Source organism: Vulpes vulpes, chromosome 3 (assembly GCF_048418805.1).
Source record: "Vulpes vulpes isolate BD-2025 chromosome 3, VulVul3, whole genome shotgun sequence".
Classification (NCBI taxonomy): domain Eukaryota; kingdom Metazoa; phylum Chordata; class Mammalia; order Carnivora; family Canidae; genus Vulpes; species Vulpes vulpes.
In genome coordinates, this window is record NC_132782.1 from 102,712,419 (window position 1) to 102,764,536 (window position 52,118).

Consider the following 52,118-nt stretch of genomic DNA (forward strand, 5'->3'; position numbering starts at 1 on the left):
CATTTACCGTGTGCTGGACACTGCACTAAACTATTCATTAGTGATCTGAACATCTTCCCTCCACGATACAGACAGACAGCGTTCATGCCGCTTGTTGCAGGGTTGGCGGGTTCTACTGGGATGCCACTGCACTCTCTGGGGCTCAAGGATCCCCTCCCTTGGTGCCACTCAGAGCGTCCCCTCTGATCCTCCTCCGATCACCTCTTCTCACCCCTCTCGCCCCACCCCTGATCACCTCTTCTCACCCCTCTCGCCCCACCCCGTCACTGGGCAGGACCTTGCCCTGGGCTTGGCTATCCCAGAGCTCAAATCTCAGACAAGCCTGCCAGTCTCCGCCCCTTCCAGGACCTGGAGTGTGGCCGAGGAGGTTGCCCGGGGACCAAGGGACAGACCTCGGGGAGGACAGACAGACGGGCACTGGGGGTGCGCGATGGCAGCGCCTGCAGAGCCCTGCCTGGGACCGGCGGTGAGTGTCCCCCTCCTGCCCCACTCTCCTTTTCCGGGCTCGTTAGATCTCCCCAAAAGCTCTCCTCTGTCGGTGATACCGGGGAGGGGAGAGACCACCAAATTCCCAGCCAGACGAAAAGCAGGGGAGAGAGACCCCTTTATCAGATCCTGCCCCCCAGAGACCCTAGCCCTGCTAATGAGGCTTCCAGACCTCCCAGCTGCTGGTGAGCTTTGACCTCTATTTGCACAAAGCTTCAGGACCCCCACCTCTCGGGCTGACTTCCTCTTTCAGCCTGGCTCTTTGCAAAGGACTCTGGGGAGTGACGTTCATGGGGTGGGAGTGAACGTTGCCAGCTCCCAGGATTTCAGGGGCCACCAAGTAAGGCAGTAATAATAACTGATGTTAATAGAGGGCTTACTTTGTACCCAACATCCTACTATGTGTTTTACTGGCAGTAACCCATTTAACTCAACCCTTTGAGGTATAATCTCTGAACACCGCCCCTCCCCGTTTTAGGGAAGGAAACTGAGGCACAGGGAGGATGAAGTTCACAGAGTTGGCCAGCAGTGAAGTGGGGAACAGTAAAGAAAAATAAGCAGGACACCACCCCTTTCCAGCTGGATGACAGTCACCCAAGTTATTTAGTCTCTGGGCCTCAGCTTCCTTATACGAAAAATCAGCATGATGCTTGCCTCGACTTCATAGAGTTGATGTTAGTGTTAAAGGAGTCAAGAATTATAAGGTACTCCAAGGAGTGCCGGGCCCATTCTCACGGCAATGTTAGGAGTCCAAAGGGTTGCCTTGCTCCCTGATGGGGTGAGCTTGGGACCCCTGCACGGTACCATCACAAGGGTGGCCCTGGTGTCCCCTCAGGTCTGGAACTGGACAGAGCCCGAGCCCACTGCTGCACATCTGCTGAATGTGTGCTTCCTGAAAACAGCAGGAGTCTGGATGCCCCCGATGTACCTCTGGGTCCTTGGCCCCATCTACCTCCTCTACATCCACCGCCGTGGCAAGGGCTACCTCCGGATGTCCCCCCTCTTCAAGGCCAAAATGGTAACTGCTGCCTCTGGGAGCCTGTAACCAGACAATGGTTGAGAGGTGGGAGGAGCAAGCTGGAACCCGGCTGAGACCCGACCCTGAAGTGGACACACAGTGTGGGAAACAAGAAGGGGATCTGTTAGTCAAACAGAGTGATCCTGCAAGGCTACAGAGGAAAGCTCTGTAGAATAAGGTCTGCCCCAAATGGATTCCATGATAATAAAATCCATGCATCTGCAGACACACACATCCAGGCACATGCATGTTCCAGCCAGTTTATGAACACCATAACCTGGAACTCCCCAAAGTGTGCAATGGATACTCCTGGGATCCATGAAGTGATTTTAGGATCACACCGGGATGAACTTTTTAAGTTCTTTAACAGTCATGCATTGACTTGTATGCTTCTCCACTGGCATTTCTTTTTTAAAAAGAATATTTATTTACTTGAAAGAGTGTGTGAGAGAGAGAGAGTGCATGAACAGGAGGGAAGGGTAGAGAGAGGGGAAGGAGCAGACTCCCCACTGAGTAGGGAGCTCTTGCAAGACTCTGGGATCATGACCTGAGCTGAAGGCAGATGCTTAACCACTTAATGACTGAGCCACCCAAGTACCTCTCCACTGACATTTCTAAAAACCAATTATTTTTTTTAATAATAAATTTATTTTTTATTGGTGTTCAATCTGCCAACATACAGAATAACACCCAGTACTCATCCCGTCAAGTGCCCCCCTCAGTGCCCATCACCCATTCACCCCCACCCCCCGCCCTCCTCCCCTTCCACCACCCCTAGCTCGTTTCCCAGAGTTAGGAGTCTTCATGTTCTGTCTCCCTTTCTGATATTTACACCCATTTCTTCTCCCTTCCCTTCTATTCTTAACATGGTTATGTATTTGCTTTTGTGTGTTACAAAAACACAGGCATTCCATGTGTGAGCCTTCCTGCTCATCTGGCCCCTTCTCCAAACTTCTGCAAGAACATCCTTCAAGGTTCATTTATCCTCATAACACCTTGTTAATTTTTGTCCTATTGCTGACCACCTATCAAGTGGTTGCATGCTCTTCCTTAAAGGGCCAGATAGTAAATATTTGAGGCTTTGAGGGTCATATAGTCTCCATCCCAACTACTATGCCTCTGTGGCAGGAAAGTGGCCATGGACAACAGTAAATAATCATCACTGGGTTTCAGTAACATTTTATGGATAGTCACTGATATTTGAATTTCATGTAAATTTCACATGTCCTGATATGTTATACTTCCTTGATTTTTGTTTAACACCTGAAAAATGTCAAAACCAGGGGTGCCTGGGTAGCCCAGTTGGTGAAACATCTGACTCTTGATTTCAGCTCAGGTCTTGATCTCAAGGTTGTGAGTTCAAGCCCCATGCTGGGCATGGAGGCTTCTTAAAAAAAATAAATAAATAAATAAAATAAAATAAAATAAAATAAAATAAAATAAAATAAAATAAAATAAAATAAAGAGGGACGCCTGGGTGGTTCAGTTGGTTAAGCATCTGCCTTTAGCTCAGGTCATGATCCCAGGATTGACTCCCATATCGGGCTTCCTCCTCAGTGGGGAGTCAGCTTCTCCATCTCCCTAGGTTCTCCCTGTTTCTCTCTCACACACACACAAATAAATAAATAATTTTAAAAAAAGAGAGAGAGAAATGTCAAAACCATTTTTAGCTCAGAAGTGATAAAAAAACAGGCAGTGGAGATCTCTGGGTGGCGCAGCAGTTTGGCGCCTGCCTTTGGCCCAGGGCGCGATCCTGGAGACCCGGGATCGAATCCCACTTCAGGCTCCCGGTGCATGAAGCCTGCTTCTCCCTCTGCCTATGTCTCTGCCTCTCTCTCTCTCTCTCTGTCTCTCTCTCTCTGTGTGTGTGTGTGTGTGTGACTATCATAAAGAAAAGAAAGAAAGAAAGAAAGAAAGAAAGAAAGAAAGAAAGAAAGAAAGAGAAACAGGCAGTGTGTCAAACTTAGCCTGTCGGTAGTAGTTTGAACCCTAATTTATACTAGCTGAGATGCTTGCAATAGTTTCTTTAATGCTCCCAGGTCCTGTCTTCTCTCCCACCTGCATTCATCACATCACTTTCTCTTGTTCAAAAGAGACCACCACATCTTAGAGAAAGGTCTAGAGACGTACTAGTCCCAACAGAGAGTTTCACCACTCCCGTGGTGCATTATTTATAGGACACTTACAGGTTAAGATCTATCTGCAACAGCCCTTACTGCTTTTTCTTAGGCATCTTTTACACCAGCACTGTTAAAGTCACATTGGTACCTTAGTGGTGCCTCGTCCAGAGCCACTGTCCAGTTGGGCACAGGGTCACTGTCTGGTTTGCCACTGCCTTTCTCTTTGCCCATGAGCCTTATCTAAACCTGTTTCCCAGGTGCTTGGGCTCGCCCTCATAATCCTGTGCACCTCCAGCGTGTCTGTGGCTCTTTGGAGAATCCAGCGGGGCATGCCCCAGGCACCGGAAATCCTCATCCATCCTACCGTGTGGCTCACCACGATGGTAATGACGACCCAGGCTTGCTGGGCTTGCTCCTGGCTGCAGCTTTTCCTGCCCTGGTGGAGGGTGCGGGGCAGAGCGGGGCTCCCCTTCTACCTCCCCACCCCTCCCCACCTTGAGGGGCCCATCCTGCCTCTGCTGTCCAGAGCTTTGCCATGTTCCTGATCCACATGGAGAGGAAAAAGGGTGTCCGGGCGTCAGGGGTGCTGTTTGGATACTGGATGCTCTGCTTTCTCTTGCCGATTACCAGCACTGCCCAGCTGGTCTTGCAAGGGGTAAGTGGAGGCCTGGGGGGGGGGAACCGAGATGCCCATTTCAAGCCTTGGGTCCCATCCTTCCTCCTCCTCTTTTCACACATGACTTAGTGTCTACACAGAGACACACAAAAGGGGACTCCCTCGCACAGGTGTACCCATCATCCCATACATCCTTCATGGACACAGACTCCCATGTCTTACATGCACATGTCACACACTTCATTTGCACACCAGACACACACCTGTATGCCCCTCTGAACGCATTACCCAAGCACAGACTGAGACACACACACGTGCACATGGCCGCCCACACTTGCCACCAGCCAGTGTGTCTGTGTCTTCAAGCTCCCACACCACTCAGGTACATATGACACAGGTTCCCACACTGCACATCCATTCACACATCCTCCCATGAGCCCCCGTGCCCCCCACTTGCCCCGGGCACAGGCACACTGTGAGTTCCCAACCTCAGGGGCTTCCCCAGTGAAATTTGAAAGTGGCCCTGTACACAGAGGGCAAGGAGAGATGAAGGAAGAGGCAGAGCACTCCGGACAGTACAGGGCAAGGCTAGTAAGCAAGAGGATTTACGAGGCTTGTCCCAGGTGCTGCAAGACAAGTAGATCTCTGCACCTGCCTTTCATAATCTTCGACGCTTATAGATGCTTAATGGGGTTCAGTCACATCTACGTCCAGATGGTCTCCATGACATGTTACTCTCTCAAATTTTTGTTCTTGAAAAGGCTCCTAGTGTGGGAAATGGATGGAATGTAATTCCAAGGAAAAGGGAAAACAGTAAAGAGCCTGGGATTACGCCCCCACAACCTCCCAAACACACCTGTGCACACTCTTTCTGTATGTGCATGCACATTTCCCCTCATGCTCACTTACCCTCACCCATGGTCTCATCCGCAGATACATACTCATTTTGCATACCCACTCATTTCTGTCCTGGGAAGTAGCATTTCCATATTAAGGGACACAATGGATCATTTTATCTGCAAAGGGAAAAGTAGCCTAGACCAGGGTTTCTCAACCTCAGGACACAGTGGACAAGAACAGATGGGTAGAGGGAACCATTCTTGCATTGTTGAGATGTTGAGCAGCACCCCTGGCCTCCACCCACTAGATGCCAACAGCACACCCCCCTTATGGTAACCCAGAATGTCTACGGACATAGCCAAACGTTCCCTGGGAACAAATTTGCCCCAGTTGAAAACTGCTTGCAGAGATGTCATGTCCACCCAAGACATCTGATCTAGGGACCCCTTGCAGCAGGCTGTAGGTCATCATTTTTCCAGCTAAATGGTTGCTCCATTCTGCTCCTGAAAGAAAAAGGCAGAGTAACACCATTCCTCTTTACTTTGTAAAGATTTTTACAAAGTAATCTTTGTAACTGAGTTTCTAACAAATGGGAAAATTCTATAGGCCATCCACTGATTTATGAAAAGGGAGGTTCCCACAGTTGACAGACACAGTATAGAAATAATGATACTGTGACCACACATGCTCTGGAGCCCAATCCACACATGCCAGGCCCTGTGGCAGGCTCTTTACATCATGTTTTCATTGGATTCCCACAAGAATGCTCTGTGGCAGATTCTAACAGTCCTGTTTTAAAGACAAGGAAACCAAGGCCAAGAATTTTGAATAGCTTCCCCAAGGTTACATAGCCAAGGAGCACAGAGCCCAAGTCCATCTCCCCCAAATTAAGAACAAACCTCCTGATAGAAAGTTGTAAAAATGGCAATATAGGGAAGGTGGGCCATAATGTGGTTGGAATACCCAATTGTCTACTATCTGGCAAAAACACACAAACAGAAGAGTGTAGAAATCCAGGCGAGGAATTGCAATTTGAAACTAGGGCTCTTGTTTTAAGCCACAAGAACTCAACTCACACTAGCTGAAGGGGGGAAAGGTCCAAAGGGATTTATTTATTAGCTCATAAATGGGAGATCTCCTGGGCTTAGCTGATCCCGGTGTCCAGATGACACCAGATCTCCATTTCTGTCCCTTGGCTCTGCTATGTTAGCTTTGCTCCCCAGTGGGGTAGCCAGAAGAGCCACCAATTGATCCACACTTAATGATCTGCCTGTGAAGCAAACCTGGTAGAAGATCTCTCGATGGTTCTAGCTCTCATTGGCCCAGTGTGGGTCTGGCCTCCATTCCTAATGCAATCACAGTGGCCAGGGGACTGGAACATACTCACTGGTCAGACCTCAGTCACCTGCCCACCGCTTGGAATGGAGTCAGTTCTGCATAAACCACATACCTGAGCATGAGAAAAGAAACTAAGGTGCTCTGACCAGAGGGGCAGCAAAAGCTTGTGGTTTGGATCAGATCATCTGTGTGCACTTGAGCAAGGTACTATGGCTTCTCTGAGCCTTTTTCCACATGAGTAAAACAGAGCAAGTAAACTCCAGCTGGAGTCAAGGTGATGAGACAGTGCCTATAAAGACTCCTGCTTAGGGGCGCCTGGGTGGCTCAGTTGGTTGAGTGTCTGACCCTTGATATCAGCTCAGGTCTTGATCTCAGGATTGCGAGTTCAAGCCCAGCATTCCAGCATTGGGCTCCACGCTGGGTGTGGAGCCTACTCAAAAAAAAAAACAAAAAAGACTACTGCATAGGCACAGGGCAGAGTAAATGCTCAATAAAACCAGTTCCCTTCTGTTTTCTTTAAAGGTTTGCTTATTTTAGGGAGGGTTCATTATGAGCAGGGGGAGGGGTGGAGGGAGAGGAAGAGAGGGAATCTCAAGCTGACTCCCTACTGAGTGTGGAGCCCAATGCAGGGCTCCATCTCAGGACCCTGTGATCATGACCCTGAGATCAAGACCTGAGCCGAAATCAATACCCAGGTGCTTAAGCGACTGAGCCACCCAGGGGTCCCCAAACCAGTTCCCTTCTTAAACCAGAGAACACTGGCCATGAGGAAGAAGAAAGGGAGATTGAGACGGGGGTGGAGGGCTGGAGTGCGGAAAGGCTTTCCTCTGTGGCACAAGGAGAAAGGAAAAGTATTCCCTCGTCTCACATTCCAGGGGCTGTCGCCAATTATCACCTGGCTAAGGGGAGACACCTGGCCCACCATGTGTATAGTCAGAATGTGTGCAAATTGAGTATTCATAAACTGGGACGCCAGGGGTATTGGCTTTCAAACCCTGTGGCTCTGGATCTCTGCCTGGGCCTTGCTCTTAGTCTATGAAACCCCACTCAGCCTTGACCTTTTCTCCCCTTTACAGGTGCCCTGCCCAGCCTGTGCTCTCCAGGGGCCTCAGCTCAGACTTCGGCATGCCAGACTCAATGGGACCTCTGCTTTCTCTCCCACAGGACTTCCGGAGTAACCCCTTCTCTCACCTGGCGACCTACTTGTGTTTGTCTCTGGTGGCGGCACAGTTCGTGCTGTCCTGCCTCGTCGATCAACCTTCCTTCTTCCCTAAAGAACCCCAGCAGTCTGTAAGTTGTCGCGTCTCCCTCACTTCCACGTCTGGTCTCGCTCTCCCCATGGGACAGAAGGGAGCTAAACTAGAGCCCAAGCCTCTAAGCATGTTTCATGCATTCTTTCATTCAGCAAAATGGGTATTGTCTATCTCTGCCCTGTGCCATGGGTTGGCCAACTTTTTCTGATCAGAGCAAGATCGAAAATATCTTAGGCTTTGTGGGCTATATGGTTTCTGTGACAACTATTCAACTCTGCTGTTGCAGCACAGACAGTGTGTCAAAGGAGCGTGGCTGTGTTCCCATAAAATTTTATTTGCAGAGACAGGCAATCTGCCAGTCCCTGATCTGTGCCACAACTAGGTCCTGAGGATGGATGGTGCACAAGCAAATGTAGTCCCTGTCCTCATGCAGCTAACAGCCAGGTCGAGGAACCAGGCATTAACCACATAATCACACAAATATGTGCAAAATTACAATGCGGGGGGGGGGGGGGGGCGCGGCGGCGAGTGCCCTGCAGGAGAAATCTGTGGCCCAAGAGAGTTTACAACAGGCGGTGTTGAACAAGCCTGAGAAATCAGGAAAGTATCTGAGGGAGAGATCGTCTAAAAAAACAAAAAGAAAAATGCTCAGCTACATGAGTAATCAAGTGAAAACTATGGTAGGGCTTTTTAAATCTGAGAATGGAAGGAAAAATAAAAAATTGACATAAGTAATCAAGTGAAAACCATAGTAGGCTTTTGAAATCTATGAGAATGGAAGAAAAAAATCAAAAATGATAATGTGATGGCATTATCTTCCTGGCCTCGGTTCCCTTGCCTTACACCAGCCATGGAACGTGAGACCACGTCCTCCCTCCACCTCGTGTCTTGTCTTTACAGAATCCATGTCCAAAGGCTGAAGCTTCCTTCCTCTCAAGGGCCATGTTCTGGTGGGTTTCTGGGTAAGTAAAGTAGCAGGAAACAGGCCGAGGTGGTGCTCCCGCCACCTGCCTTTGCCACCCTTATTCATCACCACAGCTCTCTCCCTGAGACGTTTCCCCAAGCCAACCAAGGTCAGCCAGGTTTCTCCCTCTCAGTCTCAGTGCTTCTCTGCCAGATTTCAGTGTCCAATATCCACATTCCATCTCATTCACTCACCGAGTGAGACCTGGCTCTCCCTCTTCACTGGCCCATATGGCAAACATTCAGAATTTCCATTTGCCCCTCTGTAAAAGGGGAACAACTCTACCTTCATTAAAAGTAAATTGCTAAATGCTTGTACACAGCAGGTGCTCAACAAAGTCATATCCATTACTCGGCTTCATGCATGCCACAACATCGAGTAAGCACCTACTCTGGGCAAAGTATGGGAAAGACCTCACATCTTTACTCTCCAGAGGCTCCCAGGCTGGCGGAGAAGAAAGATGTTTCTCCAGGGCTAGCGTGCCAGGTGCTGAGGGTGTGCCCACCTGCAGGGTCCCCCTCCTGGCCACACTGTAGTCGGATCTTGGTAGCACCTGGATGTAAATCCTAGCTCCACCACTTCCTGGCTGTGTGACCCCGGGCAAGCTACTTAACTTCTCTGTGTCTCAGTCCCCACACCTGTAAAATGAGGATAAGAAGAGCATCTACCTTATAGGGTGATGAGGATTAAGTGAAATAAGGCTTGTGAGGCACATAGTGTCTGGTCCATTATGAGTATTGCACAAAGTGGTTGGTAAATACACAAACAGGATGCTCTAGGGGGAGGAATGGGTGGGAAGTGCATACAGGTTTGCTAACCAGCTCTAGAGGGGACCTAACCCTCTGTTTCCCAAACGTGGCATTTATGAACCATTCCTCAAGCTGTTTGCCTTATTAGGGTCCAAAAATTTCAGTGAAAACCAAGCCATGTCAATAACCTCTAGATCAGAACTAGATTGATTGAGTTTTCCCTGTGTGTCTGTGTGTCTGTGTTTGTTGTTGTTCTTCTTGTTGTTTGTTTGTTTTTTAAGGAATTTAGAGCCGTGCCTGGGTGGTACAGTCGAGTAAGCATCCGATTCTTGATTTCAGCTCAGGTCATGATCCCAGGGTCATGGGATCGAGCCCCACGTTGGGCTCTGTGCTGGGCGTGAAGCCTATTTAAGATTCTCTCTCTTTCTTCCTCTGTCCCCGTCTGTCTAAAATAAAGGAACTTGGAAAGTTTCAGATGGGAACTTAGGACCACCAAAAAGGACCTTCTCCTTATTATCAGTAAGATTATGGAGATCTGAGTAGAAAACAACACTACTGCTATAGAAGTCTATAATAACTAATCTCTTTTTTAAAAAATATTTTATTTATTCATTCATGAGAGAGGCGGAGATACAGGCCGAGGGAGAAGCAGGCTCCCTGCAGGGAGCCTGATGTGGGACACGATCCCAGGACCCCGGGATCATGACCTGAGCCAAAGGCAGATGCTCAACCACTGAGCCACCCAGCTGCCCCCATAGTAATAACTTCATGTGTATGTGTGTTGGTTCACAAACTGGCCCCCATACCTGGAGGGCAAGGAGACACTGAAGAAAGAGGTAGACCATTCCTATTGGCACAAAGCAGCTTTAAAAATAAGCATGGGGGATCCCTGGGTGGCGCAGCGGTTTAGAGCCTGCCTTTGGCCTAGGATGCGATCCTAGAGACCCGGGATCGAATCCCACATCGGGCTCCCGGTGCATGGAGCCTGCTTCTCCCTCTGCCTGTGTCTCTGCCTCTCTCTCTCTCTCTCTCTCTCTCTCTGTGTGACTATCATAAATAAATAAAAATTAAAAAAAAAAAAGAAAAAAAAATAAGCATGGGAACTCACGGGGCTTGTCCTGGGAGCCACAAGATCGGTTGCTCTCTGCACCAGCCCGCCGGAATCTTAGTGGAGGGCTCAGCGGGGTTCAATCACACCTGCCATCCAGACGGTCTCAATAACACATTGCTCTCTCAAGGTTGCATCCTCGCAATGGCTTTTAGTGCAGGCAGAGTGGACAGGACATATATTCCAAGGACAGGGGAGGGGTGAGGAGACTCCGATTGCCCACGCCCAGCTTATGGGACCACCGTAGGTCACATCCTCTCCATGACCTCCTCCGACGATGTGCCAACTACCATCATCTCCTATACTAGTCTTAAGTGTTGGGACACTGTCTTGTTTTAAAGTGAGAAAATTTTAAAAAATTAAAAAAAAAATAAAGTGAGAAAATTGAGGGCTGCTGGTGGGAAGTGAATTGCCCAAGGTCACAAGGCTGGTAAGTCTCTTCATTTGACAAATCTCTTGCCCTGTGTCAGGAGGCAAGGTTACAGGGGAGGAGAATAAAGGTAAATACTCTTTGTCCCCAAGGAGTTTACCATCCAGTGGAGGAGAAAGATAATGAATAATCACACCAAAAAAAGTAAATCATAATTGCAGCAAGCATTATAAAGAGCAGCTCGGGAAAGGAGTTTATAATAGGGAAATCTACCTGACGGGAGGGGCATCAAGTGGGCATGTAAGGAAATCACGTCTAAGCCTAGAGGTGAAGGATGAGAGAGAGGCCAGGTGAAGAGTGGCAGGGAAAGGGTTCTAAGCCAAGTGATGTGAATCTGCAAAGGTCCTAAGGCCAGACAGCTGGAGAGGTGAATGAGGAGGGGAATGGGGACACTTAAGCTGAGAGTAGATGGGGCACCTGGGTGGCTCCGTGGCTGAGCGTCTGCTTTGGGCTCAGGTCCTGATCCCAGGGTCCTGGGGTCAAGTCCTACATTGGGCTCCCTGCAGGGAGCCTGCTTCTCCCTCTGCCTATGTCTCTGCCTCTCTCTGTGTGTCTCTCATGAATAAATAAAAGCTCTACATAGAATAAGATAAAATAAATAAAATAAAATAAAATAAAATAAAATAAAATAAAATAAAATAAAATAAAATAAAATAAATAGCTGAGGGTAGAGTTCAGGTTTCCAGCTGGGGACTTCTGACTCCTAGGGAGGTCTATTTCCCTTGCCACCCAGGTCATCCCTTGGTTAAGTCCCTTAATCTCTCTGAGTCTCTGTTTTTATCTCATCTATAAAGTGGGTCAATAGTTACTGTGTGAGATGTAATGAGATGATGTTAAACCGAGAAGTGCCCCTACAAATGTCAGGTGTGATCAGGTTAATTGCTTTCATTTTCCTGAGGGGCCAGTAGAGGTGCAGAGAGGTAAAGTGACTTACTTGGGGTCACACAGCGACCAGACGAGGACTCTGCAGGGGGAATGGCAGCAGGAGCGTGCCCCGGTGACCTTCTTTTACAGGCTGGTCTGGAGAGGCTACAGGAGGCTGCTGGGGCCAGAAGATCTCTGGTCACTTGGGCGTGAAAACTCCTCTGAAGAGCTTGTTTCCCAACTCCAAAGGGAATGGACAAGGACCTGCAGCGCAGCTCAGCGGTGAGTGCTTGGAAAATAAGAGCTCGACCCTGTGCTTGGTCAGCAAAGCTCATCATTTGGCCCCAAATACAACCCCAGACCCTACTCTGGGCTTCAATGCCATAGTCCCCACCTGCCAGCTGATCCCACTAAGCATTAACTGACTTTCCTCCCAGAGCGCTTTGCAGGCTCCATAAGGACACAGTGGGTGCTCCTGGAAGCCCCCAGACAAAGCTCCAATGGTGGGATGCCAGGCAGGAAACAGACAGGGGCCAGGGCAGGCGGGCAGGGTCGGGGAGTCGAGGGTTGGGTGGTGGTCCACGACGTGCACGCAGCTATTTACTACTTAACTTGAGGGATTGGTTTCCTGGTTCTTGATTTTCTTATCTGTACAATGGGCATGCCATTAGGCCCTGGCTCATAAGCTCGTGGGGGAGGGAAAAAAATGATTTTGGAAAAGAATTTAGTGAATACCTCACAAATGATGAAAGCACAAGCAGTATCTGTTATCCAGAGGATTTCAAGCTCTTTTGAGTCCTGTCCACTCTGCCTCACTCCTGCCCTCTGTGGCATCTCTGGAAACTTCTGTGGTCCCCTCCGATTCTGAGGAACCAAGGCTGGGGAACCTCTGGTCTACAGAAAAGAGATGTTAGCACAGGATTCATGAAACGTGGGTTGAATGCAGTCTTGCCATTGAGTGGTTGATGACTTCGGACAAATCACGTGACCGTGGTGTTTCAGGGGACAGACGAAAGTGACTTAGCTCTGTGGGAAGAGTTACAGGGTTCCCCTGCATGCGCTAGGATTTTGGGTGGTGGTTGTAGAGAGCTGAACCCTCCAAATTAGAAAAACCAACAGAGAGACCGTCTATTGGCTCACATAGCTGAGAAGGTAGGTCTAGCCTCAGGTGTGGCTGGATCCAGGGACATTGCGTAACGTCCAAACTCTTTCACACCATCCCTCAGCTCAGCTGAGGTCTGTGTATGGGCCTGTTTCGTATCCTGCCAGTGTAGCAACTCCAGCACAATGAGTGTCTCTCCATCCATACAGAAACTGCTAAGGAAGGCCTCTGATTGGCAGGCTCGAGTCATGTGCCAATCAGGGACCAGTCCCATGGCCAGGGGGCAGGCCCCATTCTTGGTGGTCCTTTCAGAGGCACCGTGGAGTGTGTGATTTTTGCAAAAGGAGTAAATGATATGAGCAAACTCATAAAACAGCAACTCACTCCAGCCATATCTTGCTGTACTGCTCCTCCACTCTTCAGTGATTTGTAAGTGCCGGAATTCATTCAAAAGGGCCCTCAAGGGGCCGGGGGTGGGGGGCTCAGTGGTTGAGCATCTGCCTTGGGGTGAGGGTGTGATCCCGAGATCCTGGGATTGAGTCCCGCATCGGGCTCCCCGCAGGGAGCCTGCTTCTCCCTCTGCCTGTGCCTGTGCCTCTGTTTCTCATGAATAAATAAATAAAAAATCTTTTAAAAGCCCCCTCCAGGTCTGGCCCAATCTCTCCCAGCTGTGACCTGCCCCCTAGGGGCATGGGAACTTGGGAGCTAAGCTGGAAACAATCTCTGAAACAGTTAAAGAATCCACAGCAATTGACAGAAGGAAAGGAGGAAGGCAAGGCCTTACAAAGATCCAGCTCAGTTATTTTCTGAGCTAATTACACACACAGAGAACTTTGGTTTTATTTCTAAATTATTTTGCAATTCTCGGGGGAAGGGAGAGGACGTCATCCTGAGAGGTCAGGAACCAGCCACTTGCTGACTAGATGAGATCAATGTTTGGTCCACCTGGTGTTTACTCTTGTGGTTATTTGGGACTTTTGTTTCTTTTCTTTTCTTCTTTTTTTAATGTTGCCAACATTTAAAACATTGGAGACTTCATGCAGAAATCTGGAATTCTCATCTCTTTTAAAGGAGACTGGCAGGTGGCGCCTGGGTGGTTTAGTCTATTAAGTGTCTGACTCTTGATTTCAGCTCAGGTCATGATCTCAGGGTCATGAGATTGAGCCCTGATTGGAGCTCTACACTCAGCGAGGAGTCTGTTTGAGATTCTCTCTCTCCCTCGGCACCCCCCTTGCACTCTCATGCATTCTCTCTCTCTCTCTCTCTCTCTCTCTCAAATAAATAAGTAAATCTGAAATAAAAAATAAAGTACACTGGCAGTGCCAGGGCACATTCCTGGATGGTAACAAGGGAGTGGATCTGGGTAGCAGCTGCCCCAGTGGACAGGGTGTGTGTTCTTTGGTTTGCCACAGTCTCCACCACTTCCTTTTGTTTACCCAACTTAGACCTGGCTGCTCACTCCACCCCTTGCCTCTCCTTGTGGTCATTTGCAAGTCCCACACTAAATGGTCCTTTGGCCCAGAGACCAAAGACCAGACACCATTCTGGAGACCTCCCATGATGGAACGTGAGACCCGCTGTGAAGGAGGAGCCTGGCTACAGAGCCTGCAGGTGGAATGCAGCGATTCAGAATTCTAGAGTGGAGCAGAAATGAGCAAAACATCCAGCTGGAAAGAGGGATCTCCTGGCATACCGCATCTTACAGATGGAAACACTGAGGCTCTGGGAAGGATGGGGACAGCACAGACATTTGAATCTCAGGCTCCTGGCTCCAAGGCAGGAGCAAACCAGGTTGCCTTCCTTCCTTTGACACATCTTTCCAACTTTATGCACCAGGCACACCTATTAGGCCCTTTACACATGTCACATGTTTGTATTTTTCCCATTTGGCAAGTATTTATTGAGTGCCTATTGCATTCTAGAGCCAAATGTGGGGGAAATACAAGTGAAGTCTGCCCACCTGGAGTTCTAACAAGACAAATATATAAAAGTGAGAGTTGGAGCATGGCTTTGAAGGTGAAGTAAATGGTGGGCTGATGGGGAAGGATGGCCAGGTGACAAGAAGGTGACATCTTTCTGGCATTCGAGATCCAAATACCAAAATGTTTGTGAGCAGCAGCCCTGCCCAACTCGTGACAGACCCACATGAGAGATGCCAAACCAAACAAGAAGCTGGGCCATGGTCAAAGGGCAAGACCTTGACTTGTTAGTGAAGGTCTGGCCGCCAGTGCTCACCAAGATCAGTTTCTTTTTTCCCCCTTCTTTCTAAAAATGTTTGTGAGTGGGGCTGACAAAGAGGTGCCATATGCATCACGAATTGAGATCTGGGCTCAAGTCCCTGCTTGGTCCTCACTGTGTGACCTCGAGCAGCTGCCACCACCTCTCGGAACCTCCATGTCCTCCTGGGTTGAATAGGGAGCCTGTGAAACCCACCAGGCAGGGAGGTCAAGAAAAATCAATAAGCCAGTGCATGTAAAGGGCTGATCCCAGTGCCAAGCCCTGGGCCTCAACTCTGTAAACAGGCATTGCTAACCCCCGGAAGTTGTCAGAGCAGAAAGGAGCTCAGAGAGCCCTTTCATGAACAAGGATGCAGAGGACAAAGAGGGCAGTCATCTGCCCAAGGCCACACACCGGCCGGCTCTCCCTCCTCCCACCTCCCCCCAGCTTCCATCTGTGGTTTCATCCAGCCCAGGAGTGCCAGGGCCACGGATGTCAGCTGTGGCCTTCTAAACTGGCTCTGGACCAGCTCTAAACCACCTACGGGCTAGCCAGTTGTGGAAGTGAAAGGGGGGAGCTGCATTAATGGCTCACATAGCTCCTGGGCCCTGAAGACGCAGAGTTGGAATCAAATCCCAGTTCTTCTACTTCCCAACCATGGGCTTTGGACAAGTTCATTCTAACCCTTTATTTCCTTATCTGCGAAATGGGCATAACACCTAACTTGCCAGCTTTAGAGGAGTGAGGAGTGCCTGGCACATAGGAGGTGCTCAGTGCATGTGCATTCCCATCACCACCCCTAATGTCCTAGGGCTGCCCTCCTGCCTGGTCCCTCCCCTGCCCAATTGTCTCATAATGGGGGCCCCTGAGGGGCAAAGAAAAACAGGTGAGGGAGTGTGGCTAGACTCACACCCACTCATCCCAATTGCCATAAAAATGGCCCTGTGATGCCTGGTCCTGCTGGAAATCCAGCTGCTACCTCTGAGAATATTTACAAGGACTGTCATAGTCCATTCGGATGGCTCTAACAAAAATGCCATAAGCTGAAAGGCTTAGAAACAACAGAGACTGGTTTCTCACAGTTCTGGAGGCTGGAGAGTCCAAGATCAAAACACCACAGTTGCGGTGTCTGGTGGGGGCCTGTTTCCTGGTTCATGGACGGCTGTGTCCACACTGTGTCCTCACTCAGAAGGGGGAAGGTGCTGCCTGGGGCCTGTTTTATTGAGGGACTCATCCTGTTCATGAGGGCTCTCCACTCGTGATCTCATCCCCTCCCCAGAGCCCCACCTCCAAATACCATAACTCTGGGGTTAGGGTTCTACATATGAGTTTGTTGGGGGGGGGGGGGCATCTATTGCAATGACCCAGAGCAAATTTCTTCTCTCCCTTAAGGCACACCAAGGCGAGAGAGGTTAAAAGGAAAGGAAGCCGTGACGTAGAAGCCCCAGAGATGGAAGCCTTACTGCAGCAAGAAGGGAGCCAGAGGGGTCCACTGCTGAGAGCCATCTGGCAGGTGTCCCGCTCCACCTTCCTCCTGGCGACCTTTAACCTTGTCATCTGTAGTGTCTTCAGGTTTGCTGTCCCCAAGCTCTTCAGGTGGGTCCAGGCCTTGGGGGCTTTGTGGAGGCTGGTGGTCCCTCCCTTCATGGTGTTCTCCCAGAGCTGGGGGTTGGGGGCTGGGCATCAGCTCTCCTCCTGCCCCGCCTGGTCCTCCAGAGCTGAGGGCACTGGAGGGTTGTTGAAAGGATACTGAGGAGTGGGAGGAAAAATACATGGGAGAGTGATAAACCTCAGGGAGAGAAAATGAATGAACTCTAACCTGAGTGTATCAGTTCGCTTTTGCTGCATAACAAAACAGCCCCAAGGCCAGGGAGCTTACAACCACTTCTTTGGCTCATGATAATGTGGGGCAGCAATTTGGGCCAGGCTCAGCTAGGCAGTTCTTCTTTCCTCAGTTGGGTTCACTCGTGTGCCTGCAGTCACGCCATGAGGCTGGCCCGGGGGACTGGCTGCTCTCAGCGGGGACAGCTTGTCTCTGCTCCACAAAGCCTGCTCCGGCTCATTCCCGTGGCCCCTTGGCAGGGCTCGGAGACACAGATCAAGAGCTGCATGATCGTGAGGCCTCGGGCCTGGAGCTGGCGCAGTCTCGCCGCCACTGTGTTTTCTGGGCCACAGCTGGTTGGACGGCCAGCCCAGATTCAGGGAATGGTGCATTTGTTTGCTGCAGCCGCCCCGACAAAGCATTACAGGCTGGGCGGCTTTGACAGCAGGCATTTATTTTCGCTCAGTTCTGGAGGCTCAAAGTTCAAGATCAAGATTGATTTTATCCAAGGCCTCATTCTTGGTTTGCTGTGTCCTTACAGGGTTTTTCCCCTGAGCATGTGTGCAAATGTCTTAGAATGACACCCACCTTAACAGCCTTATTTTGACTAAATCCCCTCTTGAAAGGCTTGAGCTCCAAATACAGGTGCATTCCAAAGCACCAGAGATTAGGACCTAACAGGGGAGCCCCGGTGGCCCAGCGGCTTAGCACCGCCTTAGGCCCAGGGTGTGGTCCTGGAGACCCTGGATCGAGTCCCAAGTCAGGCTCCCTGCATGGAGCCTGCTTCTCCCTCCGCCTGTGTCTCTGCCTCTCTCTCTGTGTATGTCTTTTATGAATAAATAAATAAAATCTTAAAAAAATAATTTAAAAAAAGGACTTAACATAGGTAAGTCCACGACATAGCCCACGACAGGTGGAGATAAAACACTCACCTCTTGGTTGAAGGAGCCTCAGTCACATTGAAAAGGTGTGCGGATGGTGGGAGAAATCCCTGCACCCGGATTGGCAAAAATATCACCCCCACGGTGTGATCCTCCCCACCTTGCCAGGCTCAGGCAAAAGCAACAGCCATGCATGCCTTCTCTCAGCACCTGTACCCTCCCTCTCTCAAAAGCCTTTTTCTGGAGTTTATCGGCAATCCCACAATCCCAGCCTGGAAAGGGTATGTCCTCGCGGTGCTTCTGTTCCTCTCCGCCTCCCTGCAATCGCTGTTGGAGCAGCACTACATGTACAAGCTCAAGGTGCTGCAGATGAGGCTGCGAACGGCCATCACGGGCCTGGTGTACAGAAAGGTGAGCCCTGGCGGGGAGGGGTATGTCTTTCTCATCCCAATTCATGTATGAATGTTCTAGCTGAGAAGGGTCACATCTTTTATCATCTGTGCCTGAAAAGGCACTCATTCATTACTTTACTCATTCACAGTCTCTCACTACCCTCTCACCTTCTGGGTTATTTCCATAAAACCCTGAGTGATCTGACCCTGGGATCCCCCCCAACTCTATCACGTCATATAAGTTCCTTCTTGCTCAGCCTAGTCTGGCCTCAAACATACCAGGCAACCTCCCACCTCAGGGCCTTTGCTCTTGCTGTTCCTACTACCTGGACACCCTTTCCATTTCTTTTCACGTACCTACCTTCCACTCATCCCCCGTGAGGAGAAAGGGTTAATCTTGGGGCTGTGTGGAAACCAGAAAGAGGTGGGCTGTCAGCTATGTTACCAGGCAACACTTGCTTATGGTAAAAATGACTCCTGACCCTTTGGTAAATTCATTAAGGCTGAAAATTCTGTCAATGGAGTATGAACACCTGGTGGGAAGCCATAGCTTTGGGCTTCTCTTGGGGCAGTGACTCACCCCCTTGGGAGCCCTGAAACTGAAGCCCGCCAGACTATCTGCCTAAGAGATACTAGCTCTTGTGGGGTCTGGAGCATTTGAGCCAGGGTGACCCAGTCCCCATGAGTCCCTTCTCACACCTGCGCTGTTTCCTGGGGGAGAGGCAGTGCAAGGGGAACAGAAGAAGCTCCTGGATGGCCACACGGGCGGCTCCCCATACTGCCTGCCTGCTGTGTTTCCCACCCATGTCTCCCCACCAAGCACACGAGCCGGAGCTCAGGGCTGCCCGACTGGCCTAGTGAGTCCACCTGCTGAGTTGAGGCTGACAGCAAGGCAGCCTGAGGACATTGCTCTTCCCATCCCCACCCTTAGGGAAGCTTTGCTCATCTCTAGGTCAGGCCCCAGCTCTTCCTGCTGGGCTGTCTTCACATTAACGGTGTCTTCTTATTTTCCGTATCCGGTGCTTGGACATCTGGGGCCTTGCCAATCCCTGCCAGGGCTCGCCAATTCCTAGAGGCAGTAAGTGACTCAGCAGGGAGCCTGCTTTCCACGTGCCTACCAACCAACCCCGAGCTCACACTCCGATCGCCCGCTTGTTGGGGCTCTCAACACTCTGGGCCACCACACACTTGCCCTAATCAGCCCAGGGCCAGGGACTGGACCATGAGGGACAACTCCTATTAATAATAATAATGATGGTAATTATTATTATTGAGAATTATTACTAATATTACTGAATAGTATTTTAAAACATGTCTCCCTAACATTCTTCATAACTGTTATTAAAGAATGAGCTTTGGGGCACCTGGGGGGCTCAATCAGTTAAGCATTTGACTCTTGATTTCAGCTCAGGTCGTGATCTCAGGGTCCTGGGACTAAGCCCCACATCAGGTTCCATGCTCAGTGAGAGTCTGCTTCTCTCTCTCTCTCTCTCAAATAAATAATCTTAAAAAAAAAAAAAAAAGGAGCTATGTAAGTCTTTATTTCATTTTCTTCCCAGCTCAAACTGCTCCTGGTTGAGCAAGCTATTCCCCCTCTGTTGTTTACAGTGATATGCCTGGTACTCAGGTCCCTGTGGGGCCCAGAGTACGTACTTGATAAAGATTTGAAGGGTTTTTTTGTTTTTGTTTTTTGTTTTTTTTTGGAGATTTTCTACTGCGTCATTCTGGGCTCACATCTTCACCCCCTTACTTCTTTCCTCATGCACTCAGCAGAGAGGATTGCAAATAGAACTAGGATTCAACAGGCTGGAAGGGGTCCGCTGTGACCCCGGGGTCGGAGCACAGCTGGGACTGCCAGAGAGCCAAGCTGGTGTGTGAGAGGCACGTTGAATGCCTTCAAAGGTTGATCTAACACCCTGTCTGGCTCTTGTGTCTGGTCTTCGTCCTATCTCAGATTCCAAGCCTGACCTAGCCTTGGCTGTAAAACGAGGTTAGGAATTTTGCATTTCATTGATTCCTATCTCACCTTTTTAAGGCTTTTTTTCCTTTTTGTTTCAAGATTTTATCTATTTATTCATGAGAGACACATAGAAAGAGGCAGAGACACAGGAAGAGGGAGAAGCAGGCTCCCTGTGGGGACCCCAATGCAGGACTTGATCCCAGGACCCCGGGGTCACACCCTGAGCCAAAGGCAGATGCTCAACCACTGAGCCATCCAAGTGCCCCTTTTTTAGCCCTTCTGATATCAAGAGGCGTCTCCTGTGTTTTAACTTAATTGCATTGATTTTATGTTTCCTTAGCAATACAAAAATAGAGTGTTTTACTCATGGCGTTCCAGATTGAATGAAATGCGCCAGTACCTGCTCCGTATGGTTGTGGGATGTGCTCTGTCACAGAAAGTGATGACACTGTTCACTTAGCGCAAGGCCTGGGACATAGTTAGCGCTCAGCAAAGGACCACCATGACCGTCATAAACCCAAGGGTTCGACGTGTTATGCTATTAACTTATCACTCCAGTGCTTTAGGGATTTCAGAGCATTTCCATTTTTGTTGTCTCTCTGAATTCTCACAACGGCCCTGGGAGGGCGGCTCTGGGGATTTACTGGCCCACTTTACAGATGAGTGAACAGACCAAGGGCAGACCAGCTTAGATCCAGGCCCGCCAGGTGACTGTGCTCTTCTCCATCCATGCCCTGGGCCTCCCCGCCTCTGTGGGCCTCCCCACCTCCCTCCACCACACTCGTCCTGTCCTGCCCTCTGACTTAGGTCTTCATCTTCCCACCCTGCCCAGGTCCTGGTCCTGTCCAGTGCTTCCAGAAAGGCCAGCGCAGTGGGTGACGTGGTCAACCTGGTGTCTGTGGATGTGCAGCGACTGACTGAGTGTATCATCTACCTTAACGGGCTGTGGCTGCCAATCATCTGGATGATTATCTGCTTTGTCTATCTCTGGCAGGTATGCCATCGTTCAGGGACGTCTGGACAAGGGTATCAATGATCATAGTCATACTGATTATGTGTGTGGAATTCTCCCCAGTACCATCCAGGGGTATTTTGTCAGGGTATGTCATGGTTACTGTACATCTCCTCCTACTGCCCTGACCCCATGGGACAAGGGGGCCAGGACCCTTTCTGACTTGCTAGCTCGTATCCAGGGCCTAGCACACAGAGGGCACATGTCAGGCCCTTCAAACAGTGCCTGACGTGCAGTACATAAATGTTAAATGTTAGGGCCGTCTGGGTGGCTCAGTCGGTTGAGTGTCCGACTCTTGGTTTTGGCTCAGGTCATCGTCACCTCATGGGTTGTGAGATCAAACCCTGCAACGGGCTCTGTGCTGAGCAGGGAGCCTGCATGAGGATCCTCTTCCTCTGGCCCTCCCCTTCTCTCATGTGTGCGCACTCTCTTTCTCTCTCTCTCTCTCAAATAAATAAATAAATCTTTAAGAGTAAATGAATAAATGTTAGATGTTACTATTAGGAAGAGAGAGGGTGAGGAAGGACACTCAGAAAAATGCAGAACAAATGAGTGGGCAGGCCTCTGACCCAAGCAAATCTGCAGAAGACACAGCCATCACTTTCCTGGCCTTTTGCCAGAAGGTCCCTAACATCAGAAAGTCAGCCTGAAATCTTGTTGACGGGGGTTGGAAGGAGTGGACATTGAGTTTGCCACAATTAGATTTTGTAGCAATTTTTCCAAGTGATATTATTTTTGCCAGTTAAAGCTTCACCTTCTCTTCACCTTTTTCTTTTTTTTAAGGATTTTATTTATTTATTCATGAGAAACACAGAGAGAGAGGCAGAGGCACAGGCAGAGGGAGAAGCAGGCTCCCTATGGGGAGCCCAGTGTGGGACTCGATCCCAGGACCCCAGGGTCACCACCTGAGCCAAAAGCAGACTCTCAGCTACTGAGCCACCCAGGTGCCCTCTCTTCACCTTTTTTTTTTTTTTTTTTTTTAATGATTCTCCCAACCCCGGCTGTTGGGCTGTTTGCCTTCTGGGCACTTCTCCATGTGCCCACTGGGTGGCACGATGGCTGCATAAATGAAACAAACTGGCTGGCTCTGTGGTCCAGATTACAAAAGTATTCTTAAAGGCTGAGAGGGGAAACTGAGGGCCACGGTGGCCGTAGGAGTGGAGGTGGGGTTTGTCTAGAAACAGGGTGCAGAGGACCTTGGAAGAAATTTCAAACAACCCCTTCGAAATCATTTACCTTACCCCCACCTCCACATTTTCCACACAGAGAAACCAAAGCCAAGAGGGAACATTCCTGTCCCAAAGTCACAAAGCAGGTGTGGGGTAGGGCTGCCAGACAAAATACAGGACGTCCCGTTAAATACATATTTCAGAGAAATTTTGATTGATTTCTTAGTATAAGTATATCCCAAATATTGCATGGGATATACTTATACTAAGAAGACATTTGCTGTTTTGTCTGAAATTCAAATTTACGAATGCTTCCCCCCCACCCTAAATCAGGCAACCTTGTCAAGGGTGAAATGAAGACTAAGATAATAATTGTATGACACGGGCACTTACTATATGTGATGGGTAATGCTCGACGTCCCTTTCACAGATGGGGACACTACAGCTTAGGGAAGGTAAGTGCCAGTAAGTGCCAGGGTCAGGATTTGAACTCTGACCCTGACCCCGGAGATCCAACTTCAGCATTCTGGCCAGGCGTGCACCCTCGTGACGTACTTGAACACAACCCCACCACCACTGTGTGGGGTGCTTGTTCCCGTCCATGACCAGGAAGGACTCCATCCTCACCAGGCGCCCATCGGCCGCTCTCATCAGCTCCCTTGGAGTCCATTACCTTAGGACGCTAGTCTGACCAAATCCCTTGGGGTCGTCCAGCTGGGCTCCTGGAAGCATCTGGGGACATCCACCCTCTCTGTCTCCAGCTTCTGGGACCGTCTGCTCTCACTGCCATCGCCGTCTTCATGAGCCTCCTCCCTCTGAATTTCTTCATCACCAAGAAGAGGAAACAGCATCAGGTGTGATGTTTGGGGGACGGGACACACCGGGTGGGAAGTGGGAAGGGGAGCCTGCAGGCCACGGGACTGGCACTGGGGCAGGTGCAGGGGGGTGAGGAGGCAAGGGGGGACCAGGTGGTGGGAGCCTTTCCCGTCACTCCTGCCCTCTGCATCTCTGTGGACAGCTGCTCCCCTCGCTCCAAGCACTCAAGCCCCAAGCCAACCCTGGGTCAGCTTTGATGGTCTCTTTTTCTCACATGACGTCCGTCAGCAGATGCGTCCAGAACGGTGCCCCTGTCTCACGTTCCCTGGGTCCCTGCCTCTGTCCTCGCCCCAACCCGGACCTCTCCACACATCCCTCTCAGCTCAGAACCCCGGGAGGAAGGAAGATCTGTCTCACATACCCTTTAATACCCTCCTCCTGTTCCTGTGCCATCGCCCCCCTTGGTGAGACAGCCCCAACTCCTCTGCCTGACCTCTGTGTCCCAATGTGGTCCAGCCCAGCCCCCCACCACGGGTCCCCCCACACCCTCTCTGACCACACTGCCCATCCTCTGGGTCATGCTGTCCCCTTCATCTTCCCCTGTCCACCTCATCCACCCACTCTCTGTGCACCCAGCACCTCCTCACCATAGCTCATGTGTCACTCCCACCTCCAGGAAGCGTTCTGGATGGCACCATGCCCAGGCTGGCTCCCGGCTCTCTTTCCTGCTTCCCTGGTCTTTGGGAGCTTCCCTCTGCGGTGGCACATCACCTCTCACCCACAAAGAGGGCAGAATCCTGGGGACAGGAGGGAGGAGGCACCTACAATGGCCCAGGTGCAAGATGACAGTGATCTGGGCCAGGACTGTGGGGCCAGCCCTGCTGAGAGGCAGACCTCCTGGGGCCTGGTGTGGAGGTTGAATCAACAGCAGTAGCTGAAGGTGGAGTGTGATGGTTTGGGGAAGTAGAATTTCTGACGTTTCCCTGCCCTCTGCCCTCTGCCCTCTTCTCCCCTCTGGTCTTAGGAAGAGCACATGAGGCAGAAGGATTCCCGGGTGCGGCTCACCAGCTGCATCATCAGGAATATGAAGATGGTCAAGTCCCATGGCTGGGAGGGAGCCTTTCTGGAAAGAGTCCTGCATATCAGGGGCCAGGAGCTGGGCGCCATGAGGACCTCCAGCCTCCTCTTCTCTGTGTCCCTGGTGTCTTTCCAAGTGTCCACGTTTCTGGTGAGGTCCCTCTGGTCCCTCTGCAGAGCATAGACTAAGGGAGGGAGCTCTAGGGCGGGATGAGGTAGGCGGAGCCCCCCACCCCCCAGCTCCTGGAGCCCTGCTTTGCAGACCACCCCATCCATCCAAGTGTACCTTTCTGGATCCTTCCCTCTGACAGGGATCCTTGCTTTGTGCTGAGTTAGCTAAGCACTTAGACCATTCCCCTGAAGGCGGCAGTGGCCAATAAGGCCTGGCATTGGCCTGTAGCTGTTGCAGTTTCTAGCCTGGGGATGAGGCAACAGGTGCGGGAAGCTGCGGAGGTAGAGCCCCACGTCCACACCGGCGCTGGCTGTCACATGGCTGCAGTGGCCCTGCACTGGGCACAATGCCTGTCCTGTCCTCCACTGCTGCCGCATCGGCCTTCCTAAAGCATGGCTCTGACTGCAGTCACGCTGCTACCAACAAACCTGCAATGACTCAGTGCCCACAAATAAATAAACAATGCAAACTCTTCATAAGATATTCAAGGCTGGTGGCAGGTGGGCCTCAACACCTATTCCCAGAAGGATTAGAACCTCCCCCTACCCTGATCCTGGGGGGTGTCACCAACAGTAGCAACACTCAGAACCACCAGGACCACCACTCAGAACCATGAGAGCTCCCCAGACAGGATCACTGAGTCACCATCACACCAAGCGACCATCAGGTCATCACACCAAGTGACACCTAGAACCGAAACATCTCCGATACCTAGAACTGAACTACCCCCTAGGGACTCCAGAGCCAGAGATGCCACCAACGCCCACCGCCCTGCCCTCGGGTGCAGACGATAGCTGCAACCTCGGGTCATCTCCAAAGTGTTCTAGAAACACAAGTGCCCCCCATGTCTAGAGCCTCCCAAATGCTACCAAGATCAAATGCACGGTATCCCTAGATGTCTGCAACCAAGAATTTCTGGTCCTCGAATGGGGGCTGCACACACAAGTCCCTTCACCAATACACTCATATTTTTGGTGACACCTATACAGCTGCATGAACTTGGAATGAGGCATGGGGCGCTAGCAGAATTTCGGGCGAGGGGAGGATGGAGCGGGTTTGGCCACGCAGGCCTCCGGACATGTCTCGCTCGCTCAGCTTCCCGGGCCATGCCCCCAGCTCATTGTCCCCCTCATTCTGCCTGTCCCCCAGGTCGCACTGGTTGTGTTTGCTGTGCATACGCTGGTGGCCGAGGAGAATGCCATGGACGCTGAGAAAGCCTTTGTGACCCTCACGGTCCTCACCATCCTCAACAAGGCTCAGGTTTTCATGCCCTTCTCCATCAACTCTGTGGTCCAGGTGAGGCAGGGCGCGGGGAGGCCAGCTGGGAGCTGACCGGCAGGGGTGTAGCAGCAGGGCCCCGCCTCCATGCACCCCCACACTGCCCGCAGAGGAGGAGGATGGATGGGGGGAGGGAGGAAGAGGCAGGGAAACGGAGAGGCAGAGGATATAGGATGTGCCAGCATTCCCACTCCCTTCTCTTTTTTTTTTTTTTTTGAATTAAGATATAATAGGTTTTATTTTTATTTTTATTTTTTATAAATTTATTTTTTATTGGTGTTCAATTTGCCAACATATAGAACAACACCCAGTGCTCATCCCGTCAAGTGCCCACCTCAGCGCCCGTCACCCAGTCACCCCCACCCCCCGCCCACCTCCTCTTCCACCACCCCCAGTTCGCCTCCCAGAGTTAGGAGTCCCTCGTGTTCTGTCTCCCTTCTCGTACAAAGCGTCTTTATTTCGATTCTCTTCCCTTGCCGTGTCCATGCCCACTGTGCCGTGATGGAGGTGATGGCAAGATGATGCTAGGCTGAGGCATCCCTACCCACATGGCCGCCCTAGGTGGACCAAGTCTGGATCCATTTCTGTTAATGGTCTGCTGACCTCCTTGGAAAAGCCACCATCCTCCTCCTGGGTCTCATCTGCATGCAGGATGGCAGCCCGATTGTCCCTATTATGCTAGTAGTTAGGGGAGAGTAGCCAGGAGGTCACTGTCACCATCATCATCACCACCTCCATGCACAGTTTCCCGTGACCTGGAAAGCTGTGTGCTAAGGCCTTGCTGGTGCCTCGGGCTTGGGACACCAGAAGCCTTTCTACATCCTGAGGCACCAGACACCTGAAGCCCGAGTCCTCTTTTTGGCTCTTTGGGCACCAGTGACCCAGAGCTTTGGTTCCCCCAGGCCCGAGTGTCCTTTGACCGTCTGGCCGCCTTCCTCTGCCTGGAAGAACTGGACCTCGGGGCTGTGGACTTAAGTCCTTCCAGATGCCGTGAGTGCAGAGTTGGCGAGGGGGCGGGACTATGGAAGGGGTGATGGGACCCGCTGCACTCCTGGAGCCCAGTGACCAAATGCCAGGGTCCCCAGCTGGGGGGCTGCTGGTGACAGGATGGCACCTGCGGATTGGGCTGGCCGCCGTGTAACATGGGGACAGATGCGGAGGCTACTTTCCCCACTCATCCACGGGCACCTCCTGCGTGCCACCCTGGGCGTACAGCTGCAAACCCTCTAACCGACAGGGTCCTTGCCCTCGTGCGCCAAGTCAGGGAGATAAACCTGGTAAGGTGTTCCTTGAGATAGAAAATAAAATCGGAAAGGTGAGGGGCACAGTTGCATGATGAGACTCAGCAGGCAGGGCTTGTCTGGGTGACCCGCTTCTGCCCCGCAGCTGCTGGGGAGACCTGCATCCGCGTGCACGACGGCACCTTCGCCTGGTCCCGGGAAGGCACGCCCTGCCTGCGCAGGTACAGAAGGGCTTCCCCGGTGACTCCCTTGCCACGGGCAGGAGGAAGATGCAGAGGCTCCAGCAGCTTCCCACATGACAGACAGCACAGGTCTCCAGCCTGGCACCAGAGGCGGGTCCGTCTGCACTGGGGCTGTCAGGGACATCGGTAGAGGCGGCCTCGGCAGAGTTCTGGGGAAGCGAGGCTCCCGGAGATGGAGGAACAGGGAATCCGAACCCCCCCAGGCCAGGCAGGAGACACCCCCCTGCTCCCCAGGCTGGCCAACGTGACACGAAGAGAGGCCTGGCCTCATCAGCCGCGTCTGCTTCTCTCCTTCCTGTGTTCCAGGTCACTGTCACCTCCAGCCCCCAATGTTGGCTGGGTCTTTGTGACAGAAAACCTCTAGCCAACCCCAACACTCCCGTAAGAAGGGAGAGAGATACGCCGGGCAGTATTTATGTCCATTATCATTCAGCCACTCTGCAGTCTTTATTAAATGCTTGCTATGTGCCAGTCCCTGCTGGATGCCTGGGGCGCAGAGTGAAGAAAAGAAACAAGAGACTTGCTCTCTTGGGGCTGACATCCGGATGGGGGCCCATCAGTGAGAAATCAGGGGGAGGGGGTGATGCTGGGGGAGAGGCATGTGTAGTAAGGTCACAGTAAAGGGAAGGAAGGAGCCTTGCAAGTGTCTGGGAGAGGGGCTTTCTAGGCGGTGGAAGCAAGTACAAAGGTCCTGAGGCAGGAGTGTGTCTCACCAAGGTTCCTCAAACTCAGCAGCACTGACACTTAGAGCTGGAGACTTCTCTGTTGTAGGTGCTTTGCTGTGCATCGTAGGATGTTCAGCAGGACCACCAGTAGCTACCACCACCAGTAGCTCTAGCTTCTAGCAGCAACCCCCAGCGGGTGTGACAAATGACCCTTGGGAGCCAGAGGGCACAATCCCTCCTACTTGAGGACCACTGGCCTCCTGTCTTTGAGGAACTGGAGGTCCGTGTGGCCGAGGCAGAGCAGCCAAGGGACAGAGCAGTAGGAGGCTGGGGGTCCTTCATGAATTGTTGGGACTTTAACTTTGATCCAAAGTGAAATGAGAAGTACTGGAGAGTTTGAGCAAGAGTGTGTCACGATCCCAGGTGGGTTTAACAGGTCCCTCCAGCCACGGCGTGGAGGGTGGGCTACAGCACATGGGCAGGGGCAGAGTGCAAGCGGTGGGCAGCCTATGGCAATACCCTAGACAAGAGGCAAGGCTGGTGTACCCTCCTGCCACACTAAACTGTGTGTGTGTACATACGTGTATGCAGGCGTTCATATGTGCATATGTGCACCTACAGGTATGTGTATGTTAGAACAGGTGCAGTGTTTGTATAAATGTGCATGTGCATCCATTATTCGTGTGCATTCATGTCTGCGTGTGTGCTCGCGTTTGCACATGTATGTGGTGTGCATGTGCGTGTGCCCTTGTGGGAGGCTGTGTGCATGTGTGTATGTGGTGTAATGAACATGTGCATTATACGTGTGTGCTGTGGGAGTGCGCATGGGTGGAGATGCACACGCACACGTGTGGGGCAGGAGGGCTGCTACAGTAGCCAGACGAGGATTGCGAGGGGCCACACTGCTCCACGCTTACTCAGGGGGACCTCGGGCTGCGTCACCATCGGGAAAGGCCGGCTCTGTCCGGGGTGCAGCCCTGCACAGACTCAGGCTGGACCCAACCCAGGGACATGTCCCTCCTGTGTTGCCAGGATAAACCTCACTGTGCCCCAGGGCCGGCTGCTGGCTGTCGTAGGTGCCGTGGGGGCAGGGAAGTCCTCCCTGCTCTCTGCCCTCCTTGGGGAGCTGTCAAAGGTGGAGGGATCTGTGAGCATCAAGGTGAGGCTGCCTCCTGCCTGTGTGCTAGAATGTTCCCCATCCTAAAAGCCCTCTGGCTCCTTCCCATTCCCCCACTCCTGCCCCCTCCTCCAGAGCTTCACCTGCCTCCTTCCTCCCGCTCCTCCCTGCTCCTCCTACCTCTCCAAAACCGCTCCTACCTCCATCCCTATCAGCCTTTTACTGGCCAAAGTGAGTTGCATTTTAGGGTTCCGTGGCTTACGTGCCCCAGGAGGCCTGGGTCCAGAACACGTCCGTGGTAGAGAACGTGTGCTTCAGGCAGAAGCTGGACCCGCTGTGGCTGGAGACAGTTCTGGAGGCCTGTGCCCTGTGGCCAGACGTGAGGGGCTTCCCTGCAGGGGTCCACACCAAAATTGGGGAGCAGGTGAGGGTCTCGGGGCCTTCTTGCCACAGGCAGTCATTGGAGCTGGGGGCCGTTGGCCTCCCTGGCCTGTGGGCCACGTGGTGGGAGGGACAAGACAGGGGAGCAGAGAAATGGGGCAGACACAGGGCCTGGCTCAGGGCCAAACCCAGAGGAAGAGCACAATAAATAGTGCTTAATGGGCAAATGGTTGCAAAGAGAGACAAAAGCAGGGGCGTGGCAGGGACTGGGGCTGAGGGGCCCTCGGCTGCTGGGAGTCAGGAGACCTAGGCTCCCATCCTGCCCTGCCTTTCTGGGTGACTCTGGTCAAAGAGCTTCCCCTCTCTGGGCTTCACCCAAGGGTCTGGGGCAGAGATGTCCCATAGACTGGACAGACGCACCTGGAGCTGCGGACTGGGCAGGGCTCAGCAAACTGTGACCCAGGGTCAGATCCAATCCACCGAGAGTTTTGTAAATGGGGTCTTCGGGGACACAGCCATGCCCATTCATCTACCGGACAGTCCAAGGCTGCTTTTGCATGACGGGGTCAGAGGCGAGCAGTGGTCTTAGAGACCAGAGTTAAACTAGTTACCGTCCGGCTCCTTGCAGAACCTCCTTGCCCCCCAGGTGGCAGTTGAGAGTGCAAAGGTAGGAGCTACTAATAAGGAAATGAGTGGGCTTCCTGGTGAGAAGACAGGGCCCAGGAGAGGGTCTGGAGAAGCCCCTGTGTGGGCTGAGCCCCAATGGGTGGCTGAGGAGTGTCCAGCGAGGAGGATGGGCACCTGGAAGCCAGGGGAGGGTGTTTCAGGAGGAAGGAGTGCCTGCTGCCCTCCACCTGTGTCCCACTGTCATATCCTCAACGGAACCCATGTGCCCCCGAAACTCACCATCCTCACTGCCCGGAACTCCATCCCTCCAGAGCTCAGATCCCAAACCTTGGTGTCATCCTTGATTTTCCTCTTTTCCATACACGCATACATCTGATCCATCAGCAAATCCTGTTGGGTCCACCTTCCAGGAGTGTTCTGGTATCATCCCCCATCAGTTCCCCCTCCCATGTGGCTGCCCTGCTTCTCTCTGTCCTCACACTGGATAGGCCAATGCCAGTGCAGCAGCTAAAGGGATTCTGTTCAAATGTAGAACAGAGCACATCCTTCCTCTGCTTGGAATCTTCCAAGGTCTTCCCATCGCCCTCAGAGTCAAAGCCAAAGTCCTGATAGTCAGCAACAAGGCTTCTCAAGGTCTAGCCCCACTTACCTCCCTGACTCCATCTCCTCTCCGTGATCCCCCCTTCCCTGTTTTACTCCAGCCATGTGGAGCTCCATGATGTTCATTAAACACCCAGAGTACATTCCTACCTCAGGGCCTTTGCACCTGCTATTCTTTCTGCTTGTAAAGCTCTTTCCCACAGGTCCACATGCCTCATCCCTCACATCTGTTAGGTCTCAACTCAAATGTCCCCTTAGTGGAGAGGCCTTACCTGACCACCTTGCTCCACACAGCAGCCCTGTTCATGCTGGTTCAGCAAACACACTAATGCTGCTTTATTATTCTTCAGAGCATGTAACACCTTCCCATAGATGATGTATTTTTGCTTGCTTATTTATTGATTATGTGTCTCTCACCTCACCCTTGTTAGAGTTTAAGAGTGCCCTCCATGAGAGCAGGGACTGGCTCTTGTTCATTGCTGTATCCCCGGAGCCTAGAAAACAGAGTGTATCATAGCCATGGGGAAAATGTGAGTGGAATGAATTAATGAATGAATGAAAATAAGGACTGACAGGCTAGCACTGGGTTGTACAACAGAGAGATGACTGTGTCCCTGAGGAATGAGGTATCATACGGTAGAGGAATGAGAACACGAGCCAGACTCAAGGGAGTAGTGGCTGGGAGGAGAAGATGTAGGTGTGGAGCGTGCAGCCACCCCCTCCAGGAAGCCTGGCTGGAAAGGGGGAAGCAAGGCTGGGCGGAGGCTGAGGGGGATGCTGGCTTGACAGCAAGTGTTGGAAGCTGGGAGGTGGCCCTGGTGGGACATGCAGAGTGAATTGGCCCTCACTCTGATGAGCAGGTGTTACACCCAGGCCCCTGCCCCCTCCTGTGGCCACAGGGCATGAATCTGTCTGGGGGCCAGAAGCAGCGGCTGAGCCTGGCCCGGGCCGTGTACAGCAAGGCCGCTGTGTACCTGCTGGATGACCCCCTGGCGGCCCTGGATGCCCACGTTGGCCAGCGCGTCTTTAACCAGGTCATCGGGCCCGGCGGGCTGCTCCATGGAACGGTAAGTTTGGGAAAACGTGTCAAAGGCCACAGGGCAGAGGCAGGGGAGGACCTGACCCCAGTCTGTCTCACCACCGCTCTCCTCGAGGCTCTCCTTCCTCTGTAATAGTCAGCTTTTGCTCTGCTGATGCTGCGTGACAAGCAACCCCCAATCACAGTGGCTTACAACAGCAGTTTGTTCTTGCTTTTGGGTCTGGGATGAGGCTCCTCTGCCTCAGGTCACTGGCCAGGTCCAGGTTCAGGTGGAGCTTGTGTGTCTTCTTGTTCCAAGATACAGTTTGAAGGAGAGACTCTATTTTTCTACTGGGATGTGGAGAAAGAGGGTGGGAGTACAAGAAAGGGGGCTCCTTCCACCCTGAGCCCCAGGACACTGCCTGACACTTCCCCCCCAACCCCTGGCTCTGGAGGACTGGTCATACACGTGAGTGTGACTCACCCCTTCCCTGCCCAGACACGGATTCTCGTGACCCATGCGCTCCATGTCCTGCCCCAAGCTGATTGGATCGTGGTGCTGGAAGATGGAGCCATTGCAGAGATGGGTCCCTACCAGGAGCTTCTGCACAGGAAGGGGGCCCTGGTGGGTCTTCTGGATGCAGCCAGACAGCCAGGAGACAGAGGAGATGGAGGTACTAGCTAGGCTTGGCCGGTTCTCTGGGCCTGGCTCCTGCCACCCTTGGGGAGAAGGCTCCAAAGATCCCACTGGCATGGCTGGAATGCTCTGGCCACAGCCTTCATGGTGGCCCAAGCCTGGAAGCAGACAGCTCTCTGAAGAGGCCACCTATCCCCTCAGTTAGAGCCAGTGTCACCTTCTCTGAACCAGGGACTGTGCTAAGTGCAGTGATTATTTCATTAGATCTTCGCAACATGCCCATGAGGCACATGCAGTCATTGCTGCCATGTTACTGATGAGCAAACTGGACAAAGACAATTCGATTTTCCAAGGTCACAGGATTAGAACTCGGGTATGTTCATATCTGAAGTCTATGTTCCTAACTGCTACAGAGGCTGAGCGAGATGGTCACTTGGTGGCTAGAGGCCAGAAGGCCCACGACGCCCTCGGTGGGGCTTCTAATAACCAGAAAACACAGCGCGTGCTGGAAAGATGACCATGCATTGGAAGTGAAGCCACCGATGTGAGCTCCCCCACAGTGGGTGGCACCTCCCATGCATTAGCTCATTTAATCATCCCAATGCCCCTGTGAGGTCGGGGCCATCTTTACCTCCATTTTACAGATGGGAAAACCAAGGTCCAGAAGTGAAGGAACTAGCCCAAGCTTACATGGCCTCTAAATGGTGGTACTGGGATTTGAACCCAAGCAGCCTGACTCCAGAGTATGTGCTTTTTCATGAGTAGGCAGGATGCTGTCCTTCACCCCCACGTTCCCCATGACACCATGACAAAGCAAGGATGCACAGCCAGGTGCCCCCATCCCCAGGGTCTGCCTTGCCAGGAAACATCTGTTGAGCATTGGCCCACCCTGGTAAAAATCCCAAGTGTTGACTCACCATGTCACCATCCTGGAGCTTGGAGATGGAACCCACCTGGTCTGGGCGACAGTCAGAGGGAGGTTCCCCCCTGGGGGAGGTGACTCTGAGGTTGGGTGGGAGTCACCTAGAAAAGAACATTCCAGGAACAAGGAATTGCTTGGGCAGGGCTGCTGGGGGGAACCTGGGGCAGTTTGCTGTGTACAGTGTTTGCTACTGTTTTTCTAGCCCCAAGTTCATAGCAGGTGTGTCATTATATCTGCTGAGTGAATGAATGAATGAATGAATGATTGAAGGAATAATGTTCCCAGAAGATCCCAGGGAGGATTGAGAGAAGTTGCAGGAGCCAGATGGAAGGAAACAGATGCTCAGACAAGTTAAGGCCATACGGTCAACTTTGGGTGGCAAAGCCAGCATCTGGACCCCAAGTGCTGACCCCCATCACGTGACAGGACTCTGTTGACCTTGCAGAAACAGAACTCATGACCAATGCAGAGGACCCCAGAGGCCCTGCTGGAAGCGAGCAGCCCATAGGTGGACCCGAGAGGTGAGTCCACTGTGATGCTGAGCACCGGGGGAGCATGGGCAGAGGCTGAGTCAGGGTGGCTGTGTCACCAACTGCCTCTCAGGTGGGTAAGGGGAGCCAAGATGATTCTGGACCCCCCTCAGAGTACCTGCCATGGGGCTCAGCTGTGGGATAATTCACCAAAAACTATTGGATAATCAATTGGCTCTACAATGATTAGGTCCTCAAGTGGCCAGTTCATAGAATGACCAGTGTGCCCTCAAGTATGATGAATGCCTTACAGTTTGTCAGGTTGTCTCATGGCTGGGGAGGGGCAGGGCTGATTGCAAAGCAAGATCCTCACCATTGTTAATGACATGCCTTGTCCTGTCGCTCATCATGCTTTGACAGGCTTGCCACACAAACGGCTTGAGTCTACACTCATGGGATCACTTGGCACAGGCCAGAACACATAGGTGGGGGGATCACCAGAAGGCCTGCTGTCCCCTTTTCTCTGGCCCCCTCTGGATAGGCCGTAGCCGGACTCATTGTGGGCTGTCTGCAGCCGAGGAGCCCAGCCAACATGGTGCTCTCTCTTTTTTATGGAAAGTGATTTTGTAAAACAGAACAACAGACCACTGGGCACCAGGAAGCGTGAGCTTAAGTGACTATAGTTGGGGGACTGTAGGGGGATCTTGAGGGTCCTTGGTCCCTGGGAGCAAGTAGAGGCTGGGCACAATGCCTCCCCATGCCAGCTAGCCTCCCAGAGCGCTCCTGGTCACATACTGGGCAATCCCACTTGTCTTCACAGTGCATGGTAATCCTAAGTAAGATGAGAGAGAAAGACAGACATATGTACATAGGTGAATATATAGATAGACAAGAGATCAATAAATGGTGGATAGATAGATGATTGATTGTAGAGACTAACCGCATTTTACAGCTGAAGAAACTGAGGCAGACAGCTAAGTCAGCCTCCTGTGGCTTCACGGTCAGCAGGTGGCAATTGGCATTTAAGATTGAGGCAGCCCACCCATCCATAGATGAAAGGAACACACAAGAAGTCCTCAACATTGAATTGTGCGACAGTGACACTCTGGCCACCTGGAATGACAAATCGAAGTGTAAACAGCAGAGGCAGAATGATTGTAGCAAAGCTTAAGCCAAAACAAAAACTCTGAAAAACCAAGTTCTGAAGTTGGACACATGAAGCTCATTCAGTGACACGGCATCAGGAGAACAGGCTTGCTCGCCTCTGGGTAGGGGACGGCACTCAGGAGGGAGCACGGAGCACTGCTAGTTGAACGAATGAGTGAATGAATGAGTGAGTGGAGAGCGTACCTCAGGGTTCGTTGGCGACCAGTGGCCGGGAGGGCTGGACGCACACAGCCCGTGGACAGGGACCCTGATGTGTCCTCATTTCCTCTCAATGGCAGGTCCATGAAGTTAGTCCCTGAGAAGGACGGGACCACTTCAGAGGCCCAGACAGGGGCTCCCCTAGCTGGTCCCGAGTGGGCAGGACAGCCAGCAGGAGAGGACAGCACGCAGAATGGCAGGGTAACACCGGCTGCTCCCTCCCCTTTGCATCCAAGGCTACAGCTCCCCACCCCACCCCCCACTGGCCCCCCAGGGCTCGAGGCCTCCCATCAGGTACGGCTCTGTGCAGGGAGCGGAGAGACTCACTTTTATTGAACACCTGCTGCGTGCCAAGCAAGACTCGAGGTGCTTCATATTTCTTAATGCTCACAACCACCCTAAAATTAGATGGCGATAGCTCCATTTTAGGGATGAAGAAACTGAGGTCTGGAAATGTTTGTCTGTGTTCTCATAGCTAGCACGGGACCACCCGGGGACTCAAATCCAAGGGAGCCAGAATCTGCAGCTTGTACTATTTCTTTTCTTCTATGCTGCTTTGTCCACCCATCCACCCACCTACCTACTCACTCATTCCTGTTGCTCTACCTTTCCTCCCATTCACCACTCACCCCCTCCCTCCTTCTTACCCATCCATCTACCTACCCATCTACCTGCTCATCTATTCATCTCACTCAACCCCCCACCCATTCACTCATCCAGCCATCCACTTACTATCATCTACCCATCCACCCACTTATCCATGCAGTACCCATCTTCCATCTATCTAGCCATCTACCTACTCTCCATCCATCCATCCATCCATCCACCCACCCAACTATCTATCCATGCACCCACTTATCCATCCACCTACCCATCTATCCACCTTGTACCCACTTATCCATCCATCCACCCTCCTATCCATATACTCATCTTCCATCTATCTACCCATTCATCCACTTGCCCATCCTTCCATCAACTCACCTATGCACCCACTCAACTACAGACTTACTCATTTATTCTCCCATTCACCCATCTACCATTTATTCACCCACTCGCCCAATCACCCATTATCCCACCTGACCATCCACTCACTTATCCACCCAGAAAACATTCACAGAACCCACACTGCCAGGCAATGTCTATGCTGTGGTGGAGATTGCACACTAGTGAAGGGAGACAAGCAGCAAACAATGAGGCTACCAAGCAATGTGATACTAGATAGTGATAAATGCTATAAAAAATAAAGAAGGGCAACGAGATGGGGACCAGCCAGCGGAGGGTCAGGAGCCTACTTGGGTTGAGATGCTCTGAGGAGTGACACTTAGCTGAGCCCTAAAGCAAGAGACCAGCCTCAGATAGAGCAGGGGGAGAGCATTCCAGGCAGAGGGAACAACAGGTGCAAGGGTTCTGAGGTGAGAAAGAGCTTAGGGTGCCAGAGGAAAAAAGAGGATCCCAGAAGACCAGCAGACAGTGAGTAGGAGGTAAGGTCAGAGACATAGACTAGAGGTTTGGTATTTCTTCTGAGAGCAAGAGAAAGCCATGAGCAGGTCAGCAACAGCAAGATGGGGTCAGGATGATGTTTCCAGAAGTTTGCTCTGGCTGTGGCCACATGAAGAACTTCAGATTCATGGGAGCTGGACCTGAAGCAAGCATCTTAACCTCTTCATGCCTCAGTTTCCTTATCTGTCAGGTGGGAATTCTGATGGGGGCAGAGACACGTGCTGGTCCCGCAGGATGTGTTCAGTAAATTACTCCCAAGCCAGAAAGTGCCACAGCCTGTCACCTTCTCGGCTGACAGGCCCTCTGAGGGTTCTGCAGAGGAAGGGGGCCTGGAGGCCGGTGGGGCTGAAGGAGAGACGTACTCCAGGTGGGAGGCCCCGAGGAGGGACCCGTAAGGTCTGCATCGTGTTCCATGTGCCCCGCTGATGTGTTTTGAGAGCCTCGCCTGGTCTTTCCCCGCCTCACCTCCCTCTGCCCCCACCACCCCCACCTGCGCTACAGGTAAAGGCCACCATGTACCTGAGCTACTTCCAGGCTGTGGGTGTTCCCCTCTGTGTCTACGCTCTCTTCCTCTTCCTCTGCCAGCAAGTGGCCTCCTTTTGTCACGGTTACTGGCTGAGCCTGTGGGCGGACGATCCCACCATGGACGGGCGGCAGACGCAGGCGGCTTTGCGGGGCTCAATCTTCGGGATCCTGGGCTGCCTTCAAGGTACCCCTCGCCCTCCATCCTCCCAGCCTCCCTCCGAGGTGCTCAGGGCTCCCTGGCCTGCCCGTCCCTGGCTTACCCTGCCCTTCATGACTGTCTGTGCCAACCTCCTGGGCCCAAATGCATCCTTCAGATAAAGCTTGGGGGTGGGGGTGGGGACATGGCCCATCCCTCCCCTCCTGGGCCCCCCAGAGTCTCTGCCAGACTCATCAGCAAATGCAGAATCCTGGCCCCCAGATGTTGGGGACAGCTGAGGACTGGGGTGAGGACAGGCCAACTGCAGTGTTTGGATTGGCCAGGGGTCCAATCTGCTCGGCCCCAGAGACAGGGAGCAAGCTGGCCGCATCCCAAGTCCGTAGATCAGATGGGGAGGAAGCGGGCATGTGAGTTCCCTAGGACTGACACAAATGGCCACACACCTGGGAGCTCAGAACAACAGAAACTTAACTCTCATAGCCCTGAAGCCAGAAGCCCCCAAACCAAGCTCTCAGCAGGACTGGTTCTTCTCAGAGGCTCTGGGGGAGCAACGCTCCCATGCCTCTCTCCTAGCTTCTGCTGGGGGCCAGCAATTCTTGGCTTGTTGTGTCTTTGCCTGTCTTCACACCACCTCCTCTGGTCTCTGGATGTCTTCTTGTAAGGACACTAGTCATTGAATTTAGAAGCCACCCTATATCCAAGGTGGTATCATCTCAAGCTCTTTCACTGAAAACCTCTCCAAAGATCCCATTTCCAAATAAGTTCACATACTGAGGTTCCTGGTGGACATATATTTGGAGGGTGGGAGGCATAATATTCAACCTGTACAGGAGGGTTCCATTGAGGGATTAGCAGGAGGGTCAAATCATAAGTTGTCTACCATGGGGGGTTGGGAGGTGGTCTCAGCTCTCATGCTCTGATACTTCTCTCTCCCCAGCCGTTGGGCTGTTTGCCTCCATGGCCATGGTGCTCCTAGGGGGGATCCGGGCATCCAGTCTGCTTTTCCAGAGACTTCTGTGGGATGTGATGCGGTCTCCCATCGGCTTCTTTGAGCGGACCCCCATCGGGAACCTACTGAATCGCTTCTCCAAAGAGACAGACATAGTTGATGTGGACATCCCAGACAAACTCCGGTCCTTGCTGATTTATGTCTTTGGACTCCTGGAGGTCAGCCTGGTGGTGACAGTGGCCACCCCTCTGGCTATGGTGGCCATCCTGCCGCTGCTGGTCTTCTATGCTGGGTTTCAGGTAGGGAGAGATTGAGGAGGTTCCGGGGCTCAGCTCAGGTCACCTCATCCAGTCCCCTGTCTCTGGGCAGCATTCTGTGTAGGAGGTTCTGCACAATGGGCATCCAGGGGCCATCCCTAGAAGAATCCCAGAGGCAGAGACACCACAATTTATTTCCAACACCCTATACTCGTCTGTCTCCCAATGGTCCACGTCAAAGTTCTTAATAGCTAAGATTTTGTCCTGTGGCTGCTGCTGAAATCAGCTTCATCTTTTCCAGTTATCTGGACACCATGAAGGCACTGCAAGGTCTCAGAGACTGCTGCATTAAGTTTGACTCTTCCAGTTGCCAGAGAAATTGTTTCATTAGCTTTATTTTTATTTTTTTCAATATTTTATTTATTTATTCATGAGAGACACAGAGAGGCAGAGACCACAGGCAGAGGGAGAAGCAGGCTCCCTGCGGGGGGGCCCAGTGTGGGACTCAATCCTGGGACTGGGATCACGCCCTGAGCCAAAGGCTGACCCTCATCCACTGAGCCACCCAGGCATCCCGTTTCATTAGCTTTAAACAAAAGGATAGAATTTAATGACTGACACCCCTAAAGTGCAGGGTGGGCCAGTTGTCACCAGGATGCTGTATAGTCTCTCCATGGCTTTGCTCAGTGGGGCTCAAAGTGTGGTCTCAGAACAGCAGCATCAGTACCAGCCGGGAGCTAGTTAGAAAGGCATGTTCTCGGGCCCCATCCAAGACTTACAGACTCAGCTATTGTGGAAATGGAGCCCAGAAATCTGGGTTTTAACAAACCCCTCAGGTAACCCTGGTGCACGCTGGCTTTAGTCTGCTTGGCCTGATTTTGTACACACTCTCTTTCCAGGGGCAGGTCAGATGGCCCCTGGCAACCCTGTGCTCCCAGCATCCCCCTCAGCAACACCAGCACAAAGTAACCTGTTCTCCAGCTCAGCATTCATACGTCAGACCCAGGAAAGATTAGAGTTGCCTACTTCGGGGCATGTGCTTATCCCTGGGCTAATCAGAGCGACCAAAGGGATGGCTACCCCAACCGGCTAGGCTGTGTCATGCCACCACCTCCACCATCTGGTCCCATGGTTGAACTCCCCCCCCCCAAGCCCCACCCCAGGAAATCAGAAATAGAGTAGAAAGAACCATGGTAGCCAGACAAAAACCACAACCACCACTATCTTCTCTGTGTCTTCTTGACTTGGGGAGGGACAGCTTTTGGGTTGGGCAAAGGTGGGTTTGAATCCAGGCCCTGCCACTTACTTGCCGTAGAGACCTGAACCAGCCGCTTTATCCCTCTGGGCCTCAGGTGTTCTCATCTGTAAACCGTGAAGCCCACTAACGCCCAGCTCATGTTAATAAATACTGTTTGTAAAGAGCCTAGCACACAGCCTGGGTGTTCAGCAAATGCACACCCTCTCTGGCTGCGCACACACTGCAACCCCAAACCAAATAACACCTCATATTATTTGTGGATTGTTATGTTCCCAGAGCCTGCCATGGAAGCTTGACTTATGTGAATGAATTCTGCTTGGCCAACTGGCTTCCTTGTCCTTTATGGTCTTGTTCCCATACTGACTGGCCCTGAGTGAAGCAGTTGGCCTAAGACCTGGGAATGAGACAGCCTAGTTGCATGAGAGGAGTGATTTCTCAATCCTGGCTGTACATTAGAATCACCCAGAAGTTTTTTTTTTTTTAAATACCAAGGCCAAGGGAACCCCACCAGAGATTCTGATTTAATAGTTCTGGAATGGGGCACTGGACGGTTTTTGAGCTTCCTAGGTGATCTTAAAAAGAACCACGTAACTCTGATTCTGTAAGGAGATGGGAACCCAGAGAGGGAAAGCGACTAGCCCAAGGTCATACAGCAAGCTGAAACTCTGTACTTGAGGCTCCCCTGTGCTCCCCAAACTACCTGTCTCAATCTGTGACTTCTCCCCTCCTCACCTGTTCTCGCTTCAGAGCCTGTATGTGGCCAGCATATGCCAGCTCCGACGCCTGGAGTCAGCCAGGCACTCATTCGTGTGCTCCCACGTGGCCGAGACGTTCCAGGGCAGCGCAGTGGTCAGAGCCTTCCAGGCCCAGTGCCGTTTTGTGGCTCAGAATGACACACACGTGGATGAAAGCCAGAGAGTCAATTTCCCACGGCTGGTGGCTGACAGGTACGAAGAGCCTTGGGGCGGAGAAGGCCCTGTACTACAAACACATCTGTGTCCCCAGAGAGTGAGACCCAGTGTCCTACTGTGCAGCCAGAGAGATCACGTGGCCTGCCCAAGGTCACATAGTCAGGGATAAAACCGAGGCTACATACCATGTGGGTGCATTTGGGAGCGTGGCCTGAGGAGTCCACAGCCGCAGAGGGGCAGCAGGTACAGAGAGCAGCCGAAGGGAAGAAGCCTCTGTTGCCTTGGTGATAGAGCAGCTACATAAGCACCCCCAGCCTCCTTTCAGTAACAAAGTGTCTGAGCACAGACAGACATGGGCTCAAATCCCAGCTCTGCAACTTCCTAGCTGGGCCATCCCAGGCAGGTTACGTACCTCTCTGAGCCTCCTTTGTCAAAGGGGGACGGCATTCACGGGGTGGCTCTCGGGATCCAATACATGCACTCAGCTGGTGCTTGTAACATGCTTACCGCATGCCCGGCCCGGTTCTGAGCACTCTACATGGATGTATTCACTGAGTCCTATGAATAACCCACGAGGCAGAGGCTGTTCTGGAGAGGGTGGACCTCAGGCACAGAGATTTAGGGACTTGCCCAGGGCCACACAGCAAACACGTGGTGGAGTCAGGCTTCACATCCAGGCACCCTGGTGCCACAGTGTGGAGAGGGCAAGCACACAGTAAGAACTCAATAAATGTGAATTCCTTTCTCCTTTATGCCCTGGGTCCCTGGCCAGCTGTGGCTCTCAGGCCCTGGGGCTGTGGGCTGTGTCTCAATCCCATATGCCTTCTGGATGACCTATTCCACCTCTTCCTGGGGTAAACCGAGGGAGGAAAGACCTCACAGACATCTAGAATGCACCTACTATGTGGAGGGCCCAGGGATTTCCGTGCCACATGTGGCATATCTCATTTAATCCTCTCAAGTGTAAGGAGCCAGGCGTCATCTCATTCCACAGATGGTTCCACTGGGATTTGAGGAAACAAAGGGGCTGTCTCAAGGTCAGCCATCTAGGAAGTGGTTTCTTTATTCATGTGTTGGCCACTTTGCTGAAACCCATGACCTGCTGGGGAAGGTTTGTGTTTCCTGGTCGGAGCACCGTGGCTTCAAAGACCTATGTGTGTGGACTTAGGCAACGACCTACTTCTGAGCCTTAGTGTCCTCACCTGTCAAACAGGACAGCAATACTCCACTTTGTGGGATTCTTTGGGGAACTAGATAGTATATTGTAGGAAAGCCCAGAGCTCTCTGAAGTCAGGGATTTTAATACCAGGTCACTCTGTGTCCCCAGCATCTCCAGCGTGCACGGCACACAGTAGATGCTCAATACATGTGTGTTGAATGAATGAATGGTAGAGTAGGAATCCAGGAGAAGGGGGTGCGTATTTATTCATCCACTTAATGTATTATTCAGTGAGCACCTACTATGTGCTGGGTCCTATGCTAGGTCCTGAGGACAGAGTTGTGAACAAGACAAAGCCACTGCCCTCTTGGAGTTCACAGTCAAGGACTGATTAAATAGTTTTGTTATAAAGAGTGGTAACTGTTATGAAATCATCAGTGACCTGTTTGAGAGAAAGGGAGGAGCAGTCCAGAGGGCTTTCGCAAGAGGCGGCATTTGAGCTGACTTGCACATAAAGATGAGATGGAAGCTGGGTTCAGGCAAGGGGAACACAAGGGATATGGCCAGGCATATCCCAGCGACAGAAAAGTGGCACCAGGGCAAAACTTTACTTGAGCACCTACTGTGTGCCAGGCTCTGAACTGGGCACAGGTGAGACAGGAAAGCATCAACTTCCCCCACCCACTGAGCTTGAGTGGGGCCTGGGGTGTGGAGGGGACAATTGCTGAGGCCCCTGGGGGACTCACGGTGGCACGATGGCCGGTCCTTGTGCAGGGAGGGCCCCTGCTGACCCTGCTCTCACCTGCCTCCCCTCGCAGGTGGCTGGCTGCCAACCTGGAGCTGCTGGGGAACATGCTGGTGCTGGCAGCCGCCATGTGTGCCGTGCTGAGCAAGGCCCACCTTAGCGCCGGCCTCGTGGGCTTCTCGGTCTCTGCTGCCCTGCAGGTACTCCCAACACCCGGGACTGACACACCCCTGCCAGTGGGGCCTTCAAGGACCCAGGGCCAGACAACTGACCAGTGAGGAAAACATAGCTCTATAGAAGCTTAGCTGAGGTGACCTTCCTGGACTTTGGGCTAGAGTCTTCCCTCCCAGAGCCTCAGTGTGCTCATCTGAGAAATGGGTCAGTAATCTCTTCACACATTGTAAAGACTAGTTGAGACAGGGCATATAAAGTACATTTCCAGTGCATTGTTAAGTTTTATTGACTATTAATTAATTATATTCAATTAATATTAAATTAATCAATTACAACTACTAATAGTTAATGAACTCTTAACTATTAATTATAATTAACTATTAATATTATAATTTTTATTAACTATTAAGATTATAACTTAATATATTAATATATAGTTGATAATAACTAATTAATATTATATAACTATATTATACTATTATATTTATATTAATATTTATGTATGCCATATTTTATAATATTAATATATTATTTATAATATTAATAACTAAAAAATACTATCAGATCCTGTGAAGGAAAAACATATATATAGAAAAAAAAATATATAGCATTCTTTATGAATGAAGCATTGTTCTAACAGCTTGACAAATATTAACTCATTTAACCCTGCCCACAACCCATCAGAGATACTGTTATTATCCTCATTTTACAATGAGGCAAAATGATGAGAAATCAAGGCATAGAAACCTCTCAGGATGGAAGTCAGTGAGCCTGGGTCCTGCGGTGTGTCTGTGGGAGGGCCACGTGCCCTCTCTGGTCCTGTCTCCCCACCTGCATCAAGACGGTTCAGACAAGCTTCTGCTCCGCATAGTCCAGTTCTACGGAAGGGAGAGAGGAAGGGTCCTGGCAGCGGCAGCCACATCCCATCCCCCTGTCTGCCAGGTCCTGCCTCCCGCCCCCCGCCTCGGGGCTGCCAGGGGGGCCTGCAGGAAGCCAGCCCAAGGTGTCTTCTCCCACCAGGTGACCCAGACACTGCAGTGGGCTGTTCGCAGCTGGACAGACCTGGCGAGCAGCATCGTGTCGGTGGAGCGGATGAAGGACTATGTCCAGACGCCCAAGGAGGTGATGGGTGGGGACGCGCAGGGATGCAGCTGTGGACGCGGGCGCTAGAGCCCCTGTCCCTGTGGGCTGGTGTCACAGCCAGCGCGGCGGTAATGGTTAAGAAGCCAGGACAGATCCTGGTTCCTTTGCTTCTTCACTTGGGCAAAGCAGGTCATTCTTCTGCGTGACCGGGGACCATGGGTAACCGCAGCACAACAGTGACATTACGGACACATCACAGCGAGGTGACAGTGACGGAAGGGCGACAAGGCAAGGCTGACTGCGCTGGTGTCCCGGGGGGCACCCTGGAGACACTCCACACATGTGCACTGCTCTTACTGAGCTCCTGTCCCCTCCGGGGGGTGGAGGGCCCGTGCCAGGTCACAGGAACAGCCAGTGGCAGCTCATGACACCCCCTGTGCAACCTCGCCCTCTTCACGGAGACAAGAGGGGCCTGTCTCCCCCTTCTAGAGGAAGACGGGATATTCTGTGAGCCTCGATAGTGGCTAATAAGAGGAATACGGAGTAGTCAATACTTCTAGAATCCTGGATGTTGTTTGTAGCTCTGCTGTGTTCCATGCCCCCTCCAGCCCCGCCACAGCCATAAACAAGCCCATTTTCCAGAAGGGAGAGAGGCTCCTCTGACCCATGTCCCCTCCTGCCCCAGGCGCCCTGGAGGCTGCCCGCCTGCGCAGCCCGGTCTCCCTGGCCTCACGGGGGGCAGGTGGAGTTCCGGGACTTCGGGCTGAGACACCACCCTGAGCTCCCGCTGGCCGTCCGGGGCGTGTCCTTCAAGATCCACGCTGGAGAGAAGGTGGGCGGCCCTCCCGCACCCCCTCCCCACGGAGCCCTGGCCCGGGGTGGAGCCCAGGCCCTGAGCACCCGCTGCCTCCTGCACCCCCTCATCCGCACACCCACCCCACCCTGCCTGAACCTGCAGTCTTCCCCACACCTGCCGTCATCTTGGTGAAACGCACCCCCCCGCCCCCGGTGCTCCCAGATGAGGAGGCAGCTCCCCGACCCCCTTCTTTCTTTTCACCTCTGACCGTAGCTGAACACCTGCTCATGCCGGGGCTGAGCGCTCAGGGCTCCACGTACCTTCTCCGGTTTGTGTGGCCTCAGTTCCCGGCTTTGCCACGGCTGACCTTGGGCAAGTCGCTTCATGCCTTGATCTCAGTTTTACCATCTGTAAGATGGGAACCATAATGTCAGCCCCACAGAGCAGTTGAGAAGTTCACCCGACTTATACCCATACACTGCCTGGAACGGTGCCTGGCACGTGGCAAGCGCTGCAAGATGTTTGCCAGTGCTTCTATTATTATCCTTTGCAGCTTTACCCTGACAACAATCCTATGAAGAAGCACCAGTTTTACCCCATTTTACAGAGGCTTAGTCCATTTGACTCCCCACCCATGTGCACATCCTCCCTGCCTCCTCCTGGACTGCCCCAGGCCCCCCGCCGAGCCCCCAGTCTCCCCGTTCACCACCTCCAATCTGTTTTCCTATGATCTTGATTTGGGCGTGTCGTTCCCCTGCTTGAGACCTTCCACCTGCTGCCAGCTTCCCTCAGAGTAAAGGCCAGACTCCTGAGCTTGGCATTCAAGGCCGCGCCCAACTCTCCATGCATTGCCCTGCCCGGGCTTCTTAGCCAACCCTTGTGCAACAGCTGCCTCGCTGAGCCAGGTGCGCACGTGGTGCTGCCCTTGGGGACTTTACGCCCTGGCACTTGGTGTGGTTTACCTGGACTCTTCGCCCTTCCTAAACTCCTCCTCACCCTGCAAGATTCCACTCAAGAATCCCCTCCACCCCGAAGCCTTCCCTGATTACCCCATTACTGCCTCTGCCAGGCAGCTTCAGGTCCAGAGTCTGATTATAGAGGGGATTTATTCATCTCGCCATATTCCGATTAGGGTTGCTCAGTTGCACTATTTCCAAGACCAGCCAGGGAGCCCTGTGGAGCCAGGACCCCTTAATATCTATATTCCTGGAGGCTAGGAAATGCCTGTCACACAATGGGTGGCACATTTCATTGATTTCTTGAACAAATTGTGTTGAACCTCTGCGGAGTGTCGGACATTGAGAATGCAACAGTAAACACTGAGGAGGGTTGGGGGGGGCGGATACAGCAATGGGCAGATGGATGGAAGGATGAGATATGGATGGGCTGGGAAGGGAGATGGATGGATGGAGAGGAAGAAAGGACAGGAAATGACTGGAAGGATGGATAGGAGGATGGACGGAAGGATGGGACATGAATCGGTTGAGACGGGGAGAGAAGGAAGGAGTAATGGAAGGGCAGGGTATAGCTTCAAGGCTGGGGGAATGGGGAGCAAGATGGGAAAGGTGAGAGGAAGACAGTGATGTGCAGAAAGAAGGGATGAATATATGGGAAGGTAGACAGATGACAGGACAGTGGGTGCTCAAAGGATAATGGGTAGATGGATGGATCTTGGATGCAGGCATCTCCTTGCCCAGATGCCCAGGGCCCCTCCAGCCTGTGGCCTGCTTTCCTCTGGCCAGGCCTGCTCAGAACGAGCCTTGCCTCCCCCCCCCACAGGTGGGCATCGTTGGCAGGACAGGGGCCGGGAAGTCCTCCCTGGCCGGGGGCCTCCTGCGGCTTCTGGAGGCAGCCGAGGGGGGGATTTGGATCGACGGGGTCCCCATCGCACACGTGGGGCTGCACACGCTGCGCTCCAGAATCACCATCATCCCCCAGGTGAGGTCTGGGGAATAGGGTGGGCCGAGGCGGGAGGCCCAGTTGGGCCCGGCTCTGACCTGCTGCCCCTTCCGACCAGGACCCCACGCTGTTCCCCGGCTCTCTGCGGATGAACCTCGACATGCTGGACGAGCACACGGATGAAGCCATCTGGGAAGCCTTGGAGATGGTGCAGCTCAGACCCTTGGTGGCCAGCCTGCCCGGGCAGCTGCAGTATGAGTGCACCGACCAAGGTTCCGACCTGAGGTAGGCTTGCCCCACCACGACCAGGACCTGGGAGAAGCCAGGGCTCCCCAGCGCCATCCCCAGGATAGTAGACCCTGGAATGCCCCCCACCATAGGACTACCAGCCCCATTCGGTGAACACTGCCAGTACGAATCCCATCCCTTATCTGCAATTCAAACCCCAACACAGTCTCTGAATACCCAGTTTCTTTTTCCTAAGTTCAGTCCCTAAATTTATTTGGGTGACAAGACCCAACCTTTACTGACAGAAGGCTACTTCCAGTCTTCCTTTATCCCACTCAGCACTTATTTTGCTCCAAAGGCATTGTGTTTGATATTGGGTGCTAACCCCATGCTCACTGGGTATCGAGTAACATATGGCATGACTTTTTTTTTTTTTAAGAGAGAGAGAGAGAGAGGGTGAGTAGAGGCAGGAGGGGCAGAGGGAGAGGGAGAGAGAGAATCTTAAGCAGACTCCATACCCAGCATGAAGCGCGACTCAGGCTTGACCTCAGGGCCCTGAGATCATGACCTGAGCTGAAATCAAGAGTCAGGTGCTTAAACCACTGAGCCACCCAGGGGGCCCTGGCATATGCCTTTTAAAAGAAATTTTAACTGCGGTAAAATACACATATTAATTTAATTAATTTAAGATACACATATCAATTAATTTAATTAATTGATTTAATTTATACACATAATAAATTTATTAATTTTAATAAAATTTAGCAACCTTATCGTTTTTTAATGTAGTTTGTAGCGTTGAGTACATTCCCATCATTGTGCAACCCATCTCCAGAGCTTTGTCATCTTGCAAGACTGAAACCCAATCCCCATTAAAAAAATAATTCTCTTTTTTCCCCCTACCTGCCACCAGCCCCCTAACCGCCATCCTGCCTCCTGCTTCTTTGAATTCGGCTACACTGGGTACCTCATTTAAAGTGGAATATTACAGGATTTGCCTTCTGTGACTGGCTTATTTCACTTAGCATAGGTTCTCAAGGTTCCTCCATGGTGTAGCAGGTGTCAGAACTTTCTTCCTTTTTAAGACTGAATAATATTCCATTGTATAGATAGACCGCATTTTTCTTATCCATCCATTCATTCATTGAAGGGCACGTGGGTTGCTTCCACCTTTTGGCTATTGTGAAGAATGTTGCTAGGTGTTAAGTGTGTGCCTTTTTAAAAACCGAGATGTTCTGGATTCTGAAAACCATCTGCCCCCGAAGGCGTTAGGGTAAGGGGCTGTGGGTAGATTCCACACACTGGAGAAGTGGGTAGCTTGGTGGCTAAGAGTTTGGACGTGCTTTAAATCCAGCCTCTGCCAATTAGCAGCAATAGGACTCTGGGCCTAGGGTTAACCTTCTGGCCTCATCCTCCTTCTCTGTAAAATGCGAATTACAGTTAGTATCTCCTTCCCTTATGAGGATTGAGTTCTAATGTGTAAAGTTGTTGAAACAGTGCCTGGATAGAGGGAACAAGAATTATTCCCGTAGTCACCAGAGAGGCACTCTCACGAATCCCATTTTGCAGAATTGGCAAATTGAGACTTGCCCAGAGTCCCCCAGCACGGCCACAGTAGGTCCTGGTTCTCAAGAGATACTGCTGGGAGAACCAGCAGAGCACGAAAGGAAATAGCCCCAGACGGCCCTGGGTCTCCAGGGTCAGGGTCTCACAGACAGTGTGACCTTGAGCCTCAACTTCCCCACCTGAGCACTTTTTATGGGACTTACCTTGTCCTCACCCCCTCCTTAGTCACAGTGGGCCAGTGTGTGCACAAGCACTCAGGGTACGTCCGGCACAAAGTGAAGACTGCAGAACAGAAATAGAAATAGCCATTTCACTGCGGGTGAAACTGAGGCACGGGGCTTTGAATGTGTTTGTCAAGAGTCACCCTGCTCAAAAATGGCAGGCTGGGGGTCCCTACCAGCTCTGGGGACTGGGGACCGACGCGTATAGAAGTGCATGCATGCACACACACCCCCGCCCCCTGCCCAACGTCCGCAGCTGTCGGGGGAACCCATCTGTGGGCAGACACACAAATGTCCAGCCTGACCATCCCACTCGTTCCCAGCGTGGGCCAGAAGCAGCTCCTGTGTCTGGCGCGGGCCCTGCTCCGGAAAACCCAGATCCTTATCCTGGATGAGGCCACAGCTGCCGTGGACCCAGGGACAGAGCTCCAGATGCAGGCTGCCCTCGGGAGCTGGCTTGCTCAGTGCACGGTGCTGCTCATTGCCCACCGCCTGAGCTCTGTGCTGGACTGCGCCAGGTAAGCCCTTCTCCCAGCTGGCGCTCAGCCGCCCCCCTACCCCTTGGCCCCACAGTGGCAGAGGAAGGCAGCAGGGTTTAAAGCCGGAGAGGCGCTGGGATGGATTATCAAGGGCCCGTTGTATGGGTGGCACACCTGGTGCCCACAGGGGAAGGGGCGAGCCCAAGGACTCGTGGCCAGCGATGCTTCCACCGTGGCTGTCAGGGTCCGGAAACTGCAGGGAAGGCCAGACTCGACTGGAGCAGACATGCTGGGCTTTCAGTGGCAGAGTGCTCACGCCGATTGGGCTGCTAAGATCCACTCGTTTCCCTCTCCCCTGCAGGGTGCTGGTCATGGACAAGGGGCAGGTGGCAGAGAGTGGCAGCCCTGCCCAGCTGCTGGCCCAGAAGGGCCTGTTTTACAGGCTGGCACAGGAGTCAGGCCTAGTGTGAACCCTCAGCCCTCGGCTCGTTGTACCAACCCAGAGAGGCTGCCGTGCTCTGGGGGTGCAAGGGACCTGGGGTCATCGCTGGTGCCGCCGCATTGGGTCTAGACCCCACTACTCTCTGGGAGGAACTGGCAGAGAAAGTGGCTAATCGCCACAGACCCAGGAGGACACGGCAACGCCCAGGTTGGCCTGGTGCGGGCTTGTCCAGCCCTGTCCACCCTGGAGCTGAAGTCAACGGTGGATCTCCGTGCTGGCTGCCCACTGGCCTCGCCTGAGGAACTCAGACACCTGCCCCTGCCCGGGCTCCACCGCACACCGTTCAAGTCCACATCCCTGGAGCTGGGATGACAGAGCATGTACCTCTTACAAATTACCCCCTATATTCTGAGATGGTTACAGACTGACAAGTAATTATAAGAAATAATCTAGAAAGTTCCTGTGTAGTTTTACTAGTTCCCCCAATAACAACATCTTGAAAAACAGTAGGACCGTATCATAATCAGCACAGCGACATTGGTACAACTGGCCTGTACTTGTCTTGTCTGCTTTTTCCCTTGTTTACTTGTATTTGCACATGCATGTGCACGTGTGTGCACACACGTGCTTCCGTGCAAGCTCCTGCTCTCACCACCACCAGTCGGGATGCCTAACGCCTCCATCACCACCAGGACCCCTCCGGTTGCTATTTTGCAACCATGCCTACCTTCCTCCTGCCCTGCAAGCACCTGCTGTTGTGCTCTCCATTTTGGTAAGTCGTTTTAAAGCTCCCTGTAGGATTCCAGAAAACTCTAAAGTCCTGCTGCTCCTCTGCCCTTGCAGATGAGCCCCAGGGAGTGTCTTGTGTGAACCGACACACAAGCCACGGCCCACAGCAAGGACAGCCCCGAGCCCCAGCACGAGCACAGGCACGACACATGCGTGCAGGTCCAAAGACAAGATCTGCAGAGCCAGGACACCCGGGCCCCCACTGAGATGATCTGCTCAGGGCACACGTTTCTTATGTTGGTGAAAGGTCAAATTCCAGCTCCTGGGGTGGGGTGGGGTGGGTGGGGGGTGGTCGTCCCAGCAGCAGGTGCAACAGCCAGAGAGCATCTGTTGTTGGAAGCCAGAGGTCAGAGGTCAGGGTCAGAGGTGGTTCTGGGCTTGTTCTGGGAAGGGAAACCCCACCTGCCGTGTGTGTAGCTCAGGCCCATTCCCGCAGCAGTCGGAAAACTAATACAGAGCTCCTCAGACTGGCTGCAGGCCGGAGTCTAAAATAGCCAAGCCTGAGGTCACGCAGACAAGGCTGTGAAGGGCAGCCTGAGAAATGAGTCAATGCCTTGGATGAGAACTTTCTGGCAGCTCCGGGTTCTTCCGTGACCTCATGGCATCGCTGTGGAGATCAATTAATACATGGAAGGGTTCAGAGCTGAGCTGGGCACAGGGTACGTGCTCCATTGATTTGCCCTATTCTTGGAAATACTTTTTTTTTTAAAAGATTTTTAAAATGTATTTATTCATGAGAGACACACACAGAGAGAGAGGCAGAGACAATGGCAGAGGGAGAAGCAGGCTCCATGCAGGGAGCCCGATGTGGGACTCGATCCCGGGACTCCAGGATCATGCCCTGGGCCAAAGGCAGATGCTCCACCTGAGCTACCCAGGCATCCCTTGGAAATACTATTGTTTGAGGACCTCCTTGGGGTCCTCCATGGGGCAGAGGGTATACACACCAGATTATTTTTTTAAGCTGAATCACTGCTGACATGGGGCTGATAATTCTGTATCACAGAATGTGGGGTGTTAGGCAGCATCTCTGGCCTCTACTCACTAGACGCCAATAGCACTGTCACCTCCAATTGTGACAAAAATGCCTCTGGATGCTGCCAAACGTCCCCTGGGGGATCAATCACCCGGTTGAGAGGCCGAAACTAATTGACCCCATCGATAATCCAGATACACGGACAGCGGCTGTGTTGGTATATCAGGAAGGGGCTGTGAACACCCACCTGCCTGGCGGAACACAGGACCTAGCCTGTCCCAGCCAGGTCACGGACTTTCTGCGGGTCCATCAACCTAGAGTTCTCAGCCCAGAGTAAACTAAACCTAGATCCGAGGGCAGGATATCCCTCCCTGTGCCTAGGTGTGGCCAGGAGCTCACATGGATGCCTTCCCAGGGGCGTCTGGGGTCTGCATCCCTTCCCTGCACCCAGGCCTGTCCACCAAGGGCTGGCCCCACTGTTGCTAGCACCAACCAACTCTATTTTGGAAATGTGCCAAATGAGGCTCAGAATGTTCACGTGACCACCTGGCTTGTCAGCAGCAGAGCGGGGTCTGCTCCTGGGCTTATTTCACCCCACGGCCCAAGACAGGGTGCGGGGGTTCCTGCCCGACTTTGAGGCACCAGCAGGGACCAGACACAACCCTTGGCACTTCTCTGCTTGGAGGAGAGCCACCTGACGTCCGGGCAGAGCGACCGCAGGACAAAGTGGCAGCAGCTGTTTGGCAAACTCACTTGGGGTCATTCGAGGGCCACTGGCCTCCTCTTTCATGGAGGGAGGTCATTTGCCAGTGAGCGGAGTGTGCGCCTCAGGAGCCAGCAGTCGGGGGTGCTCTTGGGCCCACATTGACCCCAGCTCCCTGGAGATTGGCTGGCACCGCCACGCAGGCCCTCCCTCCCCCTGCCACAGGCTCAAGGGCACAGCTGCAGGACAAGGCACGTCCGGACCTGTGGTCAGTGCCAGCCTCAGTAGGTCCTTAACCCTCCTGTGTCCCCTCGCGTCACTGCGAACGCTCA

At 52.4% G+C, this 52,118-nt stretch overlaps 1 protein-coding gene across 4 annotated transcripts; it reads left to right on the forward strand.

The window, feature by feature from the left end:
- Window positions 1–306: 306 nt before the first annotated feature.
- Window positions 307–49,874, forward strand: ABCC6 (ATP binding cassette subfamily C member 6). 4 transcript variants are annotated; one of them, XM_026003172.2, is made up of 31 exons: window positions 307–466; window positions 1,322–1,504; window positions 3,882–4,007; window positions 4,151–4,279; window positions 7,583–7,708; window positions 8,572–8,633; window positions 11,937–12,068; window positions 16,498–16,701; window positions 18,042–18,219; window positions 20,993–21,154; window positions 23,103–23,195; window positions 24,182–24,385; window positions 25,556–25,702; window positions 26,587–26,674; window positions 27,071–27,146; window positions 28,865–28,991; window positions 29,197–29,373; window positions 31,457–31,624; window positions 32,075–32,249; window positions 33,580–33,655; window positions 35,050–35,170; window positions 36,971–37,178; window positions 38,089–38,399; window positions 40,363–40,562; window positions 42,504–42,630; window positions 43,625–43,726; window positions 44,373–44,519; window positions 46,263–46,421; window positions 46,501–46,667; window positions 48,721–48,915; window positions 49,238–49,874. In XM_026003172.2, exons 1-31 carry the CDS (start codon window positions 431–433, stop codon window positions 49,344–49,346), a joined length of 4,515 nt encoding a protein of 1,504 aa, XP_025858957.1. In that variant the 5' UTR covers window positions 307–430; the 3' UTR covers window positions 49,347–49,874. The 4 variants fall into 4 exon arrangements, with proteins under 4 accessions (XP_025858957.1, XP_025858959.1, XP_072609882.1 ...); XM_026003174.2 differs by having other exon boundaries at window positions 37,055–37,178; XM_072753781.1 differs by having other exon boundaries at window positions 1,389–1,504.
- The last annotated feature ends 2,244 nt before the right edge of the window (window positions 49,875–52,118 follow it).

Excerpts from the sequence above, each read along its gene's own strand:
- ABCC6 (XM_026003172.2), top strand. The coding sequence starts at position 431 with ATGGCAGCGCCTGCAGAGCCCTGCCTGGGACCGGCG. Across the intron at positions 24,386-25,555 it reads TCCAAGTGTCCACGTTTCTG|GTCGCACTGGTTGTGTTTGC; the intron begins GTGAGGTCCCTC and ends CCTGTCCCCCAG. Across the intron at positions 29,374-31,456 it reads ACACCAAAATTGGGGAGCAG|GGCATGAATCTGTCTGGGGG; the intron begins GTGAGGGTCTCG and ends CTGTGGCCACAG.